Source organism: Thermobia domestica, chromosome 9 (genome assembly GCF_964235325.1).
Source record: "Thermobia domestica chromosome 9, izTheDome1.hap1.1, whole genome shotgun sequence".
Lineage (NCBI taxonomy): Eukaryota > Metazoa > Arthropoda > Insecta > Zygentoma > Lepismatidae > Thermobia > Thermobia domestica.
Genome location: NC_137462.1, coordinates 114087602 through 114159690, shown reverse-complemented (window position 1 = coordinate 114159690; position 72089 = coordinate 114087602). Strand labels below are relative to the sequence as shown.

The 72089-nt window shown below is 35.6% G+C and overlaps 1 protein-coding gene across 1 annotated transcript; it reads right to left on the bottom strand.

Moving 5' to 3' along the window:
• Positions 1-30592: 30592 nt before the first annotated feature.
• On the bottom strand, positions 30593-61360 carry Arp10 (Actin-related protein 10). The gene is made up of 8 exons (XM_081771728.1): positions 61181-61360; positions 55510-55659; positions 47965-48073; positions 42841-43016; positions 40534-40643; positions 38566-38795; positions 31752-31953; positions 30593-30791 (listed from the first exon to the last, which is right to left on the bottom strand). The coding sequence occupies exons 1-8, from the start codon at positions 61255-61257 to the stop codon at positions 30658-30660; spliced, it is 1188 nt and encodes a 395-aa protein (XP_081627854.1). The 5' UTR covers positions 61258-61360; the 3' UTR covers positions 30593-30657.
• Positions 61361-72089: the final 10729 nt, after the last annotated feature.

Here is a 72089-nt window from a genome sequence, read left to right as displayed (position 1 = left end):
TACTGTACCATACGCGTACAACCCTTATGAGTTGCGCAGTTTGAGTAGCACGCACGAATAAACCACGCTTACGTTCATTATATATAATTAATAAAATCTCATATTAGGACTAACTTCGCACACTAAACTTTTAACAATGCGACTTTTTAAATTCTGTTCATCATCTTTATTACTATTATTATTATTATTATTATTATTATTATTATTATTATTATTATTATTATTATTATTATTATTATTATTGCAATAGCGATATGAAGCCATTATCTAGGCCAATTTCGTTAATACACACCATTCAGCAACCGGTAGTTGTAGAAATCAGTCTTTTGCAACAGCAATTGTTAGCTCAATCGGTAGAGCGCAGACTTATGGATTCAAGGGTTACGAGTTCGAATCTAGCCTAAGTCAAAAGATTTTTTTCTGATATAATTCTTGAGATTGAAATGTTTCTCTCTTCATCTTTATCTCGTAATTCTGAATAGAGATGTTTGGATGTGAAAGAAAAAAGTATACTACGATATAAGAAAAGAAAGATAAATTACATGATACCTTTTGCAATTTTTAACTATATTTTCACTCATCTAGGACGTTTCTAAAAAAGTTCAGACTTCTAGACCTCCTTTTCGCTCTCTTACGTGTCCTTTAACTAATTTCTACAATTACTTATTGAGTCTAATTTACTTATAATTACTTATTGAGTAATTATACATATATTACAGATGTCTTATCTTTCTCTTTTCTCTACATCATGTCTTGAGATGAGTGTTTTGACAATAGGTTACAGACACGATTTTACAAAATAATTCGATCTGTGATATCAGTGATACATATTGTGGTGTTTAACTTAACATATAAAGCAATAAATAGAAAAACTGAGAATACGAATCTTTTCGTGCACTGATGCTTGAAATCTTTGTCTTTACTACCTATACCTATGTTAATTCCCTAGTCAAAATAAAAACTCTTCAAAATTAATAAAAAATTCTTATACAACCATCCCTTCCTTGGAGTACTGCGCGGTCACATACCCGTCACTGCGATGTAAAGGCACTTATGGCGACGAGGATACAATTACGACGTGGTTCTTCTCAAAAATAAATAAATAAATAAATAAATAAAAACATTATACCAATCTATGAAGGACAGTTGATGTGAAGAGTATCTGTAAGATTGTGATGAAAACACAAGAGCTGTTCTCACCTGACACGCTATCATCTATTTCTAACGTTTGATATTCTTCGACCACTGTATCAATATTCACTAGAAACTACATTTCTGATCTTCTGCAAAGGGATTATTGTCGCACATCCCAAACCCAAGTACTAATAATGACACAACTACCTGGGGATTCATATTCATGCCCACAAGAAGAAATAGCTTTTCCCTATGATGAATTAGCCTCTACGGTCCTCCAGTGCTCATTTTGAGTGCAGTCATTTTAATATTACGTAAACATATGTCGTTTCATTTCAATTGCATCCTTACAAGTTTTGCTACTCAAGTACTCATTCGAGAACATATTTAGTGCACTCTGGGTCCATCAGAGGGCAGCTTTGAGTATACAGTGTACTAACTAGAAAATATTCAGAAATAATTTTTTGGTGCAGTAAAATAATTCTTGTCTGTAGAGGTTAAAATATATCTTGTCATTTTCTATCACTTCCTCAACAGTGGTTCACCGACCAAGGGCACATTAACCTTCCTACCAACTATTATATCTCACTTGACTACTTCACTGATAACGCAGATATTAGCTAATGAGCTTTCTCGCGTAATTTCTGTCTGCAAAGAGGACACATAGTAGGTGGCACGGACTCATCTTTGGTCTCTTCTTTCTTTCTCTGTCCCTTACTCGCAACTATTCTACATGTAAACACACTTTTTCTTTGGTCTGTATACAAACCAGAGTTCTCCAAACTCTACTTTCGTTCATACTAATGAGTCTATCACAGAGTTTATATACGTCCTCCTTGCATGTTACTTCTCAACTCACAATAGTTACTACAGAATGGTTAACACCAATGTATTCCTGGTGAAATTTCAGTGCTATTTCATATGCCACATGACCCACTTTCTTTTATTCTGTGAATCCAAATTCAAGATGGCCACTTTCAATATGGCGGCCATGATGTTCATTACATATAGCAGATCTTATGCATCTACTACTAAACATTTAGCTTCAATTCTGTGGTCATTCACGCTCGGAACAAGTGATTCCTTAGGTTTCTCTGTTGCTGGGCCGTACGGTCGGCCATATTTCTTCCAGCTCTTCTGCTTTTCCAGCCGCTATAAATTTGCACATGTACATAGTTTCGCACTAGGGAAGTTCCGCTAGTGCATGTGCCATGCTAGGACCTTACTCTCTCACGTACACGTAGTCGCTTCGCGCAACATGCCGTTTCCTAGCTATGGGACGCGTGGAAAACTAACTTTCTGGATGCGCCTTGTAGTTCATTTGCAAGCTTGCCATGAAAATTTTAGGGGGCTAGGGTTGCCAACTCTAGAAAATAAAAAAATGCCCCCCCTCCCTCAAAATTCCCTATAATATATGTCTAAGTGTGAAGTATGTTCGAAAGCATCCATGGGAAGGAAAATGTACTATTGTGAACAAAAGTACATTAGCTCCTGTATTCTGCATATCATTAGTACATTCACTAATAAGCTTAATAGATACATTGCGCTAGAAACTGAAATCAGCATGAGAAACTGAAATCAGCATTGATCATTTTATTGAATTTACTAGTAGCTGCCACTTCTTTAACATTGTCTAAACAAATGAACAAAGATATATTAATCTTTAGGTGACAATGGATTTGGAAAATGAAATTTATTCTTTAAATTTACACTTTAATTACAGGAAATTGCCTTAAGAAGTCTTTTTTCACTTTCAATAAATGTATAAAATTCTTTATAAGTAAATTTCAAATTTTCCCTGATACAGTCACCTCTTTAAACTTATCTAAACAGATTAACGAAACATATTATTCGCTAATAGATGGTGAAAGATGTCAGTTTTGGATTTACAGAATGAAAGCTACTTTTTAAATCTTTACTTCGAACTTCAATTTGAAAAAAAAAAAAAAAAACGGTCATAAAAGGGCTGGTAAGAAGTTTGAACGGTCACTGGTTTTAATCAAAATAACAGCAATACTTGCGGCCAGGCCGGTGAAAAACCGGCCAATTGGCAACCCTAAAGGGGGCCAGAAAAATTTAGTGGGGTCGAACCCGTCTAGCCCCTCTAGTTGATAATAAGCAATTTCTGGTTCAGGAAAACAAGTGTAAACATGAAACTAGTGTTAGTATATAAATTTCTTTTCTTTCGTTCTACATAACTCATAACGACACAAAATACAAGACGGATATAACACAAAAGTCGATTAAGAGTCTATTGTAACCAAGTAACCGTGATTAAGAGCGAAGATGTCACATGAAGAACTCTCACAAGAGGAAGAACCATTAGAAACATATTGTATCATCTCGTAACATCCGGTTACATATGTGTAATTCGTACTGGCATGTAGAAGGTAAGTCTAATTTAATCTCCCTACTATTGCCTCCTCTCTTTTTTATTTTCTGTTTTATGTGTATAAATCTTTTTTTCCTTAATCATTTGCCAAGAAATATGTCGTCACTGCACAGAGAAAGTATGACAGAGGAAATGTTGTTGAACTTGACTTTCTGAATGTTAAAAACCAAAACGCCAGATGACACTTGAAACGCGGATGTTGAAATTTCCGCCATGACGTCTTCCTTCCTTATACTGTCTTCGTCCATAGCACAGAACAAGCAAACATTGCAGAACTGCTTGGTAACGTTGGTGCGAGGGCTTTCACGGCTGAATCACCACACGTAATTAACACCAAGCATAATGACAGGATTCAGAAATAATATCCGTATTTAGTATTATTAGTCTATCGTGCATTTATAGTTCATGTTTTTAGGCGTCAGAAAGTATAGAGCAGCTATTTTCGCAGTTATTATTATTTTTTAAAGAAAGAAAGAAAGAAAGAAAGAAAGAAAAAGGTTTAAATGCACATCATGCCCAATGATACACAATTCACTGCCCTCAATATACACATCTTGATGAGGTAAGATTTATTTTTCCGGATACCACTTGAATATTTGCATTGAAAGTTTATGTAACTTAACCTAGTCAGAGTAAAGGAAGGTGAATGGCAGTAGTACTCAAGCGTAGAGAAAAATAAAAACAGGAAATGAACCAACGGCCTGGGAAAGGGAAAATCCAAATATTTGAAATTTACAAATATTTCGGTTACTTCATGTGTTAAATTAATTATTAGTGCTCCAATGTAATAAGACAGTATCTTGATCCCAGATTCGGTTTCCAATGTTAAGGGTCACGATGACTCAGTAGTAGAGCGCTCACTTCTAGTTCTAGGGGTTCCCTGATTCAATTCTACCGGTGTGAGTTAATGGCGGACAACGTCGTGTCTGTGGGTTTTCTAGAAGTTCTTCCGTTTCCTCATACATTCTCATTCCACCAATTTTTTCACAATCATTCACTTTTATAACTTGTTCGTCTTCTATGGCCTACAGCGCACAAACGTTAGACGTAAAACTAAAATATTTCGTTTCATTTCCAGTGTAAGCACAGAATTTTTGGTGTTGAGCCAGCATTGTGAGAGAATTCGGGATTAACTTGAATTAAGTAAGCACGACAATGAGTTGACCATATATCATCCAACTGAAAGCCGTCAGATTGTCCATACCAGGTTCGTGGATTGAAAATCCAGGCAAAGGAGAGTAACTTAGTTATTAATATGCTTAATAATAATTTTGTAAAAAATCAAAAATTTCTTTCTAACCAAATCATAATGATTGATCTCTGGTGCAAAAATGTCTCCTTGTAGCCAATGGGTATTGTGCGTGCTTTCTGTACACGCTGTTCTGAGGTTGATTCTCGGAGAGGATATTAAACTTAGGGTAAAAATGCAAATAATCATTCGCATTCTACTTTGATCAGTCGTTCCCGTAGCATATGAATTCGATACTGACAAAGGAGATAAAACTCCAATCAGCCAACCAACATCAGAAAAAAAAAAAAGATTCTGGGTAATTTAACATCCGCTTTTGGTACAGAGCCTAAATTAACTTGAATCCCAACCATTTGAAGCTCCATGGAAAATCGGGCATGAGATTCCCGTACATAAAGCATGAACACTATTTATCTACAAAGAAGCTGAATAATCTGCTAGACAAACTACCTATAAAAAGGTCTCTTGTTTCTCATCTTTTACTAATTTATTACACCCCAGACCACATAAGAAGACCAGGACTGTTTAGCTATAATGTACTAACGATCATGGAAGAACGGTTAGTATTATTGTTTCACAATCGGCAAGTTTAGATTTAAATCCCGTACCAAGCACTCTTTGACATAACTTTCTATGCCAAGTCCTGTCAAATTTGAGAAAAGAAAGCTGGCTTGAATTGACACCTCTCCAGAGAAAAGCGCGAAATATCATGAAGAGAAATTAACATTTGCAGTTCAGTTTATAAATAATAATATCTTGTGGTTCGGATCCTACGTTAAGCTGTAGCTTTACGCGCCACTTATAGATTTAGTGTTAAAAGGGAATTTTAAACTACAAACCAAGCAATTAATTACTGTATTATTATTATTATTATTATTATTATTATTATTATTATTATTATTATTATTATTATTATTATTATTATTATTATTATTATTATTATTATTATTATTATATTATTATTATTAAAATGATTGTCATTATTCGTATGGTAACTTCAATTAACGGAGAGAAATGAAAATATACAATGCAATAATTAGGAACAAGTTACAGTGTTACACTTTTCCAAAAGGAAAATTATGTAGGCCTCGTCTTCTAGGGAATTCTAAATTAAGACTCTATCATACAGTAATTTATTTCTAAGCAAATGGCGGAGTAACACCTTCAACATTTAGACTGTGATCAACTTCCTCCTAAAATTCCTTCCATCTTACAATTAGCCAGCTGTGAAGACATTTTATACTGGAAACATACTGTATCATCTAATAAGGCACAAAGCTAACAAAGGAAGAGATTTTGGAATTTAGTTAATTATGGCCTTATTGAAAGGGGCTGTCTTGGCGTTTTCATATTGGCACTGAGGAAAATCTTTGAAGCATTTCAGCTGGTAGTCTTGCTACGGAATTAATACTTGAGCACACTAAGAAAAAAATGTAGGTGGCGCGTTTAAAAAGATAGGTTACATGCGTAATTCCTGTAGTGTTTGGACTTAACGTACAGCAGACGTATAACTGAAAACGCATGTTTTATAATACTTTCCGTATAAGTGTTCCATCTATACGTACTTTCTGTATGAAACAATGTAGGCAGTCAGGATCTCACATACAAATGGACGTATATAACATATAGCTGACGAAGGTAACATAAGTATATGCATGTGATATACGGAAAATTGTTAGATGTCAGACATCCTGCATCGGCATGATGTAACATCTAAGGGCAGTGCCTATGTAGCATACGGATAACGTATGCTCCGTACTGATTTCTATAGTAAGCCAGAGGATACCGTATATGTGTACAATATACCGGTGTCCGGAGAACGGATCTTTCTCTGTGCATCCCGATGGGGAAGCAAGAACATATAAGTGCTCATCCATGCCTCTTGGTTTTTCTTTATCAGTAGTTTAATGTCCCTTTTCACCACAGAGACGATAGAAACGTGAAAATAGTCGGATGTGAGATCCAAATAGCATGTACTCTTACCGGACATGAATCTCGGGACTTTTATACTAAAGGCTACAAACTATTAAGCCATGAGGATGAGATCATATCCACTTATATAGGCCTAGCTACGGGATATACCTGTGTACACTCTAATAAAATGAGTTGATTCTTCTTTACTCGTCAATTGTTATGAATTCTAAAATTATGAGTACATTAGAACGTTATACTGAGGGGGGAAGGAGTAATTTCCTTTGTGAAACCCATAATGAAAAGTTGAGTTCCTTTGTGCATACCCATATAAAAAGTTCTGACTACGCCTGTATCCACCTACCTATTATCCTGAGCTCTCTCTTGGGGCCACGGTGGCTCAGTGGTAGAGCGATTACTTCTGGTGCGTGGGATCCTGGCTTCGATTATCGTTCAAGTACGTTTGTGATGGACAGCATCGTGCCCATGCGTTTTCTGGGGTACTCCCGTTTCCTTCCACATTCTCCCATCATTCCACCAACTCTTCCATCATCATTCACTTGCTTTAATTAACCGTCTCTTTAGCCCAAAGGGCATAATCGTGGGACGTTAAATTGAAATATTTTATTTCATTTTTTTCTGAGCTCTCTCCTTTCCCCTTCAATTTATATTCGTTACATAATTAGCCCTTTAACCGCCATGAGGCATCAACGCTATGCCTCACTGCTTTTATAAATTTGTGGCGCGTGGCATTTATGGATGCCTCACACTTTTTTGTTTTCGAAGATTATACACATGGAGTACGCAGAAACGGTCCAAATAAAATGAGGAAAATCAAAACTACGTTTTGGCCCCAGGGATATAGTTTTTGCTAATGCATTGTAGCAGTTAAAGGGTTAAACATCTCTGAATCTATATTTAACGTTTTGTGGCGCAGTATTGAAGTTCCTTTGTCATATTTCATAATATACATTTTACCACCATTGTCACTATTTTGAATGCCACTCCCAGTAAGCTCTAAGTGCACTTAAGAGCGCTCGTTGAAGTGTTTTGACCAGATCTGCTGATAAATACTATGGAGGAAAGCCCATATAAACTAACATATGAACATTAACAACTCTGAAATTCAACTCCTTAATGCCTTGTAGGGTGTTCTCCGCTAGTCTATCAGAGAAATGTTATATAGTCAGAAAACAATACTAAGTATAGGTTGGAGCTATCATTTTTTATATCTCCAACCTATACTTAATATTGTTTTTGACTGTACATAAAGACATACACTTTCTTTCAAACTCTCATGAGTCAATGTTCTATGATTTCGTATCAGTTTTATTTGTCGAATTTCAAAATAGTACCTTGAAATAACGGTCCTAGCCGGCATGCTTCCGAATTTCCTTCCAATTTCCCACTATGGTGTAAAATGTCGTCAAACTATATCTGGAAATTATATTAATAAATAAAAGTTGTAAGTATTGATACAGTAGATACAACCATATACCAGTTATATTTTATATTCTTCTGTAGAAACAGTTGAGAAACATGTTTCTTCTTAGAAGTGGGTCAAGTGTGATGCCATAGGGAGTGGATGCAAGAGAAATCGTGGATCAGAAAAACAACTAACTTGACATGCATCGTGATATTATTTCTCTTCTTTCGTTTTTCGTTTTTTTACTTCCCTCTTGGCCCTTGACCTTGAAGCAAGAAAAAGCAATCTATAAAAGATGCACTGGAAAAGAATTATTTTGCACTTCGAGGCGATAATATAATCCCAAACAAAACTCCTGAAATTCCAGTTGGACAAGATGAAACGATAATTGAAATCTTGTGGCAATTTTAGATGCATCTAAATAACGCTCAAAGCATTTGTTCTCTCACAACAGGATACTTTCTTTCAAGTGTTTCCCTTTAGTTAAGGATTAAAATAACACTCACATAGAAATTTATTACGTTCTGTTTTAAAGCGCTAGATTTTAAGCAGCAATACTCAAAAGACACGATATTACATTGTTTAAATTAGTAGCGCCATAGTATCCTAGCAAATAGAAAGTTCCTGCTATCTTAAGAGTATTTTTATGCTCCTACAGAGGTAAATGTTATACGCATCTCCTTTCCAACATCGAAAAACAGTTACAAAATCATCCCAGAATTAACAATTTGCATATTTAATACGCTCCCACATAACGTAATGGATCGTCCCAGAGGTGGAGAATGTGCGGAAGTCCACTAAATTTGTTTCAGTGTTCTCGATTAGAGCCGACGGATTCGCTGAGAAACACACGTGCACTCCTCCATTGAGATTGGTTTGGGCATAGGATTGACTGTGCTAAGTGTAGGTATATGTTCATTAGAACCTCTTAATACACTTGGCCTAAAGAAACATCTTCCAAAGTTTCACATTAAGAATGATTTTGTATAATATTGAAGATTGGATTCAAGTTTAATGTTCCCTTCAGCAGCGAGGCTATATAACACATGGATCTATAACTAAACGTGGGATCCAAACCACATCAGCTCCCACCGGGAATCGAACTCGGGTCTCCTATGCCAAAGATGCGTACGCTAACCATATAACAATGAAGGAAATCTATTATTGTTGAAGAGATTTAACCATTCGATACCAAATCCGTTTGTCTGTCCTACGATAATTTCATAAAAGTTACTCAAATTTGATCCAACTTTTCAAAGTCTGTTTACTTCCAGGCTTTCGAACAGATTCTTTCAGGCATACTTCTAGAAGGAGTAAGCAATGCTCCAGAACTAAGATAAATTAAATTGTGATTATACATTACTTATCTTATGCAGAGGATGTCCTCTAGCAAATCGCATCCCAGCGCAACCTCTTCACAGCTTAATTTTTCCACCTCGGACATTTTTTTTCTGGTAAAATGGCTGCTTCAGAATTAGTCTTATTGCTTAGGACTGAAATCGGTCAATCATCTCGAGTAAGATAAAAAGATGAAGAAATTCTTTCCATTACGATGGTTTGCATATATACATAATTTCATAAACGATTTTTACGACAGCTTTAGAAATAACCCGATTTTGATTAAACTTAGATTTTTTTTTTTAAGAATTACGCCTCGTATTACAAATAAGAGAATAAATTCGGCCGAGACCTCTGTAGTGTAAACAAATCGCTCAAATCTCACTTTTAAACATCAAACTAAATACCTTGTTAACGTGTACATTGCCTGTTTAAAACAAAGCTTCTTCTACAATATCATTCGTAGAATATTTTTCGACTTAAAACATGAAGTATGCCGCCTTCAATATGTAAAACAATGATTCCTATTGCTTAGGGTTGAAGTCGTTTATTCCACAAATTTAAATATATGTTTCACAATGACTTCGTAAAAATGTTTCAATTTTCATTAAGTGCGAAGTAAGTTTTCATGCAGACTTAAGCATTATTTCTATTACTTAAGTTTGAAGTCAGTTACATGAAGTAGTCCTCCCCTTAACATACTCTAATCCTTGCTCGCTGCTGCGCACAACACTACCAATTACAGGTAACTGAACATGTGTTCAAGCGTTTTTCAAAGTTCCATACATAAAAGGGGACAATTTCTTTAGTATTACGATTTTCTACCATTTATTCAAAAAATGTTCAATGTAAAATTAGAGGTGTGAAATTTGGTCTTCGAACTCTTCAGCTAAAAATAAGAAAATACTGTTTCAGCGTTTCCATGAGTTCCACGTTCCACTCCTAGAAGGGGAATATTATAATTTCCTATTCTTTGTTCAGAAATTGTCATATGTGAGAATTCGCTTAAGTTGTGGGCAGGCGTTGTTCTAGGAGGATATGACTTTTTTTCAGGGAGGCTTTCTACATTCTAAAAGCAAATAAAAGTTCCTTTTTTTTTCACTTTCGAGGGACGAAAGAAGATAAAGGAGTATGGTGATCTGAAAAAAAAAATTAAAGGTTGCAACTCACGCAACAATTTTTATAGAGGGAGTTTGGCTACCGACATATAATTTGAAGTACTCATCAACTACCTCTATAAAAAGTGTTGCGGAAGTGCCACAGGATTCTGAAACTTGGATATTTAGATAGGACACATACTAGTTCCTAAGTGGTCTTGACCCGACTATGGTAGATCCCATAGTTTTGGAGCTATAGACCCTTAAAGTTCATTTTTTCATGTTTTCGGCAGCCTATAACTCCGAAAGGAAGCATTTGTGCACCCAGGTTGGTCTATACTTTTTGTCTTATCTTGGTGTCAGAAATCGCCTCCCAAACGTTGTCAGTGTTGTTTCGAAATACACTGTATAAATTTGTCAATCAAAATAAGTGGACACGTGTTTTCAAAATTCCACTTTTAAGAGGACGGGAACAATTTCTTTATTTCATCTTTAAGGTCAAAATCGGCGTTGTTTGTCACATCATCACGGGAAAACAGCTGAACCATTGGAAATGAATTTGTGAACATAGCATTTGTTTTGAGTCGCCTTTCTATTATTACTTTCGTTAAAATGAATTCCTAAGTTGAATAAAAGCGTTCAAATATACTTGTCAAATATTTGCTATAAACCTACTCTTCCCGTGCGAAGAACAGGCATTTCAACCAAAATAATAAAAACATTTCATGATTGTAATGAAACTTCTATTTTCTATTAATGTTAAAAAATGGGAACACAAGACACGTGCTTACTTGCAAATCTCAAGCAGCTATGCTATAATTCAGCAAAAGTAACACACCTCTGTTAAATCAGAGTTTTTAATTCACGACAAATCTATGGAATTATATTGAAAAATTTCGTGCATCGTTTGTCTCATAAGCAGAAACTGAAAATTTATGCTAAATAAAACTAATCAGTTTGCAATAAGACCAATTCCGCGTATTTTTGAATCTAGAAAAGCAAACTTTCTCTTATCAACTGACTGTAACTTGGTGCATGTTGCAACTAACTGCATTTCATCTTTATAAAGATAAAACAATCTTGCAGATATAGGAAATACAATAAGCACTTCAGGAATTTAGTTTTTTTTTTTTCTTTCAGAAATTTATGTTCTAAGTTTTCTTAACGTATAATTTCAGCAATTAGAAAATAATAATAATCATAACATTTTTTGTTCGAGTATATAAGTTTATGTGTAATCCCTGTGTGTAACACACACCAGGCAGTGCTCGTGTAACACAATAATAACGTTATCAGTTGGAATGCACTGACAAGGGCATTGTTTCACAATCAACTCACTCTATTTATTGTGAATAGCTTAGAATAACAACTGATTCTAAACTTAACATATGGACCATAATTCACGAAGGGTTGCGTGATCGGCGCAATAAAAGTATGGGCAAAATGTTCTAACTAGTATTTCCCTCTTATTTTGCAGATTGTAAGAAGTAGACGTCCAGGAAGTGAGATGGGAAAATTCTCAGTTGCACAACGAAAATTATTGAACTGTATTTTGAAAACCAGAGGTCAATTGTCTTAACACAAACAGCGTAGCGCCGCCGGTTTCATGTCAGGGCTGCATTTTCTGAATCAATCATGCGTCGTTTGCTTGGACGTTTCAAAGTGCATAGTTCCGTAGTTTTGCCGCGATTGGGGGGACTATCCTCGGCAAGAACACACAGATTGTCAACTGATTCTATTACCTTCTCTTTCGCAGGCAGTCTAAAACTGAAAATCCGAATCCAGGAAACATTTTAATTCTAATGAAGTTTCTGTCGAAATTTGATCCGATCATGAAAACATACAGTGGCGTCGGAAGTATTTTTCAGCTGGGGCAAACTGATTTTGAACTACTGTCTTGAAAATAGACTGGAGAATATAACATAGGTAAGATAATAATACGAACATTGTTTGTAATGTAACGACGATTGGATTTGGTTGGACAATAATAATAATAATAATAATAATAATAATAATAATAATAATAATAATAATAATAATAATAATAATAATAATAATAATAATAATAATAATAATAAAATGCAGATGTAAACAGTTTTGTGAGGATTTCCATCTACGAGAAGCATCTTGATTTACATCAAAAGATTAATTAATCCAGTGCCACTTTTGTGCTGGATTTTGGTATAGTGCAGAAATTTTCAACCATTTAAATCACAGTTAAAAACATATAAAATAGTAAAACTTGTACTACTTACAAAAAATGGTTGTTTGTAACTACAATTTTTACCATTTTATATACATATTAATAACTGTATTGGAAATGCCCACACGAACATTATTCGAACAATAGGGTTTGCTTTTTAATGTACTCTGAATCTGTCTGTGGCCTCTTTCCAGTTCTTGAACCCTATGGCGAGAAAAGTCAATTCAGCTCCTTGCATCAGTATTTTACCTGTCAAACGATAGGAGTCTATGTCTTATACAATCAAAATAAAACATAATATTTGACTGTATCACAATGCAACCAGGGAATGTATAAAACCATTCCGCGCGGCGTGCAGTTCGTGAAAAATTGAAATCCTTAGTCGGTTGAGTTTTATTTTCTAAAACAGGAATTTCAAACGTTTTCCCGTGATCGGTTACACAAGATCTATCGTCAGGTTCTTTAGGCAAGTGCTGTGTGGGAGTGTTGGGGGAATTCGTCAGAATTTGCCTGACGCTTTGCTCAATTTGTTGCTTGGAAGTGCTCATGGAATCCTGTACTTCAAGTGAGGCACATTGCAGAGAATTCTGAGATGCATGTTATTGTGAATTTTCTGTACCAATGCTGGCACTGGGTGTTGGTTAAGTTTTTTTTCATAAACACCAGGAAGACTTGTATTATTCGAAACTGTCTTTGTTGATGATGTTAACCATGTGTCAAGAAGGGTTCTTTTTCGGTTAGACATAAAGTAAAGAGTAAAGTAAAAAATAAAGTAAGGAACACATGTGTAACATATAAATTTCCTTGCATCACAACATAAACAGCAAATGATTTAGTAACGCAAAGTTAACTCTTTTATTTCAATGTCAAAAGAAGTAAAGAACACAAATATCACGAGAACCAAAATTTCAACTCGATGAATAATAATTGTACGCTGAAAAATTATTGCTAAGGTTCACCAAGTAGTAATTAGACCATCAAATTTCTGGACAGGATAAGACTTGAATTTTTATGGGCCCTTCAGTAAGTTTGGCTATATCGGCCCTTCACGTGACTGAGGGATGACGTCCTTCGGCGAGTACACAACCCGAGAAAGGAACAGAGGAAGAAAAGGAAGAAGTAATGAGAAGAGGAAGTCACTGACCATATAGAATGTGCCATCGCAGCATTTGCCTGAGGGAAATCGTGAAATAACCTCAGTCACGATTGCCGGCCTCGGGAATCGAACCCCGGAGGAACACCAAAACAAACAGTATTATTACACCAACGCGGTAAGTGCACTAACTCAACTACGAACAAATATACTACGTACGGTATATAATTTCTAAATGTTACGATATTCTTTTTGAAACATCTGCACTGTATGCTATAGGTTTTTTTTTTTTTACTTAAAAAAAAAGTACTCTCGAACTCTGGTATGATTACATTGGTCGGCATGAAAATCCTACCACGAGGGTGAAAGGGTATACCGGATAGATTTCGAGACGCTGATTACGTATATCTCATCGTGAAAGTTCCAGCACGTAAGGTTTATTTTTCAGGGTGCTGTTTCCATAATTGACAGAAAAATCGTATTTTTCGTATTTAATATGTGTTTTCCATGTTTGGAATGCATAATTCTAAATTTTTACGTGGGTGAAAGGGTGTACCGGATAGATTTCGAGAAGCTGATTACGAATATCTCATCGAGAAAGTTCCAGCACATAAGTTTTTTTTTTTTTTTTTTTTTTTTTTTTTGCGAGGTGCTGTTTCCATAATTGATAGAAAAATCGTATTTAATATGTGTTTTCCGTGTTTGGAGTGCATAATTCTGAATTTTTATCTTAATCCAAGAACTGTTACTAGGCTATATTCCAGGAACATTCTATTTTCTAGCTCACGACTCCCCGGAAACGTACTCCTTCCCCTTGGGTTGTAAAGATTTATTGTCGTTCCACACTGCATACACTAAAACCTAGGCGTTATTGACGGAGAAAGGTTTCGTATTCAACTTGCAATCATTCGTCGGCTCCCTTTTGTCTAGACGACAGACAGATTGTTGAAAAAAGGCGCCAAGACATACACCATGTTGTCGCATGAAACAAATATTTCAGTTTCGAGTTCATCTTCGTGTTAGAAGGTGGACGCTGTGTCTGTATATACCGTAGGTGAAAAATACTTCTGCGTGAAATATTGACGTTTGTGTTAAACGAACATGCCGAGAACTTGCAACAATTCGACAGACTCATTCTGCTACATATGTGGGGAAGTGATTTTCAAAGGACAAAGTAGGCCATTGTCACCGTTCCTGAAGACAGCCTACCATCTGTACTTCGGGTGTGAAATCGGCGACCAGGATCGCGTTTGGGCTCCGAAATAAAGTTGTAACTCATGCGCGCGTACTCTCACAGGATGGTTGAAAGGTACACATAAATCGATGCCATTCGCCGTACCTATGGTTTGGCGCGAGCCCCGTGATCATGTTTCAGACTGTTACTTTTCTGCCTGACTAATATAAACGATTTCTCAAAAAAAAAAAAAAAAACAAAAAAAAACAAAAAAAAAAAAAAAAAAAAAACATGAAGCCTAAAATATAGTATCCTAACTTGAATTCCGCGAGGAGACCTGTGAAACATGATGTTTGTTTGCCTGTACCCGTACCACTACTCATACACCCTGTGCAGTGTTTCATCCGATGAAGAACCTGCTGCTTGTGAGGATGTTGCACAGTCTTCGAGTACACAGTCAGATCCCAATTACGCTCGTGTCTGACACTAATGAACCACATGTGATAAGTCAGGAAGAGCTGAATGATCTGATCAGAGACTTAAACCTTCCCAAGTCTAAAGCCCTGTTGCTTGCATCACGACTTCAACAATGGAATCTACTAAACCAAGATGTGAATATATAGACGTATAGGAAAAGAGAGGTGAGCCTAGTTCCTAATTTTACAAAGGATGGTGATTTGGTGTATTGCAGTGACATTCCATCGCTTATGGGACAACTGAAGTTGAACTACAACACTGAAGATTGGAGGCTATTCGTAGATTCCTCTAGGATAAGTCTCAAGGCAGTGTTACTACACAATGGCAATGAAAAGCCAGCCACCCCTATTGCTCATGCTGTACATATGAAAGAAATATACGAGAACATGCGAAACCTATTGCAGAAAATAAATTACGAACAGTTCCAGTGGTCTGTATGCGCTGACCTTAAGGTTATTGCCATCCTCACCGGTTTACAAGGAGGTTACACAAAGCACTGCTGCTTCTTGTGTCATTGGGATAGTCGAGCCAAAGATCAGTACATCATCACAAAATGGCCGCCAAGGAAGCAACTGGTCCCAGGGGAGATGAACGTGGCTAATGAACGTCTTGTGGATCCGGAGAAAATATTCTTACCACCCCTTCATATCAAATTAGGGCTCATGAAGGTCTTCGTCAAGACCCTGAACCGGGATGGTGAAGCATTTAATCATCTCAGAAAATTATTCCCAAGACTCAGCGAGGCCAAGGTGAAAGAATATGTTTTTACGGGACCTCAAATCAGAGACGTTTTTAAGGATACTACATTTTCTTCTAACCTTAATGAAATGGGAAGTGAGGCTTGGGAGTCCTTTCGAGAAGTGTGCAGTAAATTTCTAGGGAATCATAAGTCACCTGATTACAAAGACTTTGTGGGCAGGTTAATTACTTCATTTCGTAACATGGGATGTAAATGTCCCTGAAGTTACACTTCTTGCATTGCCACCTGGACTTCTTCCCTGAAATGTACAGCTTGGGGGAGATCTTTGACGAACACGGGGAAAGGTTTCACCAGCAAATAGCTACCATGGAGAGGCGTTACAGTGGTAAATGGAGTGTGAATATGTTGGCAGACTTCTGTTGGAATGTGACACGCGAGACACCCTGTAGTAATTACAAGAGGAGTAGGAAAACCAAGTGACACGTGTTAAACTTTAACTTTTTATGCAATTTTATCTGCTTAATTTATATTGATATTTAAATTATAACGTGCAAATTATTATGGGTGGAGAATGACATCTTTGGGCGGATAATGAAACGCTCCCCTTCCTCCCTGAAAACTGGTACGTCCTGGAGAAAAACGGATTACGGATTCGAACTCAGGAGCTTGAAACCTATAGGAATCACCTATTTTCGTTCGTGGAAGCGAAAAAAAGTGTCATTTTGCCGACCAATGAATGCCGAATGTTATTGCAATTATTCCATTAGCGTTACCCATTGTTAATGAATAATATTGATTCTGATATTTTTACATACTACTCGTACATAATTAGGTCATAAGAGATAACAATTATTGCTTAAATACAGTTCTTTGCACACACGCTGCAATATACTGTTGCTACTTTCCTAAGAATGAATATAGGTTACTCATTTTTCTGAAAATATTTACATCCAGTTCTGTATTTTTATTTTACTTTTTCTTTGTCCAAAAGTCATATATCATGGGCCGAAGTTTCACCTCATGCTTGCACTTTTAATATAAAAATGTTTAATAATTATTCAGGAAACATCATTACCAACACTACGATGTTGACATAATGTCGACAGTATTTGTATTCACGGAAGAACATGCGAACTCCGTCCGCCCCCTTCCACGAAATCAAGCTTTTTCGCTGTAAATTCTCTTTAGAAGTAACACACGCACGCAGAAATTTATTTCAGAAGGGGTCCAAATCTATTCGAGGGTCAAAATCTAACACGAGGATAGATTATATTAATTAAATATACAGAAAATTCAGGATTTCGGGGGAGGTCCGGACCCACCTCCGCATACATCTTTGTCGGACGTGTCCTTGCTGACGTTTGTGAACGTGTCCCCGTCCTGTCCCTTCTTCAAGCAAGAACGTTCTAAATACTGTCATTCGTTAGTGCTCACAAGGGGTACACATTTCCTCACCATAAAACTTACTGCACTCTGCATATTGTTTGTAAGAATAATTTAAATTTATAGAAAATATATTTAAATGTCCTGTTACGCATTTAAACCATTATCTTTTTTTTTTTTTTTTTTAACTTTGAAATCTCGTTTCACATTCAGATCTGCAGTTAGTTAAACAACAATTCTTAAAGAATTTACAGTGCTTTGAGAACTATACCAATGGAGATAAATTTTCAATTCTTTTTCCTAAATCTTTCTAACATAGGGTCAGAAAAAACACTCGGTCTCCTATCTCAAGGAGAAAGATGAATCTGGAATAGAGAATTTTTTCACATTACCATAAAAAAAACCTTGTGACATCACATTACCCTTGTGTGATGTTTCTAGTCTGAAAGTGGAGGGGTAAAACGGGTATCCTGCCCTCCATGAAAATTTCAGGAGGGGCAGCTTCGCCCTTGCCCCCCCTGCCGGTTCCGACGCCTCTGAAAACATATATCGACTTAATAACAACAAAGAGCATTCTCTTATTTTTCTCATGGTTTTCAAAATAAACTGATTAACTTTCTTGGAGAAAAGGTTCACCAGCACATTGAAGCTGTGAAAATTGCGAAATACTTCAGTATTATATTATTTCCTGACTGGTCTCATATGGAAAGGGTTGCAAATTGTGGACATACACGAAACACAAGGCAGGGTACCTCGGTGTAACACGCCGATTTTGATAAGATTGCACAGACATACAGATCATCAAAAAAGAAGCGACACGTATTTTTTTATATCGGCCAACAAGCGTATTGAAAGGGTCAAATAGGGACATAAAAATGGGGTCAAAATGAGATTTTATGCAATATAGCGAGAACGAGAAGAGATATCGGGAAAGGTTAAATGTACGAAATACTACCCATAGTTGACGCAAGCCATTGAGATAGAACTTACCCATGTGAAGAAAGCAGAACATCCGGAAATGGACCAATTACGTTTACAACATTGTCATAATGTGCTACAGAAATGAGTGAAGAGGGTGGCAAGGAGCAGGAAGAAAGAAAACACAAAAATGGAAAATATGTGTTTTTGCTTTGAGTTCATACGTCACCCGTTTGCGAAAGGGACGCAGATTCATCTCAGTGCACGAAGATTCATCTCTACACGCAAGAAGGATGCAAACGCCGTTCGTATAGGCAGCCTGCAAGACAGTACTGCACAGCGGGTTGCATATAAGATCAAAACCTCAAGTTGAGTGGTAGAAACGACTAATAGATGAAGGAATACGAGGTCAGATGACGTAGCACATTATGACAGGTGCAGGTACTGTAAGGAAAGAAAGAGCAAGTTGACGTTGTACACAAAATCAGTTTTAACAGTGAGAGTATTGGACGCGGCGTATGCAATACGAGCTGGTTTGAGTATACAAAGTTGCCAAACGCGAGGTGTAGAGCCAGCAAAGTGTATGTGCATTTGTGTCTTTCACAGGTACTATTCTCAACAAGACAAGCAAGGCGACGTTTAACTGCTTGTGAGACCTAGTGGTGAACATTGGACAGTGTGGTAGCTGGAGTGGTATTTGATTGTTGTGTAACTGGTGGTGTGTGCTTGTGCGTATTTGTGCGTGTGTAACACAATTCAGGTGAGGTGTAAGTGGGCTTGTGACGTTTGTGGTCGCAAGATGGTCTATGTGAATCCCCTGAATGTGGTGGATATGCTAGTGGAGGCATATCAGGCAACACAATATGTCCGGACACCACGAACGGTAACGGAAATGGAGCTCAAGGACTATATTTTTAACATCCTAGAAAGTTTCAAGACGAATGGGCACATGTATGTTGAGATTGAAGAAGACCTATTATGCAGCAATAGATCAGACATTCCAAGTATGGCAAGTGAAGATGAGATGGATGAGTGGGATGGCCCAACGACCTCCAACGTACATACAACTGGAGTCAAGAGCAGAGATATTGTGGACATGGGATACAAGCGGAAGGCAGTATCGTTTTGGAAACGAGGGAAGAAGAGAAAGATGTCCTGGAAATCTGTACAGAAACACTTCAAGCGTGTCAAATGCAGAACAGATCTATATAGATGGGAGAAACAGATCACAGAAGGTGGAACCAAACGTGAAAAGCTAAACGTGATAGACCGAACTGTGTATGAAAAATTTGCGACAGCAAAACAGCGGCATTTAATTGTCCATGACACAGACTTGCAACGTTGGGCGTTAGAAGCAAACCAAACAACAGCCGTTGCTAATTTCAAAGCTTCGAAGAAATGGTTATGGCGCTTTAAAACACGTCACGGTATCGTCTCACGCAAAGTTACAAAATTTGTAACACATAGCATTACAGCGAAGGCCACACAAGTGCACGAAAGCGCTAAAACCTTCGTCCAACATGTACAATCACTCATTACTGCTCATGGCGAGGATAACGTATATAACACAGATCAGAGTGGCTTTGCTTTAGAATTTCACTCTGGACGCTCTCTGGCTTTGCGAGGCGAGAAGCATATTACAGCAACAATGCAATCTCTACCTGCCATCACACATAGCTACACAATACAGCCTGTTATATCTGCCAGTGGAAGATTGCTGTCGCCCATGCTCATAGTCTTGAAAGAACTTCATGGTACGTTTGGGCCACGGATTCAGCAAACAATGTTCCGCCCACAAAACTTATATATTTGTGCATCATCATCTGGGAAAGTGACAAAACAGATCGTTAAGACGTGGTTCCAATCAGTGTTCCTTCCACAAGTCAATGAACAAACGGTACTGTTAGTCGACTCGTGGACGGGTTATGATCGATCCGACTTGGCAACAATAATGCCACAGGACAAGCAGTGCAACATTATGACGATACCTACACACACAACTGGGTTAATACAACCTCTGGATGTGTGTGGTTTCAGAATTTGGAACAACTTCGTACGCAAAGTATCTGATGCGGTACGCCTTCAGCAACTCAACATCAATCTATACAGCAGAGACAATATACTGAAACTTCAATCCCTTGTGCATAATCAACTTTCATCTCCACGGTACATACATCTATTCCAATACGCATGATTTTGTTCTGGATATCTTTCATCACGACCAGATTATTTTCCAAATCCAGTGGAGTTTTGTTTTCATCAGTTGACGTCATTGGTCTGCGAAGAAGCAGAGTGCCAAAACCCATCCATCATCAAGTGTTCGTGGTGCAAATACTGTTTTTGTTTGGACGATTTCTTCCTGAAATATCATTTTTGTGCTACTTATCAGGGGTGAGCGTCTTGTTTTCAGCATACACCTCTGCTGACTTTTATGTTGTACGTACATATGTACGCGTATTTTCATGATATAATGTAGATACTCATGCGTAGAACTGCTATTGCTGTTGCTCTTTATCTTACATGTGGACCACCTGCTATTACATTCTACTGTGCAATGCATTTTGTGTGTGTGTGTGTGTGTTACTAGCTACAAACATTCCCGTTTCCAATATGTATCTCACCGTTGCTCCCATTGCACAATATATGTAACCCACTGTGCAGTATTGTCTCACTGGCTGCCTATACGAACGGCGTTTGCATCCTTCATGCTTGTAGAGATGAATCTTCGTGCAGTGAATAAATTTGCGTCTCTTTCGCATATGGATAACGTATGCACCCAAAGCAAAAACACGTATTTTCCATTTTCGTGTTTTCTTTCTTCCTGCTCCTTGCCACCCTCTTCACTCATTTCTGTAGCACATTATGACAATGTTGTAAACGTGATTGGTCCATTTCCGGATGTTCTGCTTTCTTCACATGGGTAAGTTCTATCTCAATGGCTTGCGTCAACTATGGGTAGTATTTCGTACATTTAACCTTTCCCGATATCTCTTCTCGTTCTCGCTATATTGCATAAAATCTCATTTTGACCCCATTTTTATGTCCCTATTTGACCTTTCAATACGCTTGTTGGCCGATATAAAAAAATACGTGTCGCTTCTTTTTTGATGATCTGTATGTCTGTGCAATCTTATCAAAATCGGCGTGTTACACCGAGGTACCCTGCCTTGTCAGTTCAAGTTCGGGAAGTATTAAATATTGATTTCATTGCTATTGAGGAAAACTATTGATAACACTTCTGCTGATATACTGAACCAACTTCAGTGCGATGGACCTCATATTCACAATTGCACAGGTCAAGCGTATGACAACCAGGCTACCATGACAGATAAATATTCCGGAGTTCAAACTTTGATACGAAGTGCAAATCCTCTCGTCGTATTTGTTCCTTGGAACAATCATTCCTGGGATCTTGTTGGTATACACGATGCACGTTAACATTCTTGCAGTCACTTTTTTTTAGAACAATGGAACGTTTGTTGTGTTCTTCTCTAGATCTACTCGTCGGTAGAGTGTTGTTCAAAGGTACATCAGGACTAGTCTGAAACGCGAAAGTGATACTCGATGAAATTTAAAAGCAGAAGTTTTGAAGATACTTACTAATCAACTGAAAGAACTGCGTGACACCTCGACTGAAACACTTGATACCTAAGGAGATGCAGGTCTTCTTTCAAACATTTATTCATTTGACTTCACTGCCTTGCTTTATTTCTACACTGAAGTTTTCCAATACATTGATCGGATCTAAAAAATCCGCAAGGATATGACTTCCCATTACACTCTTATTCAGTTACATACTTTAGTGACCAATTGATACTGGGAGACTCAACCTACCGGAACACGTCATACAAGCAGCAGAAGAAAAGTACAGAGAATGAAACGTGACAGGAGGAGCACGCTGTAGAAGATGCGTGACTCGTAAAGAAGCAAATGGTGAACCTTTAAGTTCACAAGCCGAAATAAAGTGTTTTATCAATAAAGTTCTAGATGAAATGAGACCATGGGCGGCGATTAGAGGGGGGGGGGTAAGAGGGGGCAGTTGTCCCCCAATTTTTTGATGTGTCGTCCTAATTTATATAGTTTCATTTGGAAATGTAAACAGGGTGTCCACACAATTTGGAGAAAAATCTCTGACTTTTCCCTGACTTTCCATGTCGAAAGTTCCGGATTTCCCTAACCCCCCACCCTGGATAACTTAAAAATATAGAAAAAATAAACTCCAGCCTCCACACTCCCCATAGTTGGCCTTGTTCTCTTCCGCTTCTGTTTCTTTCTTTTTTCAATTTTCTTTCCAAAGGAATGTAAATTTACAAACATGTGCATTAGGCTGATATTGATTAGGCCTACCTATTACACAAAATGTAAAGTTACAAACGAAAGTGTGCAGTATACAGAGTACTTACGATATGAAAAATTACACATCATATGCTTACACATTATAATACCAATTACACAGCATTATAATATTGCCTATAGTAATAAACAGTTCATGCATGATTTTCCTGATTATTAAAAAAAAAAAAAACATTATGTAACACATATTTTTGCTGGTGCAGTTGTTAAATGCAACCCATTTAGAAATTTGTTTTCATCCTTTCTCGCATAGTTTCCTTCTCATTGATCTGAATATCCTTCTTGTTGCCTCCGCAGTTTAATTTTCTTCTCTTCTTCCTCCAGCTCCTTTAGTTGTTGCTGAATCTTCCGTTTCTCTCTCCTCTTCTCGTCTCCAGCATTTATTTTTCTTTTCTTTTCCAAAAACACCTGATATTGTCTCATTGAACTTCTTACTGAATTTATTGATGATCCACCTACTCTCATCACAGAATCATATATGATCCGTTGAGCCACCAGAGATTCTTCTGGCTCAATAATGAGAATTCTGTTTATTGTGAAAACACTTTCAAAAAATGCGTTTCCGTAAAAGAAGATAAAACACAATTTCATAACTGACCATAAGTCAACAAAGTTCTTCCCATTTCCTAAGACTAAGTAAAAAACTCACCAAGTCCAATACCACCTCTGTCATTGGCTATGAATCCATTCGAGTGTTCCTTAAATTCTTCAGTCTGAGCTTTTACTCTGAGCTGGAGATACTATTTCTTCGCGTTCTCAGCCACTTGTTCAGATATCCTCTTGGCACCATGCAATTCTTCTAGAAGAATTCTTCTAGAATCCCTTTTGAGCAAATATCCCAGGATGCAATCAAATGTGTTTCTCTCAGAAAATTAGTTTCAACAACTATATCAGAGAACGCTGACTCCCTCAATATCATCATTAAAAACACCACATTTTACATCCAGTAACAGTAAAGAAATCAAACCTATTTCATAAATTCGGTAATTGAACAATGGACTTAAATCGATTTTTCGCTGACTTTCCTTGACCAATCTGTCATTTCCCTGACTTTCACTTATTTTCCAGAATGTGGACACCCTGGTAATGGTTTTGTATGTATTACTGTTTCATAGAAAGAAATGGTGTCATATGATATTTGCCGTTGCGTGAGTACGTATTGGTTATTTGTCTTCCCGTGGAGTTAAGAAAGCTACAGGAATTGCGTTTTAATTGCAATTCAAAGCAATTAATATTGCAATTGCATATTTCTTTAAATGTCCTAGCATATGCTTGCAGTACTTACTATATTTCATTTTCTAAGAGTAAAAACATTCATTTAATGGCATGTGTGAAATTAAAAGTATAAGTTGTTCATTAATTCCCAGTTTCAATATAACTTCTGCAAAACAAGCGTCATTATTCATTACTATGATTAATATTATCCCTTCTATTTATTTGTTTTGCAAATTTATTAAATAATCTGATCACACAACTTTCCAGACAGAATTTTAAGATGTTCATGAGCAAAAACTCAAAATCTCTTCTCACACTTTCGTATAAAGGACTAGTACCTACCTGTATGGCTCTTATATATTTACTTAAATACGATATACGGTATTTTAAGTGAAAAAGAAGTATCCTATTAGTTATACAACCTTTCATCAGTGTTAGAAACAACCAGGAAATCTAAAACTGATATACAATTGTTCAGATCGTGTCTTGCCCTCCCACTTGTATCTTCCAACCGCCGCCACTAAATGAGACAACAGATGTGAGACCATTTTTCCCAGATGCGAAACCTAAATAGTAATTTAGGTACCTTTGTTCCGCTGCCGACTTCATCCGACAGCGATCAGATGAAAGTGCAGAAAGGCTGAAAGCATGTTGTTCTGCTTTGGTATTATTGTATCCCAATAACCTCGACGGTGTTGAATTATATCAGGATTATAAACATATAATTCGTCCAGTAAGATGCGCAGAGGAAGTTAAACAGCTGGACTTCTCTCCATAAGGCTCCCTGAAATATATATTTTCCATGGAGCTTGAAGTCTATAAGTTTGATAACTGCACTTAAAATTTTGATTACACTGCTTATATCTGTCGTATCTTGTGAACGGTTCTTCAGTACAATGAAGCTGATAAAATCGTATTGCTTTCCACAATGAGCCAGGTTTTCTTACAAATTTGGCTGTTCTTTCCATCGAGGATGGGACAGCATCGACTTTGGATTCTAAGAATATAATTGGAACTTTCGCAGCTACCAAAGCACGAACAACTTTATTCTAAATTGTTAACAGAAAAACACGCAAGCGAGATAGTAGTGTGGTAGTTGGAAATATCACCTTTTGTAACAATATATACTGAATAGTCATTTATGCAGATCATACTGCACATAAGCTCCATAAAAATACTATAGAATTAAAAATTTAAAAAATCATAAAAATAAATTCCCATCAAAATTTAATTACTAACCCCCGTGCGGTGATGAGTGGTAACGGAAAATAAGAATTGTTGCAAATAGTAGCAGCAGTATGCGTTCAAATTACTTTCGCCAGCTGACCTCGATTCATATAGCCTGCCCCGGGCCCCCGTTGAATTTATGCCGCTAACGTTCATACTGGATATAATCATCTTTAGCCTAGATAATCGTGATTGACCCAACGAAGTATTGCAGCTCTACCACACCATTTACTCTTTACTTAATCCCGTAGTTGAATGAAGTATGGGAGTATCTATTTCTGCGTTTTACCCGCTGCTCCAAGCAAGACCCAGATTTTCAATCGGATTTATATATGAAGATATCGCAGGGCAGACAGTTTGTCTGACTGGATTGATCCCTTTGAACACGGATATCTTGAAAAATGGGGCTTTCCATTGGATATTTATCTTGAAAATGAAAAAATGACTACACCTGTAACTGAAAATGTCCGAATAAACATACAGAGAACCTTTTCACTTTTACCTATATGAATGGGCCAAATCACAGTACGAAATACATACGTACATCATCACAGAACCTCCTCCAACTTAAAACACACAGTGCGAGTTAAGTGTTTCAGTGGGCTTTTGGTGCATCCGAAGCTTTGCATCATTGATAGACAAAAATATCACTCACTACACATTTCCAGTTCGCTACAGTTGAGCGTATGTGTTCTTGAGTCCATTAAAGATGTGTAGCTTTATGCAATACAATAAGAAGTCGTCTCTTTTGGTGATATACGATTGCAAATGTCCATTGTATTAAAAAAATCCGTCAGTTTTACGTCCCACATAGGCTAAAGGAGATGGTGATGATGAGAAATTAATGCAATGGTGGATTAAGTAAAGTGTGAGGAAACGGGAGAACCCCAGAAAACCCGTGTTTGTTCACCACAAAGCCCACTTGGCGCGAGCTGCAATCGAACTAGGGACCTCACGCACCAGAAGTGAACATTCTACCACTGAGCCACCGTGCCCCCTCCACTGTATGGAGTTCTCTTCGCAATTTATTTCAGAAATTGATTGGAATAGACTTTCATTCATGGACTACACAAATTTCTGTCGGGTTTGAAAACGATTTCCCACGGTCAAGTTTGAAACTTATCGGGGCTTTATCGTTTTGCGTTGATACGCATGTTAGACCATTCCTTGTTGACACTTCGCTTTGACACATTAACGAATCGAACATCATTTACTTTGTGCCCATGGGAACGCCCGTACAAAATGAATCCTTTCTGCTATTCGTCACATTTACACTTCGATCTATCTTGACGAACCGGTTCCATACAATCGACTGATATACACACTTCAATTAACTGCAATTGTCACGTCTCAGTTTTGACGAATCATTGAGACATGTTACCAGTGAAACACTAACGGGCTGCTAGTTCTAGAGGTAAGTGACTTTCTCTTGTGTAGTGTGCTTGCATACGATGAAGGTACCGTAAGACGGGGTTACTTTGCACATCAGGGGTAACTTTGCACAAAATATGAAAAGAGTTTCACAGTCCTCTGTCGGTAAAACCATGAACTGTAAAGAGAAAGTTCAACTGCCACCGTAAGATAGAACATCTAACTATATTTTGGTTATAATGTTGACGGTTAATATCAGTTATTTTACCCGACGGGTCTGTTGTTTTGTAGTATTGAAAGCAGTCATTGTAAAGGCTGAAAAGAATTGAAAAATATCACGTATAAGAATTTCCGTCAAAGTTAAGCCAGTTTCGTAGAATACTACTGTGTATAAAAGGGACTTTGATGCAATAGCTGAAATTGAAGTGTGAAACGTTTAAGTCATTAAAAAAAGTAAAACTGGGAGAAGGCAGTTTCAGCCTCTAATCGGGGCTACTTTGCACCGGTCCAAAGTAATCTCATAGATAGGAAATTATTACTGCTGGTATCTCCTGCCTTCTAAATTTAGGTAAATTTCCTATTTAGATAGATGTCGGAATGAATTTATTGTTGGATCCAGAAAAATAGCTTGAGGCGGGCTTCGTCTTTTTAGAAATCGCTAGACTTTTGGGGAGGCTTGAAGCTTATAGGCATATGAATGACTAACATTAGATGATAATAATAATAATAATAATAAATTTTAAAAATCATGCAATTTAGGTTAGCTTCAGCCTGAAAGCTCTAAAACAGGTAAATCTTCCACTTATTACAGTTGAGATGATATTCTTGGACATAAAGAGAAACCAAGGCAAATCTGTTCACAGATATTTTTTTTTTCTGTTCCTGTGTTGGCACTTTTGTGGAACATATGCTAAATTATCAGATTGTGATTCGTGTGCCGGTACCAGAAAATACATAATTTTCTTTACAAATATCGGTAATTCATACTAAGTATCGATAATAGTATTCGGTAGGGTTCCTTATTATTATTATTATTATTTTATTAGTTGTTAATTTTAAAAATTTACAAAATTGAACCTTTAATTCTGTATTTTAATTTTTTCTTCTTAAATTACTTGATAACTATTTAGCTTTTTCCAGTAGCCTATGTTGCTGCAAAAAACCCACCTATTGCTTCACAAACCAGTTCAACTTTAAGCAGACTGAAGAAATAAAATTTGTTTATTTTTGTGACGTGGTAAACAGGGTATCTACTGAGTTTCATTGTTAAAATTCCAGTATACTTCCAGTATATTCAGTATAACTATCAGTAAAATTCGTACCTAATACAATGATTTTTTTTTTTTTTCAAGTTTAAGGATTAATGATGATTTTAGGTTTGTAATTTTTTTACCATCAAAAGAATATTTTATTTTTAATAAATTTAGTTAGCCTTGATTTTTAGTACGAGTATTAGTATAGGACAGGATCATGAGATTCAACACGATTATTTCAGAGTCAGCAAATTTAAGATCGCTGGGTATCCTTCTGTTGGAACTGGAGCAGATACTGCACAAATCTAACATTTATCATTAACTCCAAAAGGTGCTGACTTACTCTGACAACGAGTAACGAAACATGGATCCCATACTATAATATATCTTAAAGTACGTCTCAAAAGGCACAGACCAGGAAGACTTCCTGTTGGTAATGTACTGATTATGGTACACTGCAATTGCGATAACAGTGAATTACCTATCAAAACAAACCATAGTTGATACAGAATATAACCTTAAATTTTGTTCACTGCAACAAGCGATTATCAACATTCAATTGGAAATCTTCATAACCAACCATTGATGCAACATGATAATGACTACATATTGCTCGCCGAAGTTTTAACAGAAATGCTCTAAAAACTCCCACATTCGCTTGATCTAACATCCAGCATAAAATCTCTTCCCAGAACTTAAAAAAAACGTCGTTAAAACATTTTTCAATTTAATGACATAAAATGTGTTGCAGACGTGTGGATAAAGGTAACTCAGAAAATGTGAGATCAAACCGGCCCAAAAAGTTAAATATCACATTGGGAAAAGTGGATACGGCTAAACGAAAGTTATACTGTAAAATTACAACGTAATATAGAACAAAGTTAATGAAATTAAACTCCCAAAATTACCATATGTTTGAACCAACCTTCGGGCAGAACATTCAGACAAGACATGACGAATACTAACATACATTTTATGAATTTCTATCTGGTAATCACTCGGTATACTGGTATTTCACGCGGTATACTGATTAGAGATTACAGTAACTACCTTAAAATGCATACAATATTCAGCAATTGCTCCATCAGGTATACGTCTAGCAGCAAAAGCGTGTACTATTGAACAAATATTGCGCGTGTGTTACAGTCGTTTACTAGTAAAAAACAGACATGTAGTTCGTTTTTAATGGATAAAAGGAGGGAATCAGAGTGAAAATTCACAGGAAAATGGTTTGCATGTACAAGGGCGATTGTATGGGCTGTAGAAACATCAAGTGACGTAAATTCGTTGAAGAAAGCCATGTGAACCTTGTGGATTTGTCACGTGCCGGGAGTTCAGAGGTAAGTCGTGATAACCGGCGAATTTATCTTCGCACACTGATGAACATATCCAACATATCATACGGTACAATGCACGATGCGATGCGTAACGAATTGAGATTTCGGGAAGTGAGTGCTCAGTGGGTGTCAAAGAACCTCACAGATGTCTACAAGGGGCAGCGAATAATGACACGCCTAGACCAAATGACACCGCACGCTGAAGGACATGATTTTCTGGAAGATATCGTTGAGTCTTAGGCGTACCATTACATGCACGAACAAATTTGGCACCCATACAATGGAACTAAAGCGATTCCCCTGGAAAAGGAAAATACTACTGACTGTACTCTGAGAGGTACAAGGGATATTTCTGGTGGATCTTCTAACACGCGAGGTCACAGTGAACTGCATAATATGAAACAACATTGGCAAAGTTGCATCTTACGCTTCGTAACAAACGCTCTAACACTAGTGCTTGAAATGGGAAATTCCTTCATGACAATGCAGGCTTCATTATTGCTGCTTCTGCTTGTGGGAAACTCGAGAAGTTTGGGTGGGACGTGCTAAAGCAGGCGCAGTATAGTTCTAATCTGGCACTTTCAGACTATCATCTTTCGGGCACTCCCAAAAGACTGGCTTCTATGAATAGGGCATTTGGAAACTTGTGCCACGATGAAGACATATATAGAGAGACCTGGCGATTATGTTAAAAAGTAGCTTTAATAGGAGCCTTTACTTTGTATGTACAACGGACCGTCTAACTACGAACCACTCACATTTTGTGAACAACAAGTTTTGTGAACAACTTTTCTCTACTTGCTAACGATATTTCGGGATATGAACACATGCACATATTTGTACTGACAATGCCACGCGCCTAGGAGTGGTTTTCCGAGTTTGCCGTAACATTATTGTCAGAGTTGTGTGTTCAGAAACTACCTGTTCTCCTTTGTATTTTTATTTATTTATTTTATTTTCTTAAGCTCTCATACTATTCTATTTAATTTAGTGTTACTTATTTGCCCTCAGAAAAGATAATGTTATTTTCAATCTATGTTTTTCATTACAGAAAAACTAAAAAAAAAAAATGTAATATATATATATATATATCATACTATGTTTCTATGGTTAGAACGGGTTAATTGTTATTTACATTAATTTCAATGGGCAAAATAATTTTGATTTACGAACAGCATTACAGAACGGAGTAAGTTCAAAACCTGAGGGTCCATTGTATATATTCTTGATGTGTTACCTATTACACTTTCTACTACATAAATTATTGTGCGTTACTTACTGATTTGTCTTCGTATAAATGCGACAATGTAAGGTGAAACAAATAAAATTATAAACCTGGTGTAAACCGTTAGGAAAATCTTTATTAATAAATTATTAAATTCTATGTGTGCCGAGAAACAGAACTATTATAATGATGCCTTGTCATCCTCCTTGCAATTATACATTAAGTTGGCCCAATCAGGAACAGAATCATGTTTAAGATACTGTTCTCTTGTAAGAGATCGGGTGGTAACCATATCCGTTGCGCCAAATATAGCACCTGTTGAGAAACACAGAAATCACTGATTAATAATCAAATTGATTAGTTTCGAAACACGGGAAACAGTAGTTTATGAAGAACATTTTAGAGTATTCATCGTGAGTTCGTCTCGATTTTTTCACGTATTTCAAAATATTACTGATTAAAAAAATACTACTAAAATTTCTCAGTGTAATTACAAGATGTATGTGCGTCACTATCAGGAATGTGTGTCGTTGTTAGGAGGAATTACAATACAACAGATACAATTTGTTACTTAACATTGTACATTTTTAAAACTGTACACAAATAAATATATAAGCTATTTCAGAACAATAAAAACTACCACGCGCTTTATTTTGTTTATCTCGATGTGACCTATCGATTGATAAAGCTTAAGAGCAAATCATCATTTGGGGCTATATTTCATCAGTTTTATCACTTAATAGGTGGCATGGTCATCGTACTACATTAATCTTTAGGTTTACAAAAATATTATTTTTCTCGAAAATTTCGCTATGTTCAGATCAATATGATTTATCGACTGGTATATATCTCATCTTTGAACATTTTATTTTTTATTAAACGCTAACAATATCGTAGAATTTAGACAGTGAAACAATTCGTGTTGTCAATATGTTCCCATTCTCAAAGAACCAGTCTTTAAATTATGACCTCATAGGCTTAGATGACGAACTGCAGTTGCTCAGTTTTTGAAATATTGTATTAAAAAGAGAACATATTGCCCTTATATATTTGATAAACTAGAATGCTAGTATCAAATTATAACTTGAACAGAATTTCTGTTCGTAGATCTGGACTTACCGCAGCAACATCATGTTGTAGTCAACGTCTGTGGCATCTTGTAATCTACATTATCAACTAATTTTATAAGTTTATAGTTAATACAAGTATCCCGTTATTACATATTAGAGAAAATGTCTAGCACATTATTCCTAATGTAATGCTATAAATTCGTACCTCCAAGCCAGGCTACATAATTCTCCTTTGCTGGGGGTTTGTGGAATTTGAATGTCTTTAAACATAACCTTTTGCTGTATCTTGGAGCTTGTAATGAATTCTTTAATTCACTGAGTAACCTCGCTTTAAATCCCAAAGCCATTGAAGTACCACCAATCACCAGTAAGTTTTCAGCCAATGATTTTCTCATATCTACAGGACACTGCAAATAAAGAATAATTTATTTAGATACTCCTTCATCTACTACATATAAAGCTAACCGTTGAGAGAGCTCCAAAATATCCTTAATAGTCTATTAGGATTTGAGGGGAAAAAAGAACACATTACGACTAAATTATCGATATTCTCAAGTACCACTTACTACTAGAAGTGGTATTTCTATTTGGTATTTATTTCACTAACAGAACATTTTCTACAATATAATTTAGTCTAGTAATAGCTTCTTGATGATATATTTGATGAAATTACAATAAATAAATGGTACATCACGGTATGTGAATCTTCACATTTGTAAAACAGTTATATAATCTATGATCGATTACAGATTAAATTAAGGATTGTTTAATTCATATTTTTCATTCTTACCATATGTGTTAATTATTTTATTTAAAAAATATACAAATAAAAATGTATATTCTGTTATTTACTTTACACTTCATTTTCGAATTTACATAGAAAGAAATCGACACAAGTATGACAAAATCCAGTACGAAAACCTACATAAAAAATCACACAATTTCTGTGGTATTGACATACACGAATCTTCACGTATGTGTTAAATATGCAACCGAGTTTAATGAGTGCTATTTATTATTTGCAGCTAAATATTCATCTTATCTATGTGACGAAGAAAGCATCTATAGCCGTATCGTTTTTATGAAAATTAAGGTTGAAACTGTAAGTGACAGCAGATTCCTACCACTTTCGATTTTAGTAGTTAGATTAGGATGGAGTATATTCCTGGGATGGTTAATCAAGTGCAGAAAACAGCATCTCGCTATCTACTATCGTTTCCGCACTATGGTGAACAATTTTAAAACCGGAAATGGTTAATTTATACCACTTTCGGTTTGAACAGATGGTTAACGGAGGGAGTGGAACGTATTCTTGGGACGCTGAATGGATTCCAAGAAACTGCTTCGCGATATCTCTTACCGTTTTTTCCTCTAAGGAGATCCATAGTGAAAACGAAAGTAATAGTATTTCTACACTTCGGGTGTTAAGTAGATATATTTTCTTAGATATTGATTCGATTCCAAAACTCGCTTGCCGCTATGTATTACCGTATTTATTCTACGGCGGTCAACTATGAAACCGGAAATTGTTAATTTCAACGATTTCCAACTTGAATAGAGGGAAAAATGAAAGAAATGGAAAACATTCTTGGGACGCTGAATGGATTTAAAAAGACCACTTTTCGTTATCTCATACTAGTCTTGCTATATATACTCTCATGCTGCTCTTGCGATTCTCCCTGTATATAAGTATCAATATCTCTTACAGTTTAGCTCTATATAGAAATCGCAAGTAACTAAAATTTCTACCACTTCCGGTTTCAGTAGAGAGATGCTGGTGAAGATGGTATTGTTCCTTCAGTCATTAGATCGACTACGAAACGCCGGTTGTCGGTATCTGTTACGGTTTTCCATTCTGTGCCGAACAACGCTGAAACCGAAAATGGTTAATTCCTACAACTTTTGGTTTGACTAAAGAGTTAACTGAAAAGATGACACCTATTCTTGGGACGATGAATCGGTTACAAAAATCATTATCTTGATCAGAGTTTGTAAAAACCCAACCCACCTGGGCCCATGTGAGTTTTTCGGGTATTTTCGGGTTTAATTGGGTTTTTTCGAAATATTTCAATGTCTTTGGGGTAAAAACGTTAAAACATGATTTACATTTAAAGGTTGCCATTGTCACAACTTGCAACAATTTTCTATTCACTGTTGTTTTGAAAAAAAAGGCAGCCATTTTGAAAGTTTATATTGGATAGCAGAAAAAAGCTATACAGTAGATTTAGAATGTCCTGTGCTTCTACCCAAGAGCGTCGATCCTGGGGGACCCCCCAAAGCTCATGTGGGCCCCAGCATTGTATATATGAATATACAATATTTGGCATAATTTAAATGCAATTTGTCTTAAAATAATCATATATATGCCTTCTGCATCTGAATGCCTTCTGCCCCCTCCAAATTTACAGAGAAATCGGCGCCCTTGCTTCTACCCTCAAAATTTTAACTTAAAAAGTCCGAAAATTGCACCCTGTAACATGGATACCCGCCATTTTAAAATTTTATGCCGCCAAAATATATACGGCTAATTTAATCTCTCGTGCACCTATTTTGAAAATTTTAACTTGAAAGACCGAAAACTGCCCTTTGTAGCGTGGATATCGGCTATTTTGAAGAGAGAAAAAAAGAAAGAAAGAAAGCAAGCAAGCAAGCAAGAAAGAAAGAAAGAAAGAAAGAAATAAGAAAGAAAGAAAGCAAGCAAGCAAGCAAGAAAGAAAGAAAGAAAGAAAGAAATAAGAAAGAAAGAAAGCAAGCAAGCAAGGAAGCAAGCAAGAAAGAAAGAAAGCAAGCAAGCAAGAAAGCAAGCAAGCAAGCAAGCAAGCAAGCAAGCAAGCAAGAAAGCAAGAAAGCAAGAAAGAAAGAAAGAAAGAAAGAAAGAAAGAAAGAAAGAAAGCAAGCAAGCAAGCAAGCAAGCAAGAAAGAAAGAAAGAAAGAAAGAAAGAAAGAAAGAAAGAAAGAAAGAAATAAGAAAGAAAGAAAGCAAGCAAGCAAGAAAGAAAGAAAGCAAGAAAGAAAGCAAGAAAGAAAGAAAGAAAGCAAGAAAGAAAGCAAGAAAGCAAGCAAGCAAGAAAGAAAGCAAGAAAGAAAGCAAGAAAGCAAGAAAGAAAGCAAGAAAGAAAGAAAAAGAAAGAAAGAAAGAAAGAAAGAAAGAAAGGACGCCATTTTATAATTTTACGTTGGTATCGAAGCTTGTATCCTGAAATTTAAAAAACCAAAAGTTGAACACTGTGTGGTACAGGCGCACAAACGAACAAATGTAGATCGAGTCATTCCAGGAGACTGTTACGTTCGCCAAATATGATTACCAAATAGCTATATTAATTTAAGACATAATTCATCAAAATGTCTTATATGAAATATTTTTCAACGTAAAATACATGGTTTTATTGTTGAAATTCACTTTCGATGCTTTGTGCGTTCAATTACGGGAATTTCCCGAGCACTTGTTGCAAGACTATTCTTTCCTGAAAATTAATTTAAAACAATTAACAAAGATAGGCCTATAATTCATATTTTATAAAAGTAAATGTTTCAAAATGTCATAAATGAAATTAAATATCTTCCAGCATAAAATAAATAGTTTTATTGTTGAAGTATTCACTTCCGATGCCTTGTGGGTTCAATTACGGCAATTTCCCGAACACTTCTTTCACGACGGGTTTTCCTTGAAAATGCAGGTTGCTTTACTGTACATCGAAACTTCCATTAATACTGAAGTTTGAATTCAGCATTTAAAATAGTAAGCGTTACGTAGTCTTGGGAGCTCCGAGCATTAAGCTTCTTAATTTTGACAAAAATTTTTACGCTATTGCTGGTGTTGATTCTACAGAATGCTTATTTGAAGGGTAATAACAAATGACTGAACTGAACTGTTGTTGGAAAACCAAATTTTACTGAATACTTTTGTTACCGTAAAAGGTAAGAAATAATACTAATAGTTTTACTAATGTATTTACATATTTACTGTTAGTACCGGCACCTATGATCTTAAACCTGTCAACATACGCGTATGAGGGTCACTCGGCGGTGCCGAGGCAGGAAGCACACTATTCACGGAAAATGTTTTCTGAAATAGAAAATTGCTTATTTTACTTCAAATAGGCAATACTTCAAGTAAGCATAATCCTCACATTAATTTGTTCTATAATTATCTCAAGCTGAGTTTTTTCAAATTCATTCATTCAGTGCATTCAGAACTTTATAAAGGTTTTATGTTGAATGTTGTTGACTACCTTAACATGAAAGCATATAATTCGCCCAAAGAAAGTTCAAAATCTGATAAAAATAACTTTCAATGTGATCACCGTAGTTGTACCAATAATATACTAACAGAAAGGTCAAAAACCCAGGTGGGTTTTTTCAGGTCGGTCTACTTGGTCAAAACCTGATCTTGATATATCTTACCGGTTTTGTTCTGATACCTGTCGATAGGCGAACAAAAATAACCGCTCTATAAGACTTCCGATACTTATGCATAACATAGTTTGGAAGTCTAATAAAGTTGAGATTAAATGTATTCTTTGGATACTGAATCCATATAAAAAGCCGTTCGTCTCACACAACTGTTTTAACTCTACTGGAATCAATATTGTAAAGGAACTGATTGGTGTCACTTATCGAACCTGTGGTCCGGCAGGACATCACCCTAGACAGCGAAGGAGTAACATCTCATCAGTACATAACCCATTCCATTTAGTCAAAAGAGTTTTTATTGCATCAGCTTATGTAACTCGATTGAGATATAATAAAGTTTGCAAAAATTTTCCTTTCCTATCCACGTGCTGTCATAAAAACAACATAAACCAGTCATCGCCATAAACCATATTTCGTAAGTCATCGCTTTCTTAATCCTATTTCAAATTTTCCCACTACAGCATGGTCTGACATTACGTCACTACCAAAAAGAATACCCTCTGGGAGTAGTGACCTACGTCATACCGTCATGGCGCCCACAGAATCGACTCTTAAATACTTAAGTCACAGGATTCCAGGGGTTATCTATGATTTATCTTTGATAGTCGGATCATCAAACGGACTTTTGCTTTACATCCGTTATTCTTCGTCGAATGTCTTTAGACAGACGATGTTTTTAGGTGACCATCGCGTCGTTGCTTGTAGCTCCGGACAAGGAGCACCTGACTACTGTGGTCGAAAGCCCATCATCAAACCAGCCAAGGATCAACGGAAACCGAAAAGTCTCGCCGTGGGTCAATAGTAAAGCACATTCGTCTAGGAGTGAACCTAAACAAAGATCTCTTAGATCGAGAAAAAGCGAACCCGATGTCACAAGATCGAGACCTGGCTTTGCAACATCTGTACCTTGATCTCTACGTCGTCATTTGTGGTTTGAGAGACTACTCGTGATGTCACCGTACTGGTTTCCAAAGCACGTTGAGCGACGCTAAAATCTGGCAAGACAATCCTTGTATTCCTTCCGTTCACACAACTCCTTGTTTGTCTTGTCACCTGTCCTCTGTACACTCTGAATTTGACTAAGTATAATTTCTATGTTCATGATAAACTTATATTCGAAGTACCTATTCCACACACAGTCTTTTGAGTTTTGCGTTCTACCTATTTGACTGGCTACATCTTCGTTGAGATAGAGAACTAGTTCCCACCTCTCTGCTAACCAGTCTCAAAATCTGTTCCCAGTACAGCTAAAATATAGAACAAGAAGTAGTAGAAATCTATTACTACTACTACATTAGGGGAGTAAAGTCGACAATTGAATTTATATGAGAAATCTGCCCCTCCTATCGATTACTATTAATCACTGGTAATCATCGTTGAAACCGGAAATCATACGCGTACCACTTCCGGTTTGAATAAATGGGTAAAGGTGGTAAATACTTATCCTTGGAACGACGAGTCCATATCAAAAAGCCATTACTCGCTCGCACTATTTTACCGTTTTCGTTTTATGGTGATTCATGTTGAAGCCAGAAGTAGTACTAGATCTCTATCACTTCTGGCTACAATAGAGGAAGGAATTGGAGGTGGAACTTATTCAAACGATATTAACTCAAAAATTTCAAAACTCTTCTCTATTTTCTCTTTGCATTATTGTGATCAGTCTTGATATCGGAAATCGTAGATTTCTACCACTCGAGTTGACACATAGGAAAGAAATTTCCCTTGGGACGTCCAGTTGATTCTCAAAAATCGCTTCTCGTTATCTCCTACCGTTTTTGCTCTACGAAGATCAATATTTAATCTGAAAGTAGTAGCAAATTTGTACCTTCTGGTCTTAGTAGAGAGACACAGAAGAACATGCTATCTTCTCTTGAGACGCTGAATCGATTCTAAAAAAACTGTTTGTCCCTGTTACTGTTTTTGTTCTATGGTGATCTACGTTAAAACAGGAAATGATTGGTTTCTACCACTACCAGTTTAAATAAAGTGTTAACAGAAGAGATGGAACCTATTCTTGAGACGCTGAATCGACTCCAAAAACTGCTTATCGATATTTCTTACCGTTATGGATATCAATATTGAAACTGGTGTTCTATGGAAAATCAACGTTGAAACAGAAAATGATTGACTAGAAACTCAATTTAAAAAATACGATTAAAGTCAAACCTGTAGTACATAAATAATAATCAATACGTCTTTTGAAGCCGAAAATTAAAAACAGTAATCGTTTGTAGCGGGGTTTGATAATGGCTAAAAGGAACAGCAACGCCTTCTCAACATCAGATGCATGCTAATTGGAATAAAAAATTATATTTTACCTGATACTGTATCTTTAAAAAAGTTTCCTTCCCAATCAAGATTGGCACTTGTTTCCCCTTTCTGCAGTGGCAAAGAGGTGAGAGAAAAAGGGTTTGTTTTGATTGCTTATCAACTTACGTAGAATAAATTATAGTTCATTTATCATTCTAGAATAACTGCTAAATTCCAACATACCGGTATTATCCTTAATCCAGTCTTCTCAAAATTACATACCATTGATTTTTATAATTTTAAGAGATCTGAAAGCACAAAATGGAACATTACTACAAGTGACGAACATTTACCTTAAGGATCGCATCCAGTATCATAGTAGAGAGAGCAATTTCATCATTATCTTGTTCAAACATCACATTGTACGCAAGCTCTCTTGCCCTGCCTGGAATGTTGAGGACTGTACTTCCACCAAGCTGGTACATCACTTCTGGTGGAGGTTTCGGTTTTTCTATGCTAGAATCCGATTTTGCCGCTTCCAATTTCTGAGATCTCTCCAAAGTTGTGACAAAACATGTTCTTACTGGAACCAATAAATAAACAATTATCAACTTCACACCTACAACGCAATATTGACATGCATAATAGAAGTGACCCAATTCAAAATAATGGAGAAAAAATGAAAGTTATGGCCTTTAGGCTAAACGAGACAGATAATTAATGAAACTGTATAATTATGAATGAATTAGTGGAATAAGAAAGTGGAAAGAAATGGGAAAACCTCCCGGAAAACCTCGGACAAGATGTCCACCACAAACTTACATGACCTGGGATCGAACAAGGTCCCTCATACAAAAGGCGAGTATTTTTACCACTGAACCATCGTGCCCTTAGAAAGAAAACAAAAATTAGAGTCTACTCCCAATCATGGCAAAGAAGCGCCTCGAATGGGCACGAGGCCTAGAATATTGGACTGCTGACAATTGGAGAATAGTGTATGATGGATCATGTATCCTTGTGTCTGATGAATGTTCACAATATGTGCAACGTTGACCTAGGAGGAATTCAAGTTAGAATGTCTTTAATAAACCGTGAAGCATCCTACTTCAGTCATGGTCTGGGGTGTGATCTCTGTCTTCGGGCGTGAAAGACTGTATATAGTAGAGAGGACAATGAAGAAGGACCAATACCTACAAGTTCTTCAAAAAGAACTGCTTTCCCACACTGCACTCTGGTTTGATGACATGCAATTCATCTTTATGCATGTGGAGCCCCATGTCACCGGACCAAAGATGTGACAAAATTTCTCGAGGACAACGAAATTAGTGTTCTTCCGTGGCCAGGCACTAGTCCTGATATAAATCCGATTGAAAACTTTTGGAGCTTCATGAAAGAAAAGCTAAGAAGAAGCACATTAGAACCAAACTTCAATTGATCAAGGAGATCAGCAATTTGTGGTATCACGATGCTGAAGTGAAGGCAAAATGTGCTAAAATCATACATAGGATGCCACAAAGGATAAAAGACTTAATAAAGAATAAAGGATTTCATAAGAAATATTAACCTTTGTGTGAGAGATAATTTTCTTGTAAGTATTCCATTTCATTTTTTGTTTTCAATTTGGATATACACACTTTATAATAATTATTTTTGAATGTTACGCACGCATTTGTTTTATTGATATTGAAAAGCATATGCCACACCTACTAGAAATTAGGACAGAGTTACAAAGTAGTAATCTGAACTAAGTTCGAACGTATTTTCTCACGTAATATTGTAACTGAATGTTGAGTCTAATAATTTGAACACGTCTGTATATAAATTGCCTAATTTTACCCTTAGTGACTACGAAATGAAGAAATTTTATAAATTACGAGCTTACTGTAATTCACTTAGAGAGTTTTCACATCTCGTTTTCAGCACATAGGCTATATGAGACACGCAGCTACAACTTTATATTGAAAGAACTATTTATATTTCTGCTGGAAATTGAATCCGAGTAATCTCATTAAATGGAAGAACGAATATGATTCTGACTAATATGTATATGTCACAGCTGATATTAACAATTATGTAAATAATAAACTTTAATAACGGAAGTCAACGAAATCTCTACAGAAGCTGTCTAGTTAACGAATATACTGTACAGAACCTTAGGAACGTGAAGCTTTACGATTAAAATGTTTCTGAACTACGTTCAACAATATCAGTTATTGTACAAATTATAGTTTAAAAATAAGCATAAAATATAATTAACTATGCTTTACTCTTATAATCATCAATAAATATAGAAGCCTATAGAGAAAACATCAAAGACTAACCTTTTATATCTTCAATAACGGAGTCATCCAACTTGTTAATAACAGGTTCAATTATTTCTTTGGTTTCTTCCGAACATCCATCGCCTTCAAGTAACAGCGACTTCAAATTACTATAAATAAATACAGTAGTAGAAAAAATAATTTGACACTTTAACAACGAGTAACTTGTTATTATTACAATTTCTCTTTTAACAAATATATTCCAAATCTCATTCCCTAGAGATTTATTTTAATTTAATCCTTCTGACTTCACATTTTCTTATGATTAAGTTTTAGCCTAACATAAGCGTTACTCTTTACTATCTTTTTCTCGTATTTACTTTCATTATCCCTCCAGCTATTGATTGATTTCTACTAGGGATAGCCAATTCCGGAATTGTTACTTTCCAGAATCCGGAAAGTAAAATTTGAAAAATTCCGGATTTCGAAAAAAATCTTAATTTCAGAAAAAATCCGAAATTCGGAAAAATCGGAAGTTTCTAAACTCTGGATTTTTCCGAATCCCGCATTTTTTCTGAATTCTGGAATTTTTCCGAAATCAGAAAATTTCGGATAATTTTGGCCATCCCTAATTTTTACATATTTCTCTACGAGCTGAGACCCAAATCAGTCTCTATTGTTTTCCGCTTTGTCTTAAAGCCTTCTCTAATACAGAGTTGATTATAATCATTCTCCTGTCAAAACATTGAAAATTCTTATTATCTGATTTGTACGTGCCGCTTATTCTCTCAATATTTGCATGAGTGGAATTTAGTTAACTTATTAACTTGACGTACTGATCACAGAGATTTAAATACTTTGAATTCTGGCTTCTATTTTCAGAATAAAGTACAAACGTGAGTGAACCTACACGTTGACGAAGTTCGAAACACATTTAAACTTGAATCTCAGGTTCTGAAGACGAGAATACTGTTGTTGCCAGTAACATCTTCAGTAACAGTGTCGTTTCTGTTTCGATTGCAGCGACAGCCATGTACTTATCCCTGGAAATGAAGGCGAGTGAGAAAAATCCATCGTGTGTTCACAAACGAAATATAACACCCACATTGCGCATTTCGATACTAAGAGGGAATAAGCTATACATCTTGCTTTCCCTTGGACACCGTAAAGGGAAGTACAACTAGTGCGTCCTAGATTCGTAATATAGTCTATCCTGTTCTCTGACTTTGTTTGGACACTTTGTGGGACCCCATCTTCCAACAAGACAACGCGCATCCCCATACAGTCAGGGCAACATAATGTGCTCTACTTTAAATAGGTGTCCTACCCTGTGCTGTCATGTTTCGAAACATAAGCTCTATCAAACACGCGTGGAGCATGAAGGAACAGCGTCCGACCGCTAGCAGTGCTCCGACAACAATTGCATGGTTAAGTCATGATCTATAGTAAGCGGGAAAACGTATCCATATAGATACTAAGCATCTGTATGACCGGCTACAGTCCGAACGGGCGCTGTGTAGTTTTCAAGATGGTTATACGAATTATTACGGTGAATACTATGTTTCTGACCACCTTTAATATGTTCGGAATGTCCCTAAGTACCATGGGAACAATGTTATATACTATCTATCACCTTATTGTGTAGGTGATAGTAGGTATCACTTTAGGTCAGATCAATTAATTCCTACTGAGTGTTCTCAAATGGGTTTTTACTAGTCTATATATTTTCTATAGACTTATCAGTTATCACACAACGCGTGGAAAAACGATAACAGAAAATTTGAGAGATAATGACACAGTACAAATTAGGAAACAATCTTTCTCACATACGAGTATGGTATTGCTTAATTTCAGAAAAACTGCACGGAAATGAATTTGAGCCAAAATAATTCAAATTATATTGATGTTAATCAATGTGCTATGATATATCCTAGATCCTACCTGCTTTATCCGAAACTACAAGTACACCGATAATTACAGAATTCAACAAGTTTCCCGGATAATCTTCCTCATTGATACGGGCATCGATCAATATTCAAAGTATGAATGATTCCTTTTCACTGTACTTTACGAATCAATACAAAAGAGTGTGAGCCAAGTACCGGTAGTAATAACCTTTTCTGCGACAAACCATAATATGGTGCTTAATTTCAACAGCTCGACTTACTTTGCTCCGATTTTTTTTTTTTTTTTTTTTTTTTTTTTTTTTTTTTACTATTTCACACACTGCCTATAAATCAAAACCACTTCATTTCTATGTTTACGAAAACATTTTATTTATTCATTTACTTTAAAAAGTATTTTCATTTCTTAAACTATCTGCATATCGTTTTCCTTTGTATTACAAACCAAAAACACCGTCCTCACCTGTGAACAGCCTCTCCGGCTAATGGCTGTGCTTGCCATGCATGCAAAACCGGTACACCTTCGTAAACTGGAATTAGAACAGCTTCCTGGTATCCAATATCAAGAACAAGCGCCGTATTAACGCCCAATGTGCAGAGTGAAACCAAATGTGATGGAACAAACAATATGGATGATACCTAGAAGTTCAAGTACAAAATTAAATCGTACGTATTAACATGTATCAGTATCGTAACCAAACAACAATACTGGTAATGTTATTAGCCTTCAAGTGTTTTTTTTTTTTTTTTTTTTTTTTTTAATTTTTTTTAACACGATACATCGGTAAGACTGCGTTATACTGGAGACATATTAACCCACGAATAAGGGAATGTCCATAAAATGATGCTATATTTTCCTTTTCCTTGCATATGAAGCATTCCATGTCAGATCAATCACAGCTTGATCGCACCAGTTATGATTTTTATGAAATCTGGTGTGAACGACACATATGTCAAGGTAAGTAATTCTGCCTATTGTCAAAGTTTTATTTTGAAAATTGTCCAAGATAAAAACAAGAAAAATAAAAAATGTCGTGAAAAAAAATGGCATGCACGTATAATTACAAATGGTCATAACTTTTCCCAAAACTGGAGTACAACAAACATTCAACCACCATAGGAAAGCTAATAAAATAGAGCTTTTCAGTGATACCCTACACGACCTTCTTACATACCATTGCAGTTCAAAGTCATTCACTATAACCTTTGAACTTGAATATCTCACAACACGCCCTCGCAGAAACTTACGAAAAAATATATTTTACTGTCGTAACAATTTTGTCTATACACCAAATATTAGGGTGGCATTGTAGAATGAACTGGCATGATATGCTGCAGGTATGGCACACAGACATACGGTGTAATAACTATTTCTTACCGTGGGTTTATTATTGAAATGTTTATATCTAATAACAAATCAACAGATTTATCACAACTATACCGCTTTGTGTCACTAACAGACTCGACAGACACAATTTTCATAAGTGTAAAACAACAAATCTTGGGAGATCAGCTGTGACTAAAACTTCACCCATTTTTACACAATGGGAGGGCTTATTATATACAATAGTTGGACTTCTTACTACAGCCAATGGAAGGGCTTCGTATTACAGCCAATGGCAGGGCTCATTATAACCAATGGAAAAAATTGTAAAGAAAAATTTCACGCAGTGTAAAATTCCAAATACTAACAATACTACCCAAACCCTGAAGCATTCATAACATTCAGGAAGATTTTGGTTTTGATATCTAACATGGCACGAAAGTCTTAAACTCCTTGTGGAAGAGCTGTATATTTTAGCAAATCTCAGTCCTAGGCCTGGAAAAAGACTCAATAAAAGCACAATTGAACAGGTATTTTATACTATAATAGTTATGAAGTGAACCGTTGTTTTTTCATATTATATATATATATATTTGTAACAATGACTTAGTAAGGATCAACAGTACAAAAACACACGTTTAGTTCTAGGTAACCTAGAAGCAATGCTTCAAGAATTTAAATACAAGAACCCCAAAGCCTATATACGGTTTCCAAAGTTCTGTGAATTACGTGCTGACTGACGTAAGTGGGCCACGGTATCTTGTGCCTGTGTTCACGAAAATGTAAAACTTATGCTAGCAGGATGAAAATTAAAAGGATTAACGCGTAGTGATGAATTTCCAAATAAAACAAAAATTGCCTCCCTCCCCCTCTTTCAAAAATACTTCTTTTTTAGGTGTGACTTGTGTCCTGTCATACGACACTTACTGGAACAAATACGTAATCTCTTCAACACCAATAGGATCATTAAATTGTATATAAACTGGACTACAACTGATCGTACAACACTTTATGATAGTCTGTAACACCGTAGACCTCCGAACCAAAATTGAATTTACTTTTGTCACATTCTTTGACATCTGAAAGAAAATCTTGATGATAATGCATAACGGTATATGATTCTGCCGTGAATTATTCCTTTGTACTGCAGGATGCAGTCCAAGGATACCATTGAACAATTCTGAAGCTATTTTCACTCATTTGCCGTGTACTACAAAAACTCAAACACCCTTCAGTTGGATAAGTTTCTTTCGTTGTCATCTCCTAATGTCTCAAGCATGACATTGGTGTTCATCTTTTCCAGAGCCAATTGATGCAGTTGTTATCATCACATTTTGCCAAGAAAGTAGAGCACATCTACTACTTCTCAGATGATGCAACTTCACATGAAAATAGGAAAAATTTGTAATTTGTGTCATCACGACATAGATTTTGTCAAGACAGGTGACATTTCTTTGCTCCTTTACATGACAAAGGACTATGTGATGACGTGATAAGCACCATTTACGAGATTAGCTGAATGTGCAGCCTTCAGTGTTTATTCAATGACTAAATTATGACACCGCGACAACTGTTTGAGCTTCCACAAACATTCCTCTCTGTTTCAAATAAAGCACAGATAAGGAGTATGAGGGAACGACATAGGAGTGCTCGATCAATTCCTGGCACTCAAAAACTTCACTGTATAGTACCACTAAGCCGCACACTTGTGAAAACCATATTCAAATTCAGCTGAATACAAGGCTGGGCCAGTGCTGCTAAGCCCATTATAACTGGATCTGGAGGATATCTGTGGCAATGTCATTGTTGTGTATGTGATGGTTTCGATCTGATTTGGATGTAAATATTCTTACAGAGCAAATTGTTTTCTGCATCCACATGGAGCAGACTATCATTCGTATATTCACAGAAGTCAGATATATTAGATTTGAACAGAACAGCAGTCATTACAAAGGTTGACCTAGGAACAGCAACAAGTAGAACGTATATTGTTTGAGGAGAAAAGAAATGGAGATAGTCAACTACCATGATAGCATCTCTTTCCTACGGTTTGTAATCTGGTCATTAACCAAACTATTCATTTCCACTTATGAAGTTACATTTCTTGTATACGTGAAGTCGAAACATTGCATTAATTAAATATCAGTTAATATAACTGGAACCCCTCGTATTAAGCTGTACCATATATTGGACAATTATCACATATGCATCTGCGAAATAGTTTTACTATATAAATCACCCATTACATATCACATATACAATACACACCTATATATGTATCTCTGTACCTTACTTGCAGCAGTATGCAGCATGTCGTTCCAGTTCATCCTGCACTGCCTTGTCAATGCCACCCTAGTATTTATTTATTTGCCATCAACACAACAGGCATAAGCCCAATTATAGTGTTGGTGTATTACATAATACATTTACAACAGTTTTCTTAAACATAGAGTTCATATTGCAGATGTCAATTTCTTTGTGTTTGATACATATTTTGTTATAAGTAGAACACATTCTCCAAATTGGTGATTTCAATAATACGTTGGTCCTTGCTTTTTTTTTTTTTTTTTTTTTTTTTTTTTTTTTTGCAATAAAACAGACCAGAGTTATTAGCACGATTTTTAAGTGTCGGGACATGAAAATTTAATGTTGATATGAGATCCATACAATTAAATTCGTTTTATACTATTTTATGGAGAAAAATCAAATCTGTCACATTTCGCCTTTGTTTAAGTGTAGGGATACAGAAGTTGTCTATTAAAGTTGGATAATTTTCATAATATGGATACATTCCAGTTGTCTTGTACGTCAAGTATTTGATAAATTTAGATTGGACCTTTTCCAGTTGGTGTCTGTATTGCTGTTGTGATGGGTTCCAAATCACAGCAGCATATTCCAGTTTTGATCGGACATAGGCATAATACATGGTAATTTGGTACATGAGTAAAAGTATGTTGAGAGAATAAAACACTTTTTTTTTTTTTTTTTTAATTTCTGCAATGTTTTATTTTGAGATATTCAAGGTCAAATATTAAAGTGGATAACCTGAAAACTACAACGTGTTGTACGAAGATCATGTAGGATATTCATTTAGCTTTTAAATTGTGCTCGAGTTTTAGATGTACTCCACTTAGAGAAAAGGTTACGACCATTTCTAATTATACGTGTGTGTCGTTTTTCATGACAATTTTTATTTTTCTTACGTTTGTGTCATGAACAATTTTGAAAATAAAACTGACAATTGGCAGAATTACCTACTTCATCATATGTATCCTACATACCAAATTCCGCGAAAATCCCAAATGGTATTGTCCAAAAATATTTTTTGATGGGTTTGACTTGGAATGTCTCTACACGGTATTAATTTTTCTTTTTACTCCAGTTTCCTATTTTCCAATTTTTTCATATACTTTCTTCGTGGACTTTTGAGACGATTGGTCGCTCTCGCCCTGCTCTACTAATTTAGCGGCATCGCCTAACCACGTTAGGTAAATGAGTTAGAACTCATCTTCAAACACAGCATCCTGACAAGACAATATACTCATATTCCTTTAAATGCTACTTATACGTAAAGATAAACGAAATAAGAATAATAAGGCCACATAATTACGCATCCTTCTTTTTTAAATAAATAAACAGATACAGTACATAAATCATTATTTATTTACTTTAATAATCATATTATTATTTATTTTGATGATTTTACATACCACACTACTTCATGTCACAAATACCTTATCCAAAAATTTAGCCACTAGTTTTCTTATTAAGCCAAAACACGGTACAGACAGAAAATTGTGTATGATAGTACAAAGTCTAGTCCCGCATACCTACCACATGGCATGCACAACGTAGATTTGGCTAGACAAAGGAGCAGCATTCATCTTTCTTTTATATAGAAGAATAAAACTTGCATGTAGAGGAGAGGAAAGTTCCGCCGAAGAAGCTTACTGAGGTAAAAATGAGTGAAATATAAAGAAGATAATAATAATTAAAAGAAAAAAGAAAAGATTATAATAAAATCTCTACTAATTTACATTTTATTCATTTATGTTGTACTGTGCACCCTGGGCGGAATGAAACAAGCAGAAACTACAGCATATAGCGAAAACTTACATAGTATTATACCAGCAATAAAATATGCATGTGCTTTTCTATTTCTACCCACTGAGGAAAACATATAATAAAAGGAAGACATTAATTTAATATACTTTCTATATCATATAACTTTTGTTCGAAGCAATGTTCCAGAACTATACTTACCTCATAATGCTTAAACAGTACTTTCGCAAGTGTTTCGCGAAATACTGTGGGGCATAACAAAGACTCCACAATGACAACTCTCCTATCCTTTGGATTCACAAGCAAGTATCTTTAACACAAATAAAATAAAACAAAGTTATATTATACTATTTATATACATCATTTCTCTATATACTATCATGTTACCCTGAATAACATCATGGAATCGCTTCGCAAGCTTCTTAGCGCATCTATTTCTCTTTAACACTCCTTCCCCTCTTTATGTGATGAAGCATCTTTGAAAAACTTATACTGTATTGTTATCTTCTTTAGTGTTTAAAAGAAGTCATTCAACTGATTAGAAATTATTGTGGAAAACACGAAATAGGAGTGAGTGTTTTTCAATTACCTCTACAGGTCGCACACCATCTACTTCGTACATCATCATCTTATAGCAGAAGACGTGGCAGTGTGAAAATAGCTACCATGCTGCAAGAATGCAAGACAAACAGCGGACTAAAGTACTAAAAAGGAGGAGAGGTCTCCTCCTCTTTAGTTTGAGGAGAAGTATGCTTCGTCAAGCAGTGCACAACTGGGTCGTGAAATTCAAAATAGAACGTGTAAAGTGTAGTGACGAACAATTTGGCTGTTCTGACAAAGGAAATATTCCGGCGGGTTTAGGATATAGCCCATAAGGACAGGCATGTATCTATTGACCGAATTGTTTAAGTTGGATATTCACATTGACTAGCTTTTAAGCATGATGCGCAAACAGTTGTATTGCCGAAAAGTGTGTGCAAGGTGGATATACAGACACTTGAGTGCAGAGTATAAGAGCACATGAATAGGCCTATTCTTGAAATCTCCTACCACACGCAAGGATGAAGACAAGCTTAACAGGTTTGGCTATACGTGATGAAACATGAGTCCATCATTACCAACCCGAAACAAAACATACATCAATGCTGTGGAAATATCTGCCTTCACAGCTCATAAACTGAGCGAAGGTTTACGCGTACGTTGGAAAGTTATGCTAACCATGCTCTAGGATCGACGCGGCGTGCAGCCTGTCCATTTCCAGAGACGAAGGGAGACAGTGATATGCATCGCACTGTGGTGTTTTATTGCAACTTCGGGAGTGGCATTCACCGAAAACGTCCGACACTGCTGAATTGTGTTATATTCTTTTAGTACGACAATGCCAACAATAGAATTTGGATAGCAACTTCACCAGCCGCCGTAGAGCACTGACTGAGCTCCAAGTAACTTACTCTTAGCGATGAAAGTTTCGCGAATACAGAAATGAAACAAGAATTAAGTTGAGCTGATTTTGAGTTCAACGTCTCTTTCAGCAGCGAGGCTATATGAGACTGGACCTCCTGATTAACGTGGATTCCGAACCACATGAGTTCCCGCCGTGAATCGAACCCGGGTCTCCCAAGCCAAAGGTGCGTACGCTAACCGCTTAGCCACAAAGGAGCTCAGAAATGAAACAAGAAGTCTCCAGGTGAATGCGAGTTACAACCACCAACGACTTCTACAGTAGGTACTGTAGAGCTTGTATATCGATGAAACAATTGTTTCAATGTAGATGGAGATCAGGTGGAAACACTAAATTATTTGCTATGTAAGTAATCCTTACTTATCTTTTCTGTAGTTATTTATAACTTACTGACTTTCCATCATAATGTTTTCACTATTTTTCGGTAAATAATTCATATTTTCAGTGAAAACATTATACTACTAAAGAAGCTTTCGTTAAATGCTTTATCAGATAAGGAAGGGGAAGATAGGAAGAAAACAGAACACTGATATACAGGGTGATAATGAACTATATTGACAAACTGTGAAAAATAATTCGATAAGAAAAATAAAGTTCATATAAATTTTAACACGCGTTATTTCGATAATGAGACAGCATGGAGTGGTGGTCCATGACAGGGTAAAGGAAGTCAGATACACGCCATCCAAAAATGCATATTTCAGCAACTTGCAATAGGTGCGCAAGGGATTCCTAGACATACTCCCAATAGAATTTCCAGATAAAAATGGGGCCAAATAGGCAAAAGTATTCCCTGACAGCAGGAAACACGGAATGCGTCAATGGGAAGTCGGAAGTATTAGGGACCGCAAGCTCTACGGTTCCTCGTTCTGAATAACGCGTGATGTGATATTTTTTCATGCTTATACGTGAAAAAACAGTGAACTATACCGTGAAGAAAATGAATCGCACCATGCGTTATTCTGAACATAAAAATCCATGTAGCTGGCAGCTCCTAACATTTCGGACTTTCTGCCGTTGCATTCCGTGTTCACTGCTGTCAAGTCTTACATTTTCAGTTTGGCCCCACATTTAAATCAGAGCATAACTCAAAATTCTGTTGGGAACATGTGTGGGAATTATGACCTGTGGGGAATCTCTTGCGCACCCATTGCACATAGGTGGAATTTGAATTTTTGGATGGAGTGTACCTGACTTTCTTTACGCTGATACGGACCGCCACTGCATGGTTTCTAGTCATCGAAATAACGTGTGCTAAAATTTATCTTTTCCACGCTTTTGAATGGCCCTAACTCTGAAACTATGCACTTTTCCCCGCAGGTTAATATTGTTAGCCTGGTCTACTCTTGTACGAAATGAATGTGGGGATAGTAGCAAGAACGAGAAGACCAAACTAAACTAAGAGAAATATCTGGAATTTCTCTCTCAACATGCCCCTAAAAGTTAGGCAAATGTGTAACATGAGATTTAAGACTAATTTAGTTGTGAATAATGGAAGTGTTATTTAACTCAGAGAAAGATATATTGTTCAATTTGTAACAGTTTATTAGTCAATGAATTTAGTGTTCTGAGATTGACTTGATTAAATATCTGAAAGGTCATGAGGAAAGAAATTAGGGAAATCTGGCCTTAAGAATATCATACCTGGGTGACTACTGGTCCTATGTTGTCAGGTAATCCCATCTGCAGTTCAGCTCCAAACTTTATAAATCGTCCATGGAAAATGAGCTTATCACTCGATAGTGAACGCGAATAAAATTTATAAACAATCTTTCCGAAACTTAGATTAAAGTAACTATCTCGGCTTGTCACGAATAGATCGTTTAATAACTTCTCATTATCTGAGGTCTTATTAACTCGATTCTTGTTAACTGATTCTTATTCACTGCTTCTTATTAACTCCTTCCTTTTAACTGACTTCTCTTTCCAAGGAAACGGTTTTATATGATTAAGAAATGAGGTTGCAGACATTGAAGATATTCATGACAACAACAGGCTCCAGATAGCACGTGGAATTCTTGAGAAACCCAATTGGGACAAGACATTCTGCTGACCAGAAATCTCTAGAATCCCCAGACACAATCTCTCGGATTATTTAAATTTTGTCAATCCAAGAATTTTTAAAAACAAAAAGATACATAATTCTTACAATAACATAAACATTCTGTTCTCAATTTTGAAAATGAAAACGCTGATCCAATTGTAATTGTCTGACAAACGTAATAACTACATTGTATAAATTCTCTCGTTAACATAATGTAACTAGGTTGCTTTATTTGCTTTTTAGTAATGAAATAATAAAGCGTCAGCGAACTAAATGATTTTCATGACATAATGTTATTCTTAAAATTTGTGTGACATGATTTAATGAGTAAAATGATGATGTGAATAAACTTAAATCTAAATGACATAAAATATTGTAACTTTACTAAAATTGAAATCTAAAACCATAATATTTGATAATATTCCATAAATATCCTAAAGTATAATATGACATCTCCTTACATCCTATAACAATATATATATGTTCTCATTTAGATGTAAGGAATCACGTCTTACAGTTTGTCGGTATAGTTCATTGACAGTCTGTATATTCAAAATAAATAGCTCAAAAAGAGTTATCTATGACTGATACAATAAATTTATTGTGAAAATACTAATGTAACATCACAGGTAAAATCTCCAAAGCGCCTATTGTGGGCAGCACATGTCTAAACAATAATCAAGTTCCTGCCACACCTGTGCTTGTTTGTGTTCTTTTTCCTGAACAAGCATCTTGTCTCGTCAAAGTGTTTCACTCACCTTACGGGTAAGATGATGTGCCAGTGTGGTGCTTGTTTGATAAATTTTGTCTGGAAATGTCTCCAAAGAACAGTTTGCGATGAAGTCCTAGTGTATTCGCGCACACAGTAAAATTATTTTGCACCAGTGCCACTAGTGGACAATTTAGGAAATAAATGTCAGTGTTGCGATGAAACTTGGAGAGTTTCTTTTCATATTATATCGGTTTTTACAAAATAAATTCATTACAGCAGCCCCAACAAGTATCTTTTCTCTTTGTACCATTCATTTCGAATTGCGCTGTACTAAAGGAAAGAATCCTAGCCTATTCATATGTAAATAAAACTAACGATAAGAGACACTTACAGTACACGGTAACTAGACAAAAACATTATGAAATAACTGAATAGACATTTTTCAGTTTATGTAGAAATCCTCTCGTCGTCAGAGTATAGAAGAAAAGAACATCTAATTATAGCTAGCGGTCGATCAAGTTTTTCTATTTAATTTATCTTCTTCATGCTTTTTTTTTTTAACTACCATGTTGCCATTCGTTACCACTCCTCCATCTCAGCTCCTTCTCCATTACTTTACAGTCTTATATCCCTTAGTTTATCAATGATTTTCTGTGGGTATGCCTCTCGCTTTCTTCTCTCTAAACATGTATACAGAACCTTGCTCTTGTAACACACACTTTCGTCATACACACGAACTTCAAACACTAGCAACCGTGGCTCTTTAACGGACATCATCTTATTTTTCTCTCTCTCTTTCTCATATTCTTTCTTCTATGTTCTGAAAACGAGACGGGAACTTAGCGATGTTTCTATGTGTTACTGTCCAAGTAAAATCCTTTGATTTGAACTGATTGACTTTATATAAAATTCGAATTATGGTGGTTCACGTGCGTTTATTACAAAAATCACGAAATACTTATCCCAACCAATAGTGAAACATAGAAACTTCACTTAATCTATATCACAAATGAAAAATAAAAAACAGCTCAGCTATACCACTTTGCTTGACAGTAAAACCTATACACCATATTTTGTTTAGCAATAGAGAACCAACTACTTTTTCTTATAGCATTATCCTGGTTGGTATTCGCATAATAACTCAAGAGATTATATGCTAACTATTTTAACAGCAGAATTATACGACTATATATAGATTGATGAGGTATTCTTCAGAGAGATTAGTCATATTTAAACAACACAATAACAATAAAAAGCTTAGGTGACTATTTAATAATCTCTGTGCATATGATCCCTTTCCTTTTTCCTTAATGGTCCATAAAATTTAAATTATTAATTTTCACAAATTCAATTTTACCATAGTTATTCAAAGTTACAGTGAGAAGTTCTTGACAGACGGAGGTGAATTTTCGTGGATTAGTTATAGTGTCTTCATTGTCTTACCGTAGCTCTTAAATATAAAAATTTATTTACTAAAAATACAGCCAATTGTTTTGAGAGACCAAGTAATAGGTTTCGTAAGTTTACGTAAGAATATATACTAAGTTTAATCTAAAATTAATATCTCATGAACGTGACTGAACATTTTTGAACATGATTGTCCTGTAATTATATCACAATATATTGGTTATTAGCATGTAGGAATATATATTTTAAAATTATAAAAGAACCTACTTAATTGCATTCCTAGAAGTAGCAAAACTCGCGATTTCGGATATGTTATTGAAAATCTTCTTCACATCCTTCTACTATTAGTAGAGCCCTTTAAATTTTTAAAATATTTTTCGAAGTGACGTTGGATTTAATAAGATAAATTTTATATAAGGACAAACCACGATTATATTCTTGTCCCATTAAATCCAATTATCTGTAAGTGCACTTACGACAGAAATACCTATTCTAAATAAATTAACTTCTATTCCAGATAGATGAGCATATTCCCCCTGGCGATAATCTTGATGTATTTTCAGTTTCACACATGATAACAATATAGAGCCCTTGTATAATCATAGTCACCAAATAAAAAAAAAAAATTGTAGTAATTTTTATTCTTTAAAATGGGCGAAACTTATAAACAGAGAATATCAATATTAGACTGAAGGAACATATAAAGGAGTCACGAGATCATAAAGAAATTATTTCGGAGTTGTTCACACATTTACAGGAAAAAAAAAAAAAAAAAAAACTTATGTGCAGGATATCAAGGTTTTACAACGTATAAAATCAACAGGGTGTCTACTAAAATTTCACAATGAAATTTCGTGACTTTTTCGTGTCCTGTTCTTTACCAAATCATAAAATTTCCTAACATTTTCAAGAGCGAATTTGGGTGCGAATTAGGCCGAATTTTCATCCATACGATACAAACGTACTTCGCTTGCGATTTGGTAGCGTCTAATGCCGACCATAGACATTTTTTTAGGTGGTGAATTTTGATGTTTTATAGAACAAAATTTTCCAATCTGTACTTACATTTGCACAGTTAAAAAAAAAAAATCGTGACCCAAAAGCTAAATTTCGTGACTTTCATGACCGTTTTCTGATTTCGTGACCGATAGACACCCTGATCAACGACTGAAAGAACGTTTATGAGGCTTATTAGATTAGGATGAGAAGTCCAAAAGTAAATACTGAAAGAGGGAAATTCAGGTAGGAAGTAAGATACTAATATTGAATATGAAATGAAATCTTTCAGTTTAACGTTCCACAATTACGCGCTTTAGACTACGGGAAGATGACGATTAGGGCAAGTGAATGATGATGAAAAAACTGGTGGAATAAGAATGTGGGAAGAAAAGAGAGTATCTCAAGGAAAACCACGAAGTTATTCATCACACTTACTTGACCGGGAATGGAATCAGAGACCTCACGTGCTAGAGATAAGAGCTCTACCACTGAGCTACCGTGTTCCCTGGATACTATTATTACCAATCTCATTAACAAAAACTGAACTGCTACGGTTGTACTTTGCTGTATATACATTAATAACAATTTACCATACTAAACCGAAATTTCCGGTTATAAGTTTCACCCACTCAAAAAAAAAAAAAAACTACAAGTTTTATTTGGCTACAGTGATCATTAGCTCCATATTGGTTTTGTATTAAGGCTGTAGATCAAGATTATCGCCAGAAGAATATTCTGATATATCTGGAATAGAAATTAATTTATTTAATAAAGGTATTTCTGTTGTGAGTGCACTTATAGAATTTAATGGAGCAATAACATAATTGTATTTAAAACTTAAGTGTAGTATATTTAAACCGACGACATTCGAAGAATATGCTAAAAGAAATTTAAAGGATTGCATTCATATTGATAGTAGAAGCATGTGAAAAACATTTTAAATAATACGGTGTATATATTAAGCCTCACTGTTTCTCGTAAGTGGATACACTTGTGTGTGTGTCCGAAATATTGGAAAATTTTCGATTAGGTAACGAAAATTTTTGAACGAATACAATTAGGTAAGTTCTCTTCTAATATACCACATTTTGATTACACTTATTTACATATCATGATACTTACCTGAAGTAAAGAAAATGAACAAACTCAACAAGCATATCATATAAGTCATCCTTATTTTTGTAATTACGTAACTTCCTTATAGTTCCATCCTGAGCTTTCACAATACTTGGGACAATACATCGAGGACTAGACTCACCGGCAAATCCGCACCTATTTAAACAATAAGCTCATATTATTCGATGTACGGAAAAATCTATACGTGTTACTAACTATAAAAATTTACTTTCGTCACACAAGCACTTTCCAACACAATTACAAAACATTCTTTTCATAAATATTTTTATATATTCACATGATCTGTTGTAGTGCAGCCTGAAAAAAAAGTTATTTTTTGGGTTGGATCTACGTGAAAAAATCCACCCGGGTTTATGAGCTTTTTGTTAGTATATTATTCGTAAAACCAAGCTATAACTCATTGTACTTTTGTTAAGAAATTTCGGACTTTTATTAGACGAAACATTTCTACATACTACGTACGACATACAATACTAAATATTTTGAATATACTCAGTGAAGTTTTAAAAAACTCTTATTTTTACATAACTAAAGAACAAATTGATGTATGGAATAGCAGGGTTGGCTGGTTTAAACCAGCTGGTTTTTTCAAAAAGACCAACTGGTTTAAACCAAAAAACGAAAAATGTTCGTAAAAGTGTAAGTGTTTGTAAAATCTTGATGAACACACATTTGTGGGTTATCACGTTTCACTCCCGTATATTATTCGTATTATATTCAGACCTAAATTCCCCATTCATTACTCAAAAAGATTATACTACAAAAGCAACTTTTTTTTATATAAGTTTATAAATGTTTGTTCTGTGATTTTTTGTAGTTATTATTGTTGTGTAATTGCAATCAAAGAAAAATTCTAAATATTGTTTCGTTTCAATGTTTACTATTGATAAAATACATCGAAATGCCGTACTTTTGTGTGTGTGTGGGTGGCACGAGAGGCATTTAGTGAAATGAGAAGTATCTTTGGTATATATTTATGTATAAATGAGTCTGAGCCAAAGTGGACTCAAATAATTCGTATCTTTATACACTTTTCTTACTGATATGCAAATTAAGTCGTTGTATTTCTTTAATTTGGACCAATAAAAGTCGTTGTTAACTAACTTGAACTAAATTAGTTCTTCTGTACTCCGTAGTACTTTGAAATTGTCCATATGTAATTCTGTATAATGGTTTCACTTGTGCAACTGTGTATCTTTTTATCCTTCTGAAATGACTCTTGACAGTTATATTAAGAAGCATGTAAAGATCAGTACAACGTATTTTTATCAGGATTCCTTCGTGAGTGAGTCGGCAGACGTATCGCACTTGTAGCCAATCAGTCCTGGTTCCGAGTTCAAATGGAGGACAATTTCTCTCGGATGTAACTCGAGAAGCAGCTTTTATTCCGCTTTAAGCTTATGTGACCCCTTCCAGCATAACCCGGCTGTTGCATAACATCAAGGCGAAACAAACTTATTTCTGTCCATATAAGATTTGAATATATAGAGCAAATTATTTAAACCAAATAAACCTGGTTTAAACCAAAAAAACCGGTTTTTTTGGTTTTTTAAAATAAAAACCATGGTTTTTGCCAACCCTGTGGAATAGGATTAAATTTGAAATAAGGTACGTAATTTTACATTTTAAAAAATCGATACTGCAAAAGACAATAACGAAATTTCGAGAACAAAACAGCCTGGAATGTATGAATTATCGATTTGAACCATTGTGGCATAAGTTCAAGTCTGACAATATATCTTTATCTGTATTTATTTTGACGCAATGACCAAACAGGGATACGCGATGGAGGGGATCTAAAAATATAATCTACACTTATCATCACGCAAAAATAGCTGACCAATTTTTTAGAACATTTTTGCAACATGGTTAGTCCTTCATCCTTGAAAAATTTACGTCCATATATTTTGGCGCGGATGTCAGGCAACGGAGAGACACGGGTAACTAGGTGCCAGTGGGGGAGGAACTCAAATGATATGATATACAAGAGGGAGTCATAAATCTTGTAAAATATTTCCACAACCCAAACACCAGGCGCGCGCATGTGCTGTGATCGATTGCAAATACAAGGTCAAACTGACCTAAGAGGTTGTGGAAAACAGACTATTTAACACACAGGCCGCCACTTCATCAATATCCTCAGTCAGTTTTTAGTGTCAGTAACATTGAGTGCTCAACAATGTCTGATACATGAACTATTAATGTACGAGTTCTAACTGTGTAATACTGTGGCAGTAACTCAAAACTTTTAATAATGCGAAAGGGGTAGATGTAGTGAAACACAACACAGCAATCCGTTGGCTTAAGAAATTCCATGCAGGTCGAAGACCAAAGTCTGGTCGCCCAAGGATAATAGATTCTGAAGTCATACGACATGCTATTGAGAAGAACCCATCTACCAATGTACGACGATTGTCAAATTTATTCGGCATGTCCCAGTCCACTACTTGGCATGCCCTAATCCAAGTGCGTCACTTTCACGAACTCGGGAAAACTATCAGGAGCTGCTGCATTATGCCACAATAGTAGACCCCAGCTCAGGTCCAGATGAGAATGGATGTGTGCCGACAATTGCTGGAAATATTTATTTATTTATTCGGAAAGAACGTGCAAACAATAGTGGCCGAGCATAGGCTAACTTCCAGAAATAGCAAATCACGTATCTTAAATACCTGACGTAATATAACAACCATGGAATGCCCCTCCCCCCCTTCCCGTCCTAGAAAATTTTCTTCGGGCGGCCATGATCCTGACTGAGGACCTTTGGCTTCTCTTCACCACTATTTTGGCATCGAAAAAAATAGAGTTTCTAACTTCGTCCTGAATGTTAATATCCGTTGAATTCAATATCATCTGAAACTATCAAGGTAAGATCATTTATTTGCCTCCCTGAATTGGTCTGCACTACTACTACCTTACTCTACGATGCGTAACTACAAAGTTGTTCAAGAGGTAAAGCGTCTAGTAACATGAGTAACGACGAAACTTTTTCGTTAATGCAATATGCGAAACGTTAAGAAAGAAAAAAAAAGCGTATATGTTTCACGAAATATTAAACTTTTTTTTTTTTCAGAGCCAGAAATCACGTTTATATTATCGCAAAGTTTTGCAAAATTCGGCATTACTTGCGATAAGTGCGAATGAAAACGAAAAAATGGAATTCTTGTCAATTATTGCTAATAACTAAAAAGCACATTGCCAACTTAAAAATGTTGCATTAACGAAAAAGCTCAGCGAGTTATTTGATCCAGGAACTGTTTCATATCATAAAGATGTGACAGTGTTTTGCGGTGAAAATGTTCGTGATCTGTTCGTTGCTCACCATGAATTTAAAAGTACGGTTATTGAAGTTCTCAACAGTGAGAATAAGGAAGTTGACATTGTATCGTTGTTAAACAGTTTAAAAGTTAACGACAGGTCTTTTGCTGTCAGCTTGTTACGTTCAATATGGTTGCAAGTCTCGAGTGTTGATGCCGAGAGTTTCTTTTCCAAGTATAATATGATTGTTACTGACAGGAGAACAATTTAAAGAGAACTGCTAATATCTTGCTGCATGTCATCCTTTAAGTAAGGATAAAGTTAGAGGATGTGTTTACATTTTTGCATTAATTTCTATGTTTCAGTGAACTCATTAGTCAGAATGTGCACCTAATCAAGGCATATTCTCATTTTTGTATTAGATATACACCTTACTACCAAAAATATACTGTTTACAAGTTCCAAAATTAAAAAAGAAAAAACTTATGCTACATTTTAAAAAAATATGCGAAAATTGTGACAATGCTACAAAATATCTAAATTGTTGAAAAAAAGTTTTGTCTCTAAACATGAGAAATACATAGCCACATTCCATACCGGTATGCGGCAACGCAACACAAAATCTGAGTTTCAGTTTGCGATAATCGCCACAGAAGGGGTTGACGGTCACGAAATAAGAAAATTAACAAAATAAGACGAAATGTCAGTATGAGACTAATAGGAAAAGGTAATAAACGCTATCACTGTGGGTAACTAAGAAAAACGAAGATATGAATTCGCGTATTTGTGTGATATTAGATAACCAGGCAATACAGAGTAATGTGTCAGAGTTTCAAAGCCAGTCTTCCTAACTAGCCTAGGATGTGTATACTGCAATAATGGAGGGAAAAACAGGAATGTACAGCGGAAGGAAATGAAATCGAAGTTGCATCTTAACCAAATGTGGTTAGGTTAAGATTTACTTTGTGAATGCCTGAAGTGGGGCAATATTTTGATGTCGAGAAGCCACTCTCTGACTGCTCCTAAAGGAACGAAGAAAATTCCTTTGCACGCAAGGCATGTGCTTTTATATCGTATCAAGTCTTTTTCCAATATCCACGCTTATGTGAAATTTCCCCAATGCCCCTGACGCGCCTGCTCCTACAAACACATCCTCGCGCGAAGCCCCTGCCCTAAGTCGGTTAGATAGTATTCATACTTGGTAGTGGACACCTAGCACAAGTTGATTCGTGTTTCAGCACTTATTATTGCATGTCGACACCTGTATTTATACTCAGCCCTCCTGAAGTGAATCTGCACCTATTAATGAGACTTTTCCCTTAAGAAAGACTTTCTACGGCAGTAAGAGTGGATAGTCAGCAGTATATCTATTCAAACATGCAAAATAATAATAATAATAATAATAATAATAATAATAATAATAATAATAATAATAATAATAATAATAAATAACGAATTCTGAGTCCCCTTGTGGCTACGCGGTTATCGTACTTGCCCCTGGCGTTGGACACATGGGTTTGCCTCCCGGCATCTTATGTAGGTCGCACGTTAAACTGTGAGCTTGCCAATGAAGGAACACTAAACTCAAAATCAATCAGTTCAAGAATCCTTAGCAGCAGTTTAAAAAACTGTATCCTCTATTGATCTGCGAAAGTTGCTACGGAAAGGGGCAACGGTGTTTCCACTATCCGTACTTACGACCATAATCACTGTAGCTGATATGTCTGCTCCCTATGAAAGCAACTCCGCTAGTTTCGCCTTGCCCTGACTTTCGCGAGCATTCGCACTTGTTAGTAACCAGCTAGTATAAATTGGTTTGTACTTTTTACATTGCAATTTTTATGTCATATATCCAGATACTGCATCTATACGGAACTCGTGAAAGAATTTTAAGGTAGTTTTATTATACGGATTCACTGATTGCAAATGTACAGAAAAATTTGGGCGTCTTTAATTTCCCTATTTTATGTCGATAACAGGTTTAACCAACGGGGCTTCTAACCCGTGTTCATGCTACTACTACTACTTATACTATGGATCCGTATAGTTTAACTGCACGAATTTTTTAACAAGTATTCCTGGTGACCCCTGAAGCTAAACTGGGATATCAAATCGGAACAAAAATACCTTAAAAGACAAGAAAAAAAACGGTAAAGAATTATAATTTTTCAACAATTACTCTGAGTGATGTTAATTTTAACCTGCACGTGTTTAAATTTATATGTTATCATTGCCTTCATATATTGTTATCATTAAAAAACAAAGAAAATATAATTTTATAGGGCAATATGTAGAAAAATGGTTCGTTTTTTTTTTTTTTTTTTTTTTTATCACTGATAGAGTTCCAAATGTGTAATGTGTCAGTTCATAAGTTACTATTAAGTGATTATTTACATACTTCGTATATGCAGCTCCTATATCAACCACTACAGCATGTTTTTCACTTATAAGTCCAATTCCTTCATACAAAGGCATTTTCAAACAAGAAACAATAATATAAAATAATTCATAGAACTATTTAATATAGTAAACACACAATAACACACATACTGCCACCCTGCCACAGTGTTGCCAAAAATTTGACACAAAACGTCACTAAATGGGAGGTGAAATGACTAAATTGGGTGAAAAAAGTCGCTTATGTGAAAAATTATTTGTGACATTCCATCTCTCTATCTCTTTATATATCTATATCAATATCTATATCCATATCTATCTATCTATCTATCTATCTATCTATCTATCTATATATATATATATATATATATATATATATATATATATATATATATATATATATATATATATATATATATATATATATATGGGTAAAATTGCGTGGGAACGTGGAGGGACGCAGACCAACCCCAACCAAAAAATTTTTTCGGCGTCCCCCAGTTTCTAAAAAATTACAATGGGCAAAGATAGGTAGGCGGTGGCTTGACGTCATGCCGCTACCTACCTTTCCCCTACCTTTACAGATCCACTTTTACCAATGTGTATATATATAAAGGGAGGTTATTGTTAAAGTACTGTAATATATCCTAATCCTAACTATATATAAAACTACATGAGCTGACATAAATTATTAAGCACTTTCTGTAGGGCTACAATTATTAAATTTGGCATGATGGTAGCTTTCCGGGACTAACTGACAAAAAAATTGTCAAAAGTAAATATTTTTAATTTTTAGGGGGTCTAAAGAGAGGATGAAAAATTTCTCCATGTTATTTAAATGGGTCTTTTTTTGGACATATAATCTCATGTTTTAGGTAATTTGAATTGGAATAAAAACTTGAAATTCGGTATGCTTGTACGTTTTCTTAATAGTACCAAAGTAAATCAGTAAAGTTTTTTAAAAATCCAACTTTAGAGTGGTTTTATAGGGAACTGAAAAATCTTTCCCATGTTATTTATATGGGACACATTTTACACCCTCAAATTATTGAGCACTACAATGGTTACATTTGACATCATTGTAGCTTTTCGGGACAAATCCACAGGAAAATTGCCAAAAGTGAATATTTTTAATTTTGAGGGGTTCTAAAGATTGGATGAAGAATTTCCGCGTGTTATTTAAATGGGCCTTTTTTGGGACATATAATCTCATGTTTTAGGTACTTAGAATTGGAATAAAATCTTGAAATTCTGTATGCTTGTGCGTTTTCGATAGCGGCACCTAAATGAAACATCAGAAATAAAAATTTCCAACCGTAGAGTGGTTTTATGAAAAACTGAAAAATCTTACCCATGTTATTTACATGGGACGTCTTCTACACCCCAAAATGTTTAGGCACTTTCAGCACGATTAGAATGATGAAATTTAGCATTATTATAGCATTCCAGGGCTATCCGACAGGAAAATTGCCAAAAGTGAATATTTTAAAATTTTTAAGGGTCTAGAGGGGGATGAAGAAATTCCCATGTTATTGAAATGGGCGTTTTCTTGGGACACAAAATCTTATCTTTTAGATAGTTGAAATAGGAAAAGAAACGATAGAATTGTGGGTTCAAGAGATGAGAGGCAGTAGGCCGAGCAAAGACAGTGTGTGGGGGGATTAAGGAAATATGAAGAGCAAGTCCACGAAATTCACTGTTGATGCAAAGGCTAGTATATATATATATATATATATATATATATATATATATATATATATATATATATATATATATATATATATAATTGAAAATCACTATGTTGTGACTCTAAAATCTTCTGAACCGCCGGATCGATCTCGATCATATTTGAAACATGGATTAGGTTCAAGATTGGGCTGGTTTTAGGCTATTCATTTTGATGGTAGAAAAAAGCAAATTCATGGTTTTTAGTGGAGACATAGAGGATCAAAATATACAAGCAGGAAACATAATAACAAACAAAACTAAGAAAATAGAATATTTAGGAATTACAATTGAAGAAAGAGAACAATACTTATTTGAACACGAGAAATACAAAAATATACAGCAATTATAAAAAGTAAAGCAATGTGGTCATGCAACAGATTAGGGATGCATTCGAGTCGAGTCGAGACAGAATTTTCCTGACAAAATTCGAGTCGAGACACAGCTCTTCCAATAGAAATATATATATTTTTCGAGTCGAGACATCAATTTTACGGCACATTTTCGAGTCGAGACAGTCTCAAATCTTGTCTCGTGCGCATCCCTACAACAGATTTGAGGTGTCAAGAATACTTTGGAAACAAGTAGTAGTATCGGCGCTAACATATGCAAATGAAGTAATAACTTTAACGGATAAAACCAGGAATATTTTATAAGCACAAAATCAAATAGGAAGATTTGCCCTAGGAGCAAATAAATTAAGTGCAAATGTAACAATAACAGGAGAGATGGGATGGAGCGATTTTGAAAAAAGAAAAGTTATGAGTAAAATAAACTATCTTGGAAGAATAAAATTTATGAAAGAAACAAGATTAGTAAAAGTTGTGCATGAAACCACTAAACATATGAGAAAATAAGAGAACACAAAATGGTTTAGGAGAGCTAGGAAATTAGAAAGAAAATATGATCAAAGCACCCGCTGGCATAGAGAATAGAATTATAAAAATTGGGGAAAAATCACCGAAAAAACAATTAGAGAAAAAGCACAGAAAAAGTGGTATAAAGAAGTAGTCAAGAAGAGCATCTTGAAAGGAATACACACATATAAAAAGCGTTTTCAGAAAATAAATTATATGGACAATGATTTAAGGAGCATTTTGCTTTTCAAAGCCAGGCCAGGGAGCCTTGAAACAGGGGTAAGATTGAAAAAAAAATTAAAGGAGTGAACGAAAATGTCAACTATGTTTTAAAGAACCTGAAACACTAGAACACTTATTTTTAAAATGTGAAGAAACCGTAAAAATAAGGAAAACATGGAAATGGAATGATGATATAGAAAAGGAAGGGAATTTGATTAAATTAGCTTGGAGGCTAGGGTTTAATGTAAACGGAAGGGAACTAAGTGAGACAGAAATGTAAAAAAAAACTAAAGAAATTCTTGAATTTTGGTCGAAAAAGAAAATGGAAAATGTTAAATAAAAAAGCAGTATATGTTCATTTTTTCTCACTATTTTTTTTCAGGAAACAAAACTTCCGAAGAGAAGGAAGAAAAATACTTTGAACCTTGAAGAACTGAGGGTTGGGGAGGAGAAAGGGGTATAAAAAATAAATAAAATTTAGTAGCTCCTGAACCACTCGACCGATCTTGATCAAATTTTCAACATAGATAAGGTTCAAGTAGTTTACTACATAAACCTATCCAAATGGTAGCTTACCTACATACCTTTCCTTTGTCTAGTGATATATGATGATATGGATATAATATGAGATGAAAGAAAAAACAGGTGGAGGGGTGAGAACGTGTAGTGTTGTTTGTTGTAGAGTGGCAGACGGCCAAAGTTAGAAAAAGGTGGGGTGAAAAAAAACTTTTTTTCATTAAATGGCTACTCTCTGTGGTCTTGCTCTAAGAATGAGAATCCAATTATATCGATATTTTACGATGTTTTAGTATATATATATATATATATATATATATATATATATATATATATATATATATATATATATATATATATAGATATAGATATAGATATAGATATAGATATAGATACCTGTGTTAACAGCGTGAAAAAAACAAATATGGACAGTGGCAGACAAATTTGGAGAATGCATCTTGTTTAAGAGAGTAAAAACAGATTCAGCTGTATGAATTTACTTTTGTGATCTGCGAAAAGTGGTTAAGATTGACTGACATTTTTTCTGCCTTTTAGGAAAGAGATAATCCTTTTTTATGCTTTTAAAAGAGAAAAGACCAGGTGTTTTGCTAGCCGAAATGTATTTTAAAGAAAAAGGTTTACTCTATTGTTACTCTTCAGTGAGAAGCAAGGAAATATGTTTTTCTTTTTAGTGGTGGGAGGCCCACCCAACGTGGTTAAGTTGAAAGAGAAAGCGATGGGGGGCGTGGGAAACTACATGGTTAGTATTTGTAATAAAAATATTGCAAGTGAAAATGGTATTGTTGTAAATTGCATTGAGGAATTTAGTTAATTACTAAAGCAATCTTGAAAAAAGAATATGAATAAAGTATAATGACGCATGTTGGGATAGAACCACGGATTTGAAGGAGAGAGGTGAATGCTGTAACACTGTAAGAGTGCTGCCCCTCATGAAGGTATTTTGTTTTCTATGACTATTACTGTAAAGTGATATACTGATTAATATTGAGGCTAAATGTTGGAATACAAATCGCATGAAGTCTTTTGGCAAACGATCATGGAATCTTTACATTAGAGTTACATATATGAATGAATGAAAATGGATTCTGTCTTTTATTATGATTTGCTTTTTTCTGAAATTTTGTTTATTTACATTAATATTTGATGCTTGTACGAGTATTCTTAAGAAGGAATTTGTATAAGGTGGTTATGTGAACCGGAATTGAACCCTTATATGAAAAGGAAACATGAAGTTGTGCCGGTAGAAACTCGAATGGCTGATAATTAATCATAGAATTGTGAAACATGTGAAATGATTATTGTTTTATTGACTTAGTATTTTTGCGTAAGAATACCTTTCGTAACAGTTGTACCCATCTGATAAAAGAAATGGAATATCTCACTTTTTGTGGCATGTTTATGCAATAAGGCTAAACGAAATGAAAATCACGGAGTGAATGCTGTTCGTTATAATTTTACTTGCTCCCGGGATTGAACTATTGGTCTCATGAATCATAGCTAAATGGTGTATCATTGGTGGAAGGCATAGAAATAATTTTATAGAAGATCTAAAATGAAAAAAAGAAAAACTTACTTGAAAATCAAACTATTGCTCCACGACCATAGGCAAGTGATGTACTTTGAACGAATGTAGTTAACGAACACTACCAGATTGTGCGAAAAATACACCTGCGAACTCTTTCGCTGAAAATAATTGAGTGTGAAGGAAGATCTTTGCTTGCTCTTTTGGGGGTAGAGGAGAAAAAAGGTATTGTATTTAGAGAAAATTGTACTTCGTGCGTGGTTTCGCTGCGTTATTTATTTACAGAAAAAGGGGGACGTGATGGATATTTTTCTTTTTACTGCATACAATTGGATGGATTGACAAACACTCTCTTTTAAAAAGACGAAGTGGGGTTATTTGAAGAAGCTAAAGCCAGTATTTTTGTAAATTTCTTTTAGTTAATTTTGAGAGAATTTTTTCTATTTTAAGCAAAATTTTAAGGAAAAGAGAAGAGAGTTTCAACTCGAAGTTAGCATGGTTTGTCAACTTCCATAAATATAAAAAACAACTTCCATAGAACGGAAACTATTGAAATTTTTGCAAACGGTGTTGAGGGGGTTATAGTTGTGTGTATGTGTCTTCCTAAAAGCGTTGGTGTATATCAGATTATCTACATTACTTATTTTTTCAAAGGTAACTCATTTTCTGTTCCCAAAAATATATACATATGGAAATAAAAGTTAACTTTCATTTAAATGATTAGATGTTATTAATCATTTTAGTACCACAAGATTTAATTTATATTATTATTATTATTGGAAAATGTTAAATAAACATTTTAGTAGCACGATATTTAATTTATATTATTATTATTGGGAAATGATAACTTTAACGTCAGAGTTATTGATCTTAGTTGACTTTTTAAGACAAAAAGTAATGCAGACAAATTCTTATTAGAGTAATTCTAATATTAATTTATGCAATAAACTAGCAGCGTTCACCCCGCTTCGCTGCGGTCACCCCGGAACGCAATAAACTTTGTTACTTAGATAATTTTTACTTTTTCGCTTTCAAGTGATATGATAAAAACCATAGAAGATTGCAGTAAATCTTAACATTATATCGCCTGTCATTTATGTTAACCCGCCCCGCTTCGCTGCGGTCATCCCGGTGCTGGCATATTGTAAAAGTGTCTGTAAAAATAAGCAAATCAATTAAAAAATTTTAAACAGAAGATTCAAGCTATTTTCCGCTGTATATCGCCTGTCATTTATGTTAACCCGCCGAGTGACACGGTCATGCGGGTTGCATATAAATACGTTTATTTTTACCTATGATGAACTAATAACAAAGGATTTGTACGTTATGGACACTTGAATGGTCAATTATCTCAAGACACTGGTAATTAAAAATTAAAGTGATATGATAAAAACCATCTAGGGTCCAAATCCTAATAACCCCCCAAAAATGAAAGAAATTGGTTCAGCCGTATTAGCGTGATGAGCGGACAAAGGATTTTGTACGTTCTCTTTTATATATATAGATATGGATATATAGATATGGAGAATGGAGAATGGCGGAAGTTTCATAACGAGGAACTACATAGTTTATACGGTTTACCCAACATTGTTAGGGTCGTCAAGTCTAGGAGGCTTAGGTGGGCAGGTCATGTAGCTAGAATGGAAGAAAGTAGAAACGCTTTCAAAGTCTTGGCTGGTAGACCCATAGGCAAACGACCATTAGGAAGACCTAGGCGCAGATGGGAGGACAATATTAAGATGGATCTCGCAGAGATAGGAATACAAAGTAGAAACTGGATGCAATTGGCTAAGGATAGAAGTCAGTGGAGAGCTTTTGTGAACGCGGCACTGAACCTCCGGGTTCCATAGGCCATAGAGTTAGTTAGTTATGGATATTATTGAGATTGTAACACTTGGCAACAATTTTTTCTTTATATTATTTTTTCCATTATAACAGTTTTTTTTAAATAATCATTGTTATTTTAAAAAATTAAAAATGTACAACAATATATCTACACAATAAGATATTATAAATGTTTTTCTTACTATTCAATATTTTTGTAAAATTTGATTATTTTTTACTGTACTATATCACCATTCAAGTATAATAAAATTATTTTTCTTTTTTAGATTACTTCCTGTGGAACGTCAATTTTTTTGAGTGTGTGGACACATTGAAAATTATCAGGTAAGGAAATAAGATTTTTGTTTTCATTATTTAATATTTATTGATGGAAGACCATAGAATAAAAATAATATGTAGATAGACAAATCATTTAGTTGGAATGTTTGTTTCGTTTCCTCAATCCGTGGGACTTGAAGATAAACGCTGTATTATTATTGTATCTTTTCATATATACTAACTTTTGAAGAACCCCGCACAATCCTGGCAAAAATTGGATTTCGGTGGAACTGCTTGAAACCGTGCTATGTTGTAGATATGGTGCTCCTGAGAAGAAGTCTCAATGGGCACAACCACAAATCACTGACCGTTTGGCAACTACAGGGCCACATTTTTGCAAACAGCAGAAGGTAACGTTATTTTGGATTTCAGTGGAATTGCTTGAAACCTGATATGTTGTAGATATTGTGATCCTGAGAGAGGGACTCAATTTGCACAACCATTAATCACTGACTGTTTGGCCACTACAGGATCACTTTTTTAAAAGAGCTGAAGCTAACGGCATTCTGGATTTCGGTGAAATTGCTTGAAACCGTAATATATTGTAGATATTGTGATCGTGAGAGGGATACTCAATTTGCACAACCATTAATCACTGACCGTTTGGCCACTACAGCATCACTTTTTTTAAAAGAGCTGAAGCTAACGGTATTCTGGATTTCGGTGGAATTGCTTGAAACCGTGATATGTTCTAGATATTGTAACCCTGAAAAAACTCTTAACAGGCGCAACCGCCAATGAATGACTGTTTGGCCACTGGAGGGCCACTTGTCTTTTTATACTTTTAATTAGAACAGAAGGTAACGATACTCTGGATTTCGATGCAATTGCTTGAAACTGATATGTTGTAGATATTGTGATCCTGAGAAAAACTCTCAATGGATACAACCACCAATCATTCGGTACCTACGGGGCCACATTTTTAAAACAGCAGAAGGTAAGGACTCTGTAATTTTGGTAGAATTGTATGAAACCCTGAAAAGTAGTATCCCACAACCCGGAAAAGAGATGGGGAGAGTAGCGACCAACATCATTTAAGAATAGACAACATTCAGATATTTATCTTGCGGGACAAAGGAAAACCATGGAAAGTCCTAGACAATTTTTCTCAGGTTAACGAGATCTACAACATATCACAGTTTCATTCATTTACACCGAAATCAAAATATCGTTATACCAAGCTGTTTAAAAAACTGAATCTGTAGTGGCCAAACGCTCATAAATCGGTGATTGTGTCCATTAATTTGTTTTTCTCATGATGAAATCATCAACATATCTTAGTTTTACTCAACCTTACCAAAATTCAGAAATCGTTATACTCGGCTGTTTTCAGGAAAGTAGCACTGTAGTGACCAAATGATTAATGATTTGTGGATGTGTCCATAGGTACTTATTCTCAGGTTGACAATATCTACAACACATAACGGTTTCTGTCATTTTGACCGAAACTAGAAAATCGCTATCTTCGACTCGGCTGCTTTCAAAAATGATGTTTCGTAGTGACCAAACGGTCAGTGATTAGTGTATGTGCCAATTAAGACCTTTTCTCAGAATCACCATATCGACAACATATCACAGTTTCAGCCATTTTTACCGAAATCCAGAACATCACAATTTTCGGTTACTTTCAAAAACTGTCCTCGTAGTGGCTAAACTGTCAGTGGTTATTGATTGTGCCCATTAAGACCATTTCTCAGAATCACAATATCTACAACATATCAGTTTCCGTCATTTTTACCGAAATCCAGAACATCACCATTTTCGCTTAGTTCCAAAAAATTGGCCTCGTAGTGGCCAAACGGTAAGTGATTAGTGGTTGTGCCCATTAAGAGCTTTTCTCAGAATCACAATATCTACAACATATCACAGTTTGTTATTTTTACCGAAATCCAGAACATCACCATTTTCGCTTACTTTCAAAAAATTGGCCTAAATGTGTCCAAACTGAAAGTCATTATTGGCTGTACCCATTAAGACATTTTTTCAGAATCACAATGTCTACAACATACCACATTTTCAGTCATTTTTACCAAAATCCATGCCGTCGACATTTTCGGTTTCAAGCAAGTGGCCAGGTCGTGGCCAAACGGTCAGTGGTTAGTGATTGTGCCCATAAAATCCTTGTCTCACAATCACGATATCTACAAATATCACAGTTTCAGTCACTTTTACCGAGATGCAGGCCATTAATATTTACGGTTACTTTCAAGAAAGTGGGCTCGTAGTGGCCAAATGGACAGTGATTAGTGGTTGTGACCATTAAGACCTTTTCTCAGAATCACAATATCTACAACATATCAGAGTTTCAGTCATTTTTACCGAAATCCAGAATATTATCATCTTCGGTTACTTTCAAGAAAGTGGCCTCGTTGTGGCCAAACGGTCAGTGATTAGTGGTTGTAGCTATTAAGACCTTTTCTCAGAATCACAATATCTACAACATATCACAGTTTGTCATTATTGCTATTAGGGTGTCAACTTTCAAAATTTTGGGTTGGTCTTCTGCTCCTAAAACAGTTTTTCCGCATAATATAAAAAAAACCTTTGGAATTATTTTGTGTGTAGTATCTCCCTGCCAAATTTCATCAAAATTGGAGTGTTACACTTCGGATGTGTTACTTGTAAGTTCTTTCTCTTATGAACAACCCCAAAAAATACATCACGAAAATAAAGTTATTGCGGTAAAATGTAAGTTACAGTAAGTTACTGTACTTCAATTGGAGAATCTTTTTCGAGTCAAGTTTCAAATAAAACTTGCTCCACTTTGCATCTGCCCATCCCTAGAAAGCACGATCAGCATCGTCAGGAGCAGACACGAACTAAATGTCTTCAAAGTCTGCTATACAAGAGCAGGGGCGGAACCAGGGGGCGATCAGGACGATTGCCCCTCCAAAAGGGATATCTTTCTTATTTTCTATATAAATAAAACCCATTCCAGAGTTTGGAGCTCGTAAAAGTAGCTCTAAGTAGCAATATTACAAACCACCGAGCTCACAGAAGTCCATCGTAGATCCGCCTCTGGACAAGAGTATGGTTGAATAAACACTCATTATCACATTCAGTTTGCACATCTCAACAAATAAACAATATTTTCATTCACTTCCATCTCCTACTGCATTCTACTAAACTGTAACGACTTTTTATGTTTAAGAATAATTATTCATTTTTCAATAATTGTAAATGATTAAATTCAGTAATTCATCATGAATAGAGTCAACTAGAAGTGTTTTTGTAACGAAGAAATACCAACATGAGCTGTGATATATCTTTTTACAAACTCTCGAGGGTTGAGAGTCGACAAACTTTACCCTTTCGTTTACCGATTACCTCGAAACCGTGGTTGCTAGAATTAGCCCAGGATAGGGGACTTATATTAAGAAAATGAAAATCTCAGGAAAATGCAGAAGTCTTTTAGTCTTTGAGAAAAATGAATGAAATCTCTAATTGCTAGTTCTGTTAAACTTGTAGATATTAGTCTGTACCAAGGTACTGATAGAAATATGGCCAATGAATTATGACTATTTTGTAGAACATTCCACTTTAATATCACAGGAAATTCATCTTCCGGGTTGCTTGGTTGTGAAAAGTTATAGAGTGTATTGGTATACTATGTAAAGTATGTGTACTGTCGCTGATTTGTGATGACAATCAGAAAAAGAAGTAAAATGTAAATTGTAGTAATAGTTTTCTGTTAACCCTTTTAAAGTATGATGGCACAACACCTGTGCCATGGCGTCGACCTTCGGAATTTGCTTTATAAGACTATAGCAAAGCTTTTTAGACCGGTTTTTTGCATTCATTCAAATATGGAATTATCGTAGAATATATTTTATGGGCATTATGCAGCCTCGCGCGCTCTAGCTGGGAGCTGTGTCGTCACAAAC

Excerpts from the sequence above, each read along its gene's own strand:
- Arp10 (XM_081771728.1), bottom strand. The coding sequence starts at position 61,257 with ATGCCTTTGTATGAAGGAATTGGACTTATAAGTGAAAAACATGCTGTA. Across the intron at positions 43,017-47,964 it reads TACTGTTTAAGCATTATGAG|GTATCATCCATATTGTTTGT; the intron begins GTAAGTATAGTT and ends TTGAACTTCTAG. Across the intron at positions 40,644-42,840 it reads GCCGGAGAGGCTGTTCACAG|TAATTTGAAGTCGCTGTTAC; the intron begins GTGAGGACGGTG and ends ATTTATTTATAG.